Source organism: Osmerus eperlanus, chromosome 6, assembly GCF_963692335.1.
Source record: "Osmerus eperlanus chromosome 6, fOsmEpe2.1, whole genome shotgun sequence".
NCBI lineage: Eukaryota > Metazoa > Chordata > Actinopteri > Osmeriformes > Osmeridae > Osmerus > Osmerus eperlanus.
The window spans coordinates 2,355,947-2,427,434 of NC_085023.1; the positions used below are offsets into that span (position 1 = coordinate 2,355,947).

Genomic DNA, 71,488 nt, shown 5'->3' on the forward strand with positions numbered 1-71,488 from the left:
ACACACACACACACGCACACACACACACACACACACGCACACACGCACACACGCACACACGCACACACACGCACACACACGCACACACATGCACACACATACACACACACATACACACACGCACGCACACACGCACGCACACACGCACGCACGCACACACGCACACACGCACACACGCACGCACGCACGCACACACACACACACGCACACACACGCACACACATACACACACACGCACACACGCACACACACACGCACACACACACGCACACACGCACACACACACACACACACACACCAGTGGAGGCTGGTCCATAGAGGCAGAGGGTCTTGCTCCTCCTCTATGTTTGAGAGGCAAGAGGATGATTAAAATATGAAAAGAGGAATTGCTTGGAAAGAAAACATGACCAAATCTCAATATTATAGATTTTTTTTAAATCTCTCTTCTTAGGAAGAAAATCCATTATAGACATTCTGATTACGTAAATTGCTTCAACAGCAACACCTGGGTAGGCAAGAGGGGGTCAGTCTGTGTGTGTGTGTGTGTGTGTGTGTGTGTGTGTGCATGTGTGTGTGTGTGTGTGTGTGTGTAGGGGGGGGGGGGGATCAATATAACATACCATTTTTTATGCTAATCTGTTACCGGACAAAATACACAAAATGATGCTCCTAGAGAGGACGTCAACCAATCAACAACCAGGATCCAATATTCATATCCCGTTGGTCCAATGATAATTTCCAGATTTAATCTTCAGTTCTCTAACATTGTATTTGTACTTGAGAGTCAAACTGACAGTATAGTGGCATACAAGAAAATGAATGACCTCACATGAATCACAATTATTATTATAATTTTGTAATTGAATTAAATTAAGGCCTTTGGCTGGTCCATAGAGGCAGAGCAGGTATCCAAATGTCATTTTCAGATAAACGTTTCCCTTTTATTAATCAAGAGTAGTTAGCAATTACGTTATGGCAACAACAGTCAGCTTGTTGGACCTGAAGGACCATTACATAAGTTAACCCAAATGGATTCAGAGCAGAGCAGATAATGCTAACAGGGGAATTCAAGGCAGGATAGACAGGTTCTGCGAACGTAACAATTTTAGCTTGAGTTTGAAAGCACTAATATACTGTTAATGACTCATATCCCACCCCTCCCTTCAAAGCCCCTCCTCCAAAACACATAAACGCTGCCTGACTACTGCCGGGAGGGGAGACAGACAAGTGGCCCGTCCAATCATTGCATTCGGTTCGAATGCCGTCCAATCATTAGTGCCGGTCTGACTTTGGTTTAATGATGGTCGTGTTTATTACAGTCCAGCCACGCCCGGATATCAGATTGATTTCATTTTACTGTCAAACCTTTTATTTGGTAGTTATCAGGACGTTATTTCAGCAAATATGACTAAAGTGCTTCTTAATACCATTTCCTACCCTGCCTTTATCAGCAGCGTGAGGGGGTTGCTCAGATGCAGAGTGCATAGGGAAGAACATCTAACGATTTCAGTCACAGCTTTTCGAGTTTGGATTATGCAACATAGGCGAGGAATATATGATGACAAAATGATATTTGGGGTAATAAACTTTGGGTACATTACCTTACTTTAGTTGTACAATAGCTTTGCATTAGGTTGGGCTATTGCTTATTTGAACATTTGAACATAAAAACATAAAACTTGATCATAATAAAGCAGAGATAATTAGTCAACTTGTGTGAAATAATGTGACACCTTGGGTCGGTTTTCCTCTTGACCTCCCCAAACACACACACACACACACACACATACATACACACACAGACACACACACACATACACACACACACACATACATACACACACAGACACACACACAGACACACACACACATACACACACATTCACACACAGACACACACACACACACACAGACACACACACACACACACACATACACACACACACACAGACACACACACACACACACATACACACACATACACACACACACACACACACACACAGACACACACACAGACACACACACACACACAGACACACACACACACACACACATACACACACACACACACACACACACACAGACAAACAACCTTACCCAAGCTCACTCACACACACTCCGTCCTGGTGTGGAGCTCTAAGCCCCCCTCCTCTCCCCCAGGCCGGTGTTGGAGGGGCTCCTGTCGCAGTGCTGGTCTGAGGAGGACAGGTCTTGCAGTGGCTCCCTGTCTGCCTCTCCCTCCTGGACTCCTCCCTCCTCCCTGTCTGCCTCTCCCTCCTGGACTCCTCCCTCCTCCCTCTCTGCCTCTCCCTCCTGGACTCCTCCCTCCTCCCTGTCTGCCTCTCCCTCCTGGACTCCTCCCTCCTCCCTGTCTGCCTCTCCCTCCTGCACCCCTCCCTCCTCCCTCTCTGCCTCTCCCTCCTGCACCCCTCCCTGTCTGCCTCTCCCTCCTGCACCCCTCCCTCCTCCCTCTCTGCCTCTCCCTCCTGCACCCCTCCCTCCTCCCTCTCTGCCTCTCCCTCCTGCACCCCTCCCTGTCTGCCTCTCCCTCCTGCACCCCTCCCTCCTCCCTCTCTGCCTCTCCCTCCTGCACCCCTCCCTGTCTGCCTCTCCCTCCTGCACCCCTCCCTCCTCCCTCTCTGCCTCTCCCTCCTGCACCCCTCCCTCCTCCCTGTCTGCCTCTCCCTCCTGCACCCCTCCCTCCTCCCTGTCTGCCTCTCCCTCCTGGACCCCTCCCTCCTCCCTCTCTGCCTCTCCCTCCTGGACTCCTCCCTCCTCCCTGTCTGCCTCTCCCTCCTGGACTCCTCCCTCCTCCCTCTCTGCCTCTCCCTCCTGGACCCCTCCCTCCTCCCTGTCTGCCTCTCCCTCCTGCACCCCTCCCTCCTCCCTCTCTGCCTCTCCCTCCTGCACCCCTCCCTGTCTGCCTCTCCCTCCTGCACCCCTCCCTCCTCCCTCTCTGCCTCTCCCTCCTGCACCCCTCCCTCCTCCCTGTCTGCCTCTCCCTCCTGCACCCCTCCCTCCTCCCTGTCTGCCTCTCCCTCCTGGACCCCTCCCTCCTCCCTGTCTGCCTCTCCCTCCTGGACCCCTCCCTCCTCCCTGTCTGCCTCTCCCTCCTGGACCCCTCCCTCCTCCTGAGGCAGCGCCCCGGCTGCCTGTCTGCCTCTCCCTCCAGGACCCCTCCCTCCTCCCTGTCTGCCTCTCCCTCCTGGACCCCTCCCTCCTCCTGAGGCAGCGCCCCGGCTGCCTGTCTGCCTCTCCCTCCAGGACCCCTCCCTCCTCCCTGTCTGCCTCTCCCTCCTGGACCCCTCCCTCCTCCCTCTCTGCCTCTCCCTCCTGGACTCCTCCCTCCTCCCTGTCTGCCTCTCCCTCCTGGACCCCTCCCTCCTCCCTGTCTGCCTCTCCCTCCTGGACCCCTCCCTCCTCCTGAGGCAGCGCCCCGGCTGCCTGTCTGCCTCTCCCTCCTGGACCCCTCCCTCCTCCCTGTCTGCCTCTCCCTCCTGGACCCCTCCCTCCTCCCTGTCTGCCTCTCCCTCCTGGACCCCTCCCTCCTCCCTGTCTGCCTCTCCCTCCTGCACCCCTCCCTCCTCCCTCTCTGCCTCTCCCTCCTGCACCCCTCCCTCCTCCCTGTCTGCTCTCCCTCCTGCACCCCTCCCTCCTCCCTGTCTGCCTCTCCCTCCTGGACCCCTCCCTCCTCCCTGTCTGCCTCTCCCTCCTGGACTCCTCCCTCCTCCCTCTCTGCCTCTCCCTCCTGGACCCCTCCCTCCTCCTGAGGCAGCGCCCCGGCTGCCTGTCTGCCTCTCCCTCCTGGACTCCTCCCTCCTCCCTGTCTGCCTCTCCCTCCTGGACCCCTCCCTCCTCCCTGTCTGCCTCTCCCTCCTGGACCCCTCCCTCCTCCTGAGGCAGCGCCCCGGCTGCCTGTCTGCCTCTCCCTCCTGGACTCCTCCCTCCTCCCTCTCTGCCTCTCCCTCCTGGACCCCTCCCTCCTCCTGAGGCAGCGTCCCGGCTGCCTGTCTGCCTCTCCCTCCTGGACCCCTCCCTCCTCCCTGTCTGCCTCTCCCTCCTGGACCCCTCCCTCCTCCCTCTCTGCCTCTCCCTCCTGGACTCCTCCCTCCTCCCTGTCTGCCTCTCCCTCCTGGACTCCTCCCTCCTCCCTCTCTGCCTCTCCCTCCTGGACCCCTCCCTCCTCCCTGTCTGCCTCTCCCTCCTGCACCCCTCCCTCCTCCCTCTCTGCCTCTCCCTCCTGCACCCCTCCCTCCTCCCTGTCTGCCTCTCCCTCCTGCACCCCTCCCTCCTCCCTGTCTGCCTCTCCCTCCTGGACCCCTCCCTCCTCCCTGTCTGCCTCTCCCTCCTGGACCCCTCCCTCCTCCCTGTCTGCCTCTCCCTCCTGCACCCCTCCCTCCTCCCTCTCTGCCTCTCCCTCCGGCACCCCTCCCTAATCCCTGTCTGCCTCTCCCTCCTGGACCCCTCCCTCCTCCCTGTCTGCCTCTCCCTCCTGGACCCCTCCCTCCTCCCTCTCTGCCTCTCCCTCCTGGACCCCTCCCTCCTCCTGAGGCAGCGCCCCGGCTGCCTGTCTGCCTCTCCCTCCTGGACCCCTCCCTCCTCCCTGTCTGCCTCTCCCTCCTGGACCCCTCCCTCCTCCCTCTCTGCCTCTCCCTCCTGGACTCCTCCCTCCTCCCTGTCTGCCTCTCCCTCCTGGACTCCTCCCTCCTCCCTCTCTGCCTCTCCCTCCTGGACCCCTCCCTCCTCCCTGTCTGCCTCTCCCTCCTGCACCCCTCCCTCCTCCCTCTCTGCCTCTCCCTCCTGCACCCCTCCCTCCTCCCTGTCTGCCTCTCCCTCCTGCACCCCTCCCTCCTCCCTGTCTGCCTCTCCCTCCTGGACCCCTCCCTCCTCCCTGTCTGCCTCTCCCTCCTGGACCCCTCCCTCCTCCCTGTCTGCCTCTCCCTCCTGCACCCCTCCCTCCTCCCTCTCTGCCTCTCCCTCCTGCACCCCTCCCTAATCCCTGTCTGCCTCTCCCTCCTGGACCCCTCCCTCCTCCCTGTCTGCCTCTCCCTCCTGGACCCCTCCCTCCTCCCTCTCTGCCTCTCCCTCCTGGACCCCTCCCTCCTCCTGAGGCAGCGCCCCGGCTGCCTGTCTGCCTCTCCCTCCAGGACCCCTCCCTCCTCCCTGTCTGCCTCTCCCTCCTGGACCCCTCCCTCCTCCCTCTCTGCCTCTCCCTCCTGGACTCCTCCCTCCTCCCTGTCTGCCTCTCCCTCCTGGACCCCTCCCTCCTCCCTGTCTGCCTCTCCCTCCTGGACCCCTCCCTCCTCCTGAGGCAGCGCCCCGGCTGCCTGTCTGCCTCTCCCTCCTGGACCCCTCCCTCCTCCCTCTCTGCCTCTCCCTCCTGGACCCCTCCCTCCTCCCTCTCTGCCTCTCCCTCCTGGACCCCTCCCTCCTCCTGAGGCAGCGCCCCGGCTGCCTGTCTGCCTCTCCCTCCTGGACTCCTCCCTCCTCCCTGTCTGCCTCTCCCTCCTGGACCCCTCCCTCCTCCCTGTCTGCCTCTCCCTCCTGGACCCCTCCCTCCTCCTGAGGCAGCGCCCCGGCTGCCTGTCTGCCTCTCCCTCCTGGACTCCTCCCTCCTCCCACTCTGCCTCTCCCTCCTGGACCCCTCCCTCCTCCTGAGGCAGCGTCCCGGCTGCCTGTCTGCCTCTCCCTCCTGGACCCCTCCCTCCTCCCTGTCTGCCTCTCCCTCCTGGACCCCTCCCTCCTCCCTCTCTGCCTCTCCCTCCTGGACTCCTCCCTCCTCCCTGTCTGCCTCTCCCTCCTGGACTCCTCCCTCCTCCCTCTCTGCCTCTCCCTCCTGGACCCCTCCCTCCTCCCTGTCTGCCTCTCCCTCCTGCACCCCTCCCTCCTCCCTCTCTGCCTCTCCCTCCTGCACCCCTCCCTCCTCCCTGTCTGCCTCTCCCTCCTGCACCCCTCCCTCCTCCCTGTCTGCCTCTCCCTCCTGGACCCCTCCCTCCTCCCTGTCTGCCTCTCCCTCCTGGACCCCTCCCTCCTCCCTGTCTGCCTCTCCCTCCTGCACCCCTCCCTCCTCCCTCTCTGCCTCTCCCTCCTGGACCCCTCCCTCCTCCCTGTCTGCCTCTCCCTCCTGGACCCCTCCCTCCTCCCTCTCTGCCTCTCCCTCCTGGACCCCTCCCTCCTCCTGAGGCAGCGCCCCGGCTGCCTGTCTGCCTCTCCCTCCTGGACCCCTCCCTCCTCCCTGTCTGCCTCTCCCTCCTGGACCCCTCCCTCCTCCCTCTCTGCCTCTCCCTCCTGGACTCCTCCCTCCTCCCTGTCTGCCTCTCCCTCCTGGACTCCTCCCTCCTCCCTCTCTGCCTCTCCCTCCTGGACCCCTCCCTCCTCCCTGTCTGCCTCTCCCTCCTGCACCCCTCCCTCCTCCCTCTCTGCCTCTCCCTCCTGCACCCCTCCCTCCTCCCTGTCTGCCTCTCCCTCCTGCACCCCTCCCTCCTCCCTGTCTGCCTCTCCCTCCTGGACCCCTCCCTCCTCCCTGTCTGCCTCTCCCTCCTGGACCCCTCCCTCCTCCCTGTCTGCCTCTCCCTCCTGCACCCCTCCCTCCTCCCTCTCTGCCTCTCCCTCCTGCACCCCTCCCTAATCCCTGTCTGCCTCTCCCTCCTGGACCCCTCCCTCCTCCCTGTCTGCCTCTCCCTCCTGGACCCCTCCCTCCTCCCTCTCTGCCTCTCCCTCCTGGACCCCTCCCTCCTCCTGAGGCAGCGCCCCGGCTGCCTGTCTGCCTCTCCCTCCAGGACCCCTCCCTCCTCCCTGTCTGCCTCTCCCTCCTGGACCCCTCCCTCCTCCCTCTCTGCCTCTCCCTCCTGGACTCCTCCCTCCTCCCTGTCTGCCTCTCCCTCCTGGACCCCTCCCTCCTCCCTGTCTGCCTCTCCCTCCTGGACCCCTCCCTCCTCCTGAGGCAGCGCCCCGGCTGCCTGTCTGCCTCTCCCTCCTGGACCCCTCCCTCCTCCCTCTCTGCCTCTCCCTCCTGGACTCCTCCCTCCTCCCTGTCTGCCTCTCCCTCCTGCACCCCTCCCTCCTCCCTGTCTGCCTCTCCCTCCTGCACCCCTCCCTCCTCCCTCTCTGCCTCTCCCTCCTGGACCCCTCCCTCCTCCCTGTCTGCCTCTCCCTCCTGGACCCCTCCCTCCTCCCTGTCTGCCTCTCCCTCCTGCACCCCTCCCTCCTCCCTCTCTGCCTCTCCCTCCTGCACCCCTCCCTAATCCCTGTCTGCCTCTCCCTCCTGGACCCCTCCCTCCTCCCTGTCTGCCTCTCCCTCCTGGACCCCTCCCTCCTCCCTCTCTGCCTCTCCCTCCTGGACCCCTCCCTCCTCCTGAGGCAGCGCCCCGGCTGCCTGTCTGCCTCTCCCTCCAGGACCCCTCCCTCCTCCCTGTCTGCCTCTCCCTCCTGGACCCCTCCCTCCTCCCTCTCTGCCTCTCCCTCCTGGACTCCTCCCTCCTCCCTGTCTGCCTCTCCCTCCTGGACCCCTCCCTCCTCCCTGTCTGCCTCTCCCTCCTGGACCCCTCCCTCCTCCTGAGGCAGCGCCCCGGCTGCCTGTCTGCCTCTCCCTCCTGGACCCCTCCCTCCTCCCTCTCTGCCTCTCCCTCCTGGACTCCTCCCTCCTCCCTGTCTGCCTCTCCCTCCTGGACCCCTCCCTCCTCCCTGTCTGCCTCTCCCTCCTGCACCCCTCCCTCCTCCCTCTCTGCCTCTCCCTCCTGCACCCCTCCCTCCTCCCTGTCTGCCTCTCCCTCCTGCACCCCTCCCTCCTCCCTGTCTGCCTCTCCCTCCTGGACCCCTCCCTCCTCCCTGTCTGCCTCTCCCTCCTGGACCCCTCCCTCCTCCCTGTCTGCCTCTCCCTCCTGGACCCCTCCCTCCTCCTGAGGCAGCGCCCCGGCTACATGTCTGCCTCTCCCTCCAGGACCCCTCCCTCCTCCCTGTCTGCCTCTCCCTCCTGGACCCCTCCCTCCTCCTGAGGCAGCGCCCCGGCTGCCTGTCTGCCTCTCCCTCCAGGACCCCTCCCTCCTCCCTGTCGGCCTCTCCCTCCTGGACCCCTCCCTCCTCCCTGTCTGCCTCTCCCTCCTGGACCCCTCCCTCCTCCCTGTCTGCCTCTCCCTCCTGGACCCCTCCCTCCTCCCTGTCTGCCTCTCCCTCCTGGACCCCTCCCTCCTCCCTGTCTGCCTCTCCCTCCTGGACCCCTCCCTCCTCCTGAGGCAGCGCCCCGGCTGCCTGTCTGCTCTGGTGGCCACCGCGGGGACCCCCCTCCGGCAGCGCTGCACGTGCCGGGGTCTGGACCTGCACGGCCTGCTGCGCTGCACCGCGTTGCACCACGCACTCCTCAACCACTCACTCTACCAGCGTGAGGGGATGGGGATTTTTATTTGAAACATTTTGTCTGACGTTATTGTTGTGATATTAATCAGTCGCTTTTGTAATGGTGGTCTGTAAAGGTGCTTGTGTTCAGTTCCAGTGTTGGAAGCGACCGGTTCCTTTCACCAGCCAGACCTTGTAAGTGGACCCCAGGCTCACAGCTGGATGAATGGTACGTTTATTAAAGTCCTTCTTCTGGTAGATTATGTGCTCTCTTGCCGAGGATAACACAGTATGGGCCAGAACTTCTAACTTCCAACTTCACCTCAATTGATTTGTCATCACAACCGTGCAGGACAGGGTTAGGGTTCAATGTCCGCCTTCAGAATCAATGTTAATTCCGTCATGACCAAACTGATCTTTTTCTCCTTTTAGACCAGTTGCTGTACGTCTTGGCCTATGTGCTTGTGGTCATGGCTGTTCTGTCCGGGACCGTCCTGGTTGTTCATAAGCTAAGGTAAGTCAACAGAAACACACAGTCCAAGATGGCACATTTCACAGTCCAAGATGGCACATTTCACAGTCCAAGATGGCACATTTCACAGCTCGGTGAAATCACAAAGTTTTGTTTTTCAGGAATGAAGTTTGTTTGTCGTATTGTTGTAACTGCAGGAAGTACAGAGGAGCAGAGAAGGCAAGGTTTCACCCACCTGAGAAAAGTGGTTCATTAATTGTTACGTGAACCGACCGATGTCGTGTTCAAACATGCATGTGTGTATCTGTGTACATTGTTATATGTTGTTAGTAAGGGAACAACTGTAGTTCAACTGTAAGAATTTATTTTTATTTAGGGTGTGCATGGTCTAATCCAATGCAACAAAAGCATATTGTTTGATTCAATTCACTTCATTGATGCTGAAGGAAATTCAGAACTGATAAAAATGTTTTCGATCCCTGTTTACATCGTGTTGTGCGTAAAGCTTTATGAAAATTACAATAAAACATGTTTGAAAACCAGTTTGCCTGATGACCGGACTGACTGCAAAGTACAGGGAACCCAGACACACCTGACAGCTCCTCTGAAAACCTGGAAATATCCTGGTGCCCGGAGCATTCAGACATTTTATTCAACTGCCAGAGTCAACATGACATTGCAATGGTAAAATATTGATTCAGCCTTTAATTATTATTATTTTGTCATGTTTCTCGTTCTATCTGGAGCGCAATGATCGCGCTGACACTGTGTTTTACCTACTGTGGCCCCAACCAGAGCAGAGATTGTCATCAAATGTACCTCAGTGGGACAGTAATACCTTGTGAGTGAGGCTGTTAAGTCTCTTGCTGCAGAAGGCTGCAGCTGCTTTGAAGTCTGCTCTTCTGTCACTGTTATGGAGACTTCTGAATAAAACATGACCCAACCTTCATGTAATCCTGTGTGTGTGGGTGTGTGGGCAGACATGTGTGTCTTGTGTGTGTGTGTGTGCCGTGTGTGTGAGTGAGTGTTGTGTGTGTGTCGTGTGTGCGTGTGTGTGTTGTGTGTTCCCAGTTCTTCACATCCTTGGTTTAGTGACTTCTACAAGATGCTTGTCTACTGCAGCTATTCAGAGCCTGATGAATGACAGAGCCTGCCTGTGCCACACACAGCTGTCTGTGCTTTCCGAACCCTGTCACCATCAGTGACCTTTGACCTTGCACAGCCCTATCTTCACTGAAGTCTAACACTGTACTCTGCATTATGTGAGCACCTGGTCTCATACACATTCACCCACACACACACACAAACTCAACATACACACACACACGGTCCACATGCAGGACTTTGATGTGAGAACATTGAGTCAAGCATAGGGCTCATAATGATACTAGTAAATGGACTTTACGATAACAATTTGTATGTAATCATAGGCAATTTCTGCTTTGTAAAAACAGTTGTTGGATCACCCTGTGTGCACATCCAGTACGTCATGTAATGACATGGTTAGGTTCACATCCAGTACGTCATGTAATGACATCGTTAGGTTCACATCCAGTCCATCAAGTAATGACATCGTTAGATTCACATCCAGTATGTTATGTAATGACATTGTTAGATTCACAATCCTGTTCTGTGGTTCTCATCTCTCTCCCTGCAATCTATCCTCACTCTACCAGGAATACTATTAAATATTTAATACTGTTTCTACCCATTCAATAGGATTCTATCATAATTTTCCTTCTCTCCGATCCATCCTCATTCGATACACGTGGACGTTTCTCGTTCTTGTTTCCAACGGAGACAAATACAGACGGACCGCAGACAGGCCTGACTTAAAGGTCAGCAGAGGCCTGGAGGTCAGATGACTAATAAGACACACGAGAGTTTGGCTTCAGCCGTGCAGATGTTTATTTCTCAGACAACAGAGACAAAAAGATTGTTCTACTATCTTATTTTCCACTGCCCAGTCAGGTCCACAGTGGGATCACAGCAGGATAGCATTAGACACACAGCTTTCTTCTGTGATAGCTGGAAGTATTGTCCTGCATGGTGGATGTTCTGACACCGCAATAAAGCGCACATTTCTATTTATCGTTTACATTTAAAAGTCTAAAGTCTGTATGACTAACATGATTGCTATCTAGACTTCAGAAATATAGAACATCAGAAGAATTATTTCCAGCAAGCAACAGTAACATCTGAAAATGTAAATAATGAGATCTAAGGTAGGGTATTTCAGATTCCTCATTGGCAAGAATACACTTGGCTCTGTAATGACATATAACACTTAATACAATTTAAATACAAGTTATGGCCCCAACCAGTTATGATGGTAGTTGGGTAGCTGAATGAATGATTGAAAATGTTCCCCATGTGGAGACAGACGAACAGGCGCCTAGCTCGACAAAGCCAAGGATAGAGTTTGGAAATGAAAATCCATTTTGGAAGATAATGATCGTCTCTCACACAGCAGGTCTGCCCCGCCCCAGCTGCCCCCCCCCCCTGTCTTAATTGTTACCACATTCGGCAGGAAATGAATGAGAAGAGAAGACACCCCCACAGAATGCAGGATGAAAAACTTTCCCCAGCTGAGAGGACTCCTCTCTCTCTCTCTCTCTCTCTCTCTCTCTCTCTCTCTCTCTCTGTCTCTCTCTCTCTCTCTCTCTCTCTCTCTCGCTCTGACTCCCTTCTTCTTCTCTCTCTCCCTCCCTTCCTCTCTCTCTCCCTTCTTTTCTCTCTCTCCCAACTATCCCTCCCTCTTTCCATCCATCCCTCTCTCACTCTTTCTCCCTCCCTCTCTCCTTTCTTCTCTCTCTCTCTCTTCATCATCATTTCTCTCTTTCTCTTTCTTTCTGTCTTTCTTTCTTTCTATCCCTGCCCCTTTCTATCTCTCTCTTTCTCCACCCTATCTCTCTTTCTATCTCCTCTCTCCCCCACCTCTCCCCCTCTCAGTTGATCCCAGTCTCTGTGTCTCCTTCTACTTCACTTGGGGCCCCACTGACAGGAAACAGTCCTGAAAGGGATTAACATCAATTTAATTGCCAGTTTAACAAACTCAACAACACGAAGGATATGGCGCTATGGCAACGAGCTGGGGAACTGTCAGGGAAGGTAACTGATCTGGACAAGAGGAAGGGAAGGTTTATACGCTTCTCTAAATCAGAAATGTGTAAGTGCCCCTAGAGACCAAGTTTAGTAACTCAGGAGTTGGTCAACCAAGGTCACTACTGCTTGTAAATCTATCTGAGGGACTTGATGGATGAGATGAAGTTAAGGTTGTTGGGGTTTAATCCACTTTTAAACTGTTCTCCAGTTCTGTTAAAGTGCTGTTTCTGAGGAGCTTTGGCTGCCTAGAGAAACAGAGGGATTCACTTCACAGGCCATACACAACATACACAATCATCTATAGCTCTATGTAACATAGACAATAACTTCTACATGTATATAACACAGACAGTAACCTATAGATCTACATAACACAGACAGTAACCTATAGATCACCGTAACATAGACAGTAACCTATAAATCTACGTAACAGAGCCAATAACTTCTACATGTATGTAACATTAAAAAGTAACCTATTTATATATGTAACATAGACATTACCTTATAAATCTAAGAAGCATAGAAAATAAGCTACATATAAATATGCAACATAGACAGTAACCTCTACATGTATGCAGCATAACCAGGGACACACTGAACGCGCTAAAGAGAAAGGGCTTCTAGAACGGTCCTCTCCTGCCGAGTGGTCAGGTGACGTCATCGAGACACCTGATTGGCTCTTGCCTGGGCTACCTTGGAGTGCGTGGTGCGACCCAGCGCCTGGCAGATGAAGTCCCCAGCCTCGATCACCTTGGACAGATCCACGCCCTGCCAGGGGAGACAAGCTCAGTGAGACCAGAGACACCTTCCAGAGCTGGGCCTGTAGCATGCTGAAGCAGCTCTGTGTCTCCAGCAGGGAGAGCACCTGCACCACAAACAGCTGGGGAGCAGGAGAGGCTGTCCATACAAAGACTAGACACGAATATAAGAAACTACACCAAAGCTCTAACCGACAGATGAAAGATCACCAAACAAGACCAGATTAGACTACTCTTATTGGGAAGAAGAGAAGAGAGGAGAGTAGAGGAGGGGGGAGAGGAGAAGGGAGGAGATGAGAGGAGAAGGGAGGAGATGAGAGGAGAAGGGAGGAGATGAGAGGAGAAGGGAGGAGATGAGAGGAGAAGGGAGGAGATGAGAGGAGAAGGGAGTTGAGGAAAGGGGAAGGAAAGGGAGGAGATGAGAGGAGAGAGAGAAGCAGCACTCACGGTCTCTATCCCCATGCCCTGCAGCATGTACAGGACATCTTCTGTTGGCACGTTTCCAGAGGCTCCCAGGGCGTAGGGGCAACCTCCCAGCCCCGCCACCGACGAGTCCACCACACACACCCCCATCTGCCAGGACACACAGGACACACACTCAGCACTCACGAGGGTACGCACACACACACGCACACACACACACACACATTTTCCAGGACACACAGGACACACACTCGGCACTCACTAGGGCACGCACACACACACACACACCCATCTGCCAGGACATGCAGAACACACACTCAGCACTCACTAGGGGCACGCAGGGACAGTGTCTCTCTCTATCACACATATTTAGACTGTATACATGCATTCGGGGACACACACTTCTCTCTCACACACACACACACACTGTACATGCACACACAGCCTATGCCAGGGCCAACGGTATGGCACACAAACGCAAATGAACGCACACACACACATTCCAGGTAGAGGAACAATGTCCCTTGTTCAGGGGGCTGTGGTGTGTGGGTATGTGGGCAGAGAGAGGGGGGCTTGCCAGGGCTGTGGTGGGGCTCAACATCTGGCTGGAGGAGCTGGGGGCGTATTTTTCAGGGAGAAGAGGGAGGAGGGGTGGAGGGGGGTTGGGAGGTGGGGTGGAGGGGGATGGGTGGAGGGGGGAAGATGAGGGGGAGAGGAGGAGGAGATGGGGAAGAGGAGGAGAGAAGGAGAGGGAGAGGAGAGAGGGAGAGGAGGGGGAGAAGAGGGGGGGAGATAGGGGAGATAGGGGAGGGGACATCCCTTAGTCCTGCTGACTCATCCTGGCTGACGGCTCTAACCTGGACCAGCATACTTGTGGCCTTCTTCATAATAAAGAGAGTTCATGTTTCCTGGTCCTCGTGGTTACAGGAGGGGATTTCAACCACAACCTCGTCATCCTGGTTCACAAGCAGCCTGGTATTCTGCCTCTTATGTGTCACTCATACACAACATTGTATAGCTCTGGGTATCAATTAGTCTGTTTCCTTTGGTACAATCATCAAACACACACACACATATAGGCCTGGGCAGATATTTACCAACACAAGCCCACACACACAGGCTTGGGCTCACACACACACACACACACACACCCATAAGCAGGTGCACACCAACACACACACCCACACACACCAACATGCATCCATTGCTTAAAGGAACATGAGATATAGTGCTTCTCTCTGCATTCTTGCAGTTAATTATACAGAAAACCCTTAGGAATGATTTCTTCCAACTTTGGCTGAACAGGAAGTGAAATGACATTGGGTCGCCCTGGGAACAGTAGTCAGTCACGTGAATATACAGCTAGCTAAATACATATTTAGCTAAATACAAGATGTTCACTCTGTCTTGTCTTACACATCCTCATCCCACGTAGCTTTCTTAAGGTGCCCTCTCAAGGAAATATCCCCGGTGTGCCAACGTGTTCTGTGGGATACTGTGTGTGTCAGGCTCCTCTATGTGGGATACTGTGTGTGTCAGGCTCCTCTATGTGGGATACTGTGTGTGTCAGGCTCCTCTATGTGGGATACTGTGTGTGTCAGGCTCCTCTATGTGGGATACTGTGTGTGTCAGGCTCCTCTATGTGGGATACTGTGTGTGTCAGGCTCCTCTATGTGGGATACTGTGTGTGTCAGGCTCCTCTATGTGGGATACTGTGTGTGTCAGGCTCCTCTATGTGGGATACTGTGTGTGTCAGGCTCCTCTATGTGGGATACTGTGTGTGTCAGGCTCCTCTATGTGGGATACTGTGTGTGTCAGGCTCCTCTATGTGGGATACTGTGTGTGTCAGGCTCCTCTATGTGGGATACTGTGTGTGTCAGGCTCCTCTATGTGGGATACTGTGTGTGTCAGGCTCCTCTATGTGGGATACTGTGTGTGTCAGGCTCCTCTATGTGGGATACTGTGTGTGTCAGGCTCCTCTATGTGGGATACTGTGTGTGTCAGGCTCCTCTATGTGGGATACTGTGTGTGTCAGGCTCCTCTATGTGGGATACTGTGTGTGTCAGGCTCCTCTATGTGGGATACTGTGTGTGTCAGGCTCCTCTATGTGGGATACTGTGTGTGTCAGGCTCCTCTATGTGGGATACTGTGTGTGTCAGGCTCCTCTATGTGGGATACTGTGTGTGTCAGGCTCCTCTATGTGGGATACTGTGTGTGTCAGGCTCCTCTATGTGGGATACTGTGTGTGTCAGGCTCCTCTATGTGGGATACTGTGTGTGTCAGGCTCCTCTATGTGGGATACTGTGTGTGTCAGGCTCCTCTATGTGGGATACTGTGTGTGTCAGGCTCCTCTATGTGGGATACTGTGTGTGTCAGGCTCCTCTATGTGGGATACTGTGTGTGTCAGGCTCCTCTATGTGGGATACTGTGTGTGTCAGGCTCCTCTATGTGGGATACTGTGTGTGTCAGGCTCCTCTATGTGGGATACTGTGTGTGTCAGGCTCCTCTATGTGGGATACTGTGTGTGTCAGGCTCCTCTATGTGGGATACTGTGTGTGTCAGGCTCCTCTATGTGGGATACTGTGTGTGTCAGGCTCCTCTATGTGGGATACTGTGTGTGTCAGGCTCCTCTATGTGGGATACTGTGTGTGTCAGGCTCCTCTATGTGGGATACTGTGTGTGTCAGGCTCCTCTATGTGGGATACTGTGTGTGTCAGGCTCCTCTATGTGGGATACTGTGTGTGTCAGGCTCCTCTATGTGGGATACTGTGTGTGTCAGGCTCCTCTATGTGGGATACTGTGTGTGTCAGGCTCCTCTATGTGGGATACTGTGTGTGTCAGGCTCCTCTATGTGGGATACTGTGTGTGTCAGGCTCCTCTATGTGGGATACTGTGTGTGTCAGGCTCCTCTATGTGGGATACTGTGTGTGTCAGGCTCCTCTATGTGGGATACTGTGTGTGTCAGGCTCCTCTATGTGGGATACTGTGTGTGTCAGGCTCCTCTATGTGGGATACTGTGTGTGTCAGGCTCCTCTATGTGGGATACTGTGTGTGTCAGGCTCCTCTATGTGGGATACTGTGTGTGTCAGGCTCCTCTATGTGGGATACTGTGTGTGTCAGGCTCCTCTATGTGGGATACTGTGTGTGTCAGGCTCCTCTATGTGGGATACTGTGTGTGTCAGGCTCCTCTATGTGGGATACTGTGTGTGTCAGGCTCCTCTATGTGGGATACTGTGTGTGTCAGGCTCCTCTATGTGGGATACTGTGTGTGTCAGGCTCCTCTATGTGGGATACTGTGTGTGTCAGGCTCCTCTATGTGGGATACTGTGTGTGTCAGGCTCCTCTATGTGGGATACTGTGTGTGTCAGGCTCCTCTATGTGGGATACTGTGTGTGTCAGGCTCCTCTATGTGGGATACTGTGTGTGTCAGGCTCCTCTATGTGGGATACTGTGTGTGTCAGGCTCCTCTATGTGGGATACTGTGTGTGTCAGGCTCCTCTATGTGGGATACTGTGTGTGTCAGGCTCCTCTATGTGGGATACTGTGTGTGTCAGGCTCCTCTATGTGGGATACTGTGTGTGTCAGGCTCCTCTATGTGGGATACTGTGTGTGTCAGGCTCCTCTATGTGGGATACTGTGTGTGTCAGGCTCCTCTATGTGGGATACTGTGTGTGTCAGGCTCCTCTATGTGGGATACTGTGTGTGTCAGGCTCCTCTATGTGGGATACTGTGTGTGTCAGGCTCCTCTATGTGGGATACTGTGTGTGTCAGGCTCCTCTATGTGGGATACTGTGTGTGTCAGGCTCCTCTATGTGGGATACTGTGTGTGTCAGGCTCCTCTATGTGGGATACTGTGTGTGTCAGGCTCCTCTATGTGGGATACTGTGTGTGTCAGGCTCCTCTATGTGGGATACTGTGTGTGTCAGGCTCCTCTATGTGGGATACTGTGTGTGTCAGGCTCCTCTATGTGGGATACTGTGTGTGTCAGGCTCCTCTATGTGGGATACTGTGTGTGTCAGGCTCCTCTATGTGGGATACTGTGTGTGTCAGGCTCCTCTATGTGGGATACTGTGTGTGTCAGGCTCCTCTATGTGGGATACTGTGTGTGTCAGGCTCCTCTATGTGGGATACTGTGTGTGTCAGGCTCCTCTATGTGGGATACTGTGTGTGTCAGGCTCCTCTATGTGGGATACTGTGTGTGTCAGGCTCCTCTATGTGGGATACTGTGTGTGTCAGGCTCCTCTATGTGGGATACTGTGTGTGTCAGGCTCCTCTATGTGGGATACTGTGTGTGTCAGGCTCCTCTATGTGGGATACTGTGTGTGTCAGGCTCCTCTATGTGGGATACTGTGTGTGTCAGGCTCCTCTATGTGGGATACTGTGTGTGTCAGGCTCCTCTATGTGGGATACTGTGTGTGTCAGGCTCCTCTATGTGGGATACTGTGTGTGTCAGGCTCCTCTATGTGGGATACTGTGTGTGTCAGGCTCCTCTATGTGGGATACTGTGTGTGTCAGGCTCCTCTATGTGGGATACTGTGTGTGTCAGGCTCCTCTATGTGGGATACTGTGTGTGTCAGGCTCCTCTATGTGGGATACTGTGTGTGTCAGGCTCCTCTATGTGGGATACTGTGTGTGTCAGGCTCCTCTATGTGGGATACTGTGTGTGTCAGGCTCCTCTATGTGGGATACTGTGTGTGTCAGGCTCCTCTATGTGGGATACTGTGTGTGTCAGGCTCCTCTATGTGGGATACTGTGTGTGTCAGGCTCCTCTATGTGGGATACTGTGTGTGTCAGGCTCCTCTATGTGGGATACTGTGTGTGTCAGGCTCCTCTATGTGGGATACTGTGTGTGTCAGGCTCCTCTATGTGGGATACTGTGTGTGTCAGGCTCCTCTATGTGGGATACTGTGTGTGTCAGGCTCCTCTATGTGGGATACTGTGTGTGTCAGGCTCCTCTATGTGGGATACTGTGTGTGTCAGGCTCCTCTATGTGGGATACTGTGTGTGTCAGGCTCCTCTATGTGGGATACTGTGTGTGTCAGGCTCCTCTATGTGGGATACTGTGTGTGTCAGGCTCCTCTATGTGGGATACTGTGTGTGTCAGGCTCCTCTATGTGGGATACTGTGTGTGTCAGGCTCCTCTATGTGGGATACTGTGTGTGTCAGGCTCCTCTATGTGGGATACTGTGTGTGTCAGGCTCCTCTATGTGGGATACTGTGTGTGTCAGGCTCCTCTATGTGGGATACTGTGTGTGTCAGGCTCCTCTATGTGGGATACTGTGTGTGTCAGGCTCCTCTATGTGGGATACTGTGTGTGTCAGGCTCCTCTATGTGGGATACTGTGTGTGTCAGGCTCCTCTATGTGGGATACTGTGTGTGTCAGGCTCCTCTATGTGGGATACTGTGTGTGTCAGGCTCCTCTATGTGGGATACTGTGTGTGTCAGGCTCCTCTATGTGGGATACTGTGTGTGTCAGGCTCCTCTATGTGGGATACTGTGTGTGTCAGGCTCCTCTATGTGGGATACTGTGTGTGTCAGGCTCCTCTATGTGGGATACTGTGTGTGTCAGGCTCCTCTATGTGGGATACTGTGTGTGTCAGGCTCCTCTATGTGGGATACTGTGTGTGTCAGGCTCCTCTATGTGGGATACTGTGTGTGTCAGGCTCCTCTATGTGGGATACTGTGTGTGTCAGGCTCCTCTATGTGGGATACTGTGTGTGTCAGGCTCCTCTATGTGGGATACTGTGTGTGTCAGGCTCCTCTATGTGGGATACTGTGTGTGTCAGGCTCCTCTATGTGGGATACTGTGTGTGTCAGGCTCCTCTATGTGGGATACTGTGTGTGTCAGGCTCCTCTATGTGGGATACTGTGTGTGTCAGGCTCCTCTATGTGGGATACTGTGTGTGTCAGGCTCCTCTATGTGGGATACTGTGTGTGTCAGGCTCCTCTATGTGGGATACTGTGTGTGTCAGGCTCCTCTATGTGGGATACTGTGTGTGTCAGGCTCCTCTATGTGGGATACTGTGTGTGTCAGGCTCCTCTATGTGGGATACTGTGTGTGTCAGGCTCCTCTATGTGGGATACTGTGTGTGTCAGGCTCCTCTATGTGGGATACTGTGTGTGTCAGGCTCCTCTATGTGGGATACTGTGTGTGTCAGGCTCCTCTATGTGGGATACTGTGTGTGTCAGGCTCCTCTATGTGGGATACTGTGTGTGTCAGGCTCCTCTATGTGGGATACTGTGTGTGTCAGGCTCCTCTATGTGGGATACTGTGTGTGTCAGGCTCCTCTATGTGGGATACTGTGTGTGTCAGGCTCCTCTGCCCAGTCTGGAGTCCATATGAGAGGTAATGATGCGTTGTTGCTGGTTCACCTGCGTTTCTGTTGGACTGCACAACCAAACAAGACGGATACATTTACCACGCACGAGGCACTGGACCTCACGCACGAGGCACTGGACCTCACGCACGAGGCACTGGACCTCACGCACGAGGCACTGGACCTCACGCACAAGGTACAGGACTTCTGAGTTCAGCCCGCCGGTGACCTCATCAGACCGTGAGGAAGAACCCATTTTGTTGGGACAACAACTCCCTTGTTTAGGCTCCTGTCACCAGCGACCACAAGTAGAGCTGCACCAGCAGGCACCTGATGAAGACCTGGCTGCCAACCAGGTGGACAAGCTCCTGTGAACTCTGACTCCAGCATCTCTAACAGACTCTGCCTCCTGAAGCTCTAACACACTCTGCCTCCTGAAGCTCTAACACACTCTGCCTCCTGAAGCTCTAACAGACTCTGACTCCTGAATCTCAAACAGACTCTGCCTCCTGAATCTCTAACAGACTCTGCCTCCTGAAGCTCTAACACACTCTGCCTCCTGAAGCTCTAACACACTCTGCCTCCTGAAGCTCTAACAGACTCTGACTCCTGAAGCTCTAACACACTCTGCCTCCTGAAGCTCTAACAGACTCTGACTCCTGAAGCTCTAACACACTCTGCCTCCTGAATCTCTAACAGACTCTGCCTCCTGAAGCTCTAACACACCCTGCCTCCTGAAGCTCTAACAGACTCTGACTCCTCCTGAAGCTCTAACAGACTCTGACTCCTCCTGAAGCTCTAACAGACTGACTCCTCCTGAAGCTCTAACATACTCTGACTCCTCCTAAAGCTCTCACAGACTCTGACTCCTGAAGCTCTAACAGACTCTGACTCCTCCTGAAGCTCTAACAGACTCTGACTCCTGAAGCGCTAACATACTCTGACTCCTCCTGAAGGTCTAACAGACTCTGACTCCTCCTGAAGCTCTAACAGACTCTGACTCCTGAAGCGCTAACATACTCTGACTCCTCCTGAAGGTCTAACAGACTCTGACTCCTGAAGCTCTAACATACTCTGACTCCTCCTGAAGGTCTAACAGACTCTGACTCCTCCTGAAGCTCTAACATACTCTGACTCCTCCTGAAGGTCTAACAGACTCTGACTCCTCCTGAAGCTCTAACATACTCTGACTCCTTCTGAAGGTCTAACAGACTCTGACTCCTCCTGAAGCTCTAACAGACTCTGACTCCTCCTGAAGCTCTCACAGACTCTGACTCCTCCTGAAGCTCTAACAGGCTTTGACTCCTCCTGAAGCTCTAACAGACTCTGACTCCTGAAGCTCTAACAGACTCTGACTCCTGAAGCTCTAACACTCTGACTCCTCCTGCCTCTCCCTGGGAGGGCTCTGACTGTCTAATCAATTGACCATAGATTAAAACTGTAAAGTTTTCCACCTGTCTTCTGGACATTTTCCTACTTCTTGGCAGACACAGATTGTCAGGGGACCCAACAGTGATCGAAAATAAACGCACCTCTCAAGACCATCAGGGATCAGGTAGGACAGCAGGCACACCAAGACCATTTCCGACGCACTTGGTTTAACTTCCCCAGCACACACGCTCGTTTTGATGTAAACCAAATGCAACTTTAATTCCAAAACTTATTAGATCAATATATTTTATCAATGTCAGATTTTTCCTGCAGGTTTGTCCTGAACAATGGTCCTAATTGGTGGCTGGTCTCTGAAGGCTGGCTGTGTTTCGTCCAGAGCGAGTCAGTCTGTGCAGCCTATAATTGCTGTTTACGTTGGCAGGGGGTGTGATCCACTGTGGTGTGCAGCGTGCACGAGATTTCCAGGCCTTGGTTTAGGCCAGAGCAGGATATTGTAGCGGGCAGAGTTTCTCTGTTGTGTAAACACAGAGTAGTAATCTAGCGTGCTACTCTGGGGTTTAGCTGCTAACTGCGAAGGCGGGAAGGCGGGGGGGGGGGGTATTCGGCATACGGTTTCATCAGGGGAACAAAGGACAGCAGAATGTCTGACCTCCCCCAAAGCACAGCCGCCCGACCCCCGTTCTTCTGGAATTCCTCCACACGGTCACTGCCGGAGATCTCAATCTCGCCGTGCAGGGATTGGTGGCCAGAAGCTGAAGAATTGCCGGTGTTCAATTAGCCTCATGCTGCCCGGGAACCAGATGTGAGCTGGCCGTTCCAGAGGCGGATTCGGCGAGCCGTGGAGGGATAAATACAATGGCATTCCTGAGGCAGCGGAGGCAGGAGCCCTCCTGGTCGCTCTGCTCCTCAGAAGCACATGATGCAGGGATACGATGATGCAGGGATAGGGAGGCCCGTTGACATGCTCACACGACGGGCACACACGCTGCCTTCCCTGTGGCCGTGCGTCACAGGAAGTAGGTTGGGAGAGAGGATGAAAGAGAGAGAGAGAGAGAGAGAGAGAGAGAGAGAGAGAGAGAGAGAGAGAGAGAGAGAGAGCATGGTAGCAATGGAGGAAGAGAGATAGAGGGAGTGAAAAAGAAAGAAACTGCAAACATTATAAAAAAGAAAGAAAGAAAGAGAGAAGGAAGAGGGTAAAGGGGGGCACCATGTACAGTACGTGTGTTCATTGATTTGAAGCAGTTCTGTTTCCTCACCCACAGCCTTGATATTTCTCTGTATAAACCCAGGAACTGAAAGACATTGTTTCAGAGGTGAGGCTAACTCACACGGCTGACAGTGATCTAACCAACATCAGCCTGCTGCAGCCATACATCCAGCAGCCCTGGGTTAGGGGAGGGGTGCCAATCCAAACACACTTTCCTGATATTTCATGGTGAAGAAAGGGAGCCAGCCTAAAGTTATGAATGGGATTACTGACATGCGAAAACGGAGAGGGATTTTAACTGAGGCGACCTTCAAGCTGAAGCCCTGGTTTTGTCTGAGTCCGTGACTGGAAAGCCAATGGTGACCATGACAACACTGACAGAATATTCAGGGTTGGTGCGGAGGTCTGCGGATCAACCACAAAGTAAATGAGTTGAATGTTTATTCAATATCATACATCGTTTTAATGCTAATAAAGAATTACTGGCAGACCTTTTTCACCATCAGCTTTACGCAGCTTCAGCGCAACACACAGAGCTATTCACCATCACAGAGCCCTGAAGATCCCCCCGTGTCTTAGGTATCCAGGCAGGTCAGGCAGAGTAGCCACCAGAAGACATTACAATGACTTTCTGTTGCTCCACAACTACAACCCTGTCCTTTTGTCAAAAGCCCACCAGATTCCTGTCTGGATCAACTGGTTCTTATGAGTCTAACAGGAGTTAGTCTGTTGTGTCAGAACGATCCAGACTTCACATTTGACATGCACGGAGTTGCTGAAGGCTCCCAGCTCTAAGATCCTTGTCCTGTTGACGGTGCCGATGACAAACGGTGCGGAGCAGGGACTAGGATTGAGGAGGAACTAGACCTTAATGGTTTGAGAAGAGATTAGGATTGTGGAGAGATGAATGTAGAATGAGAGAACAGGCTGTGACGAGAAACTGAGACTGAGGAGAAATGAAGCTCAGCGCAAGTTCAGTCAGGCAAGACCGAACTCTGCACGCTCAGGCCACACACCATTATGTCTCACTACACACTCCCCCCGCTACGCACTCTCTCACCTTTCCCTCTCACCTCAATGCCTGGGCTGTGTGTACGAGTTTCAGTGTTCGATTAGCCGCTCACTTCTATCAATCAGCACAGTGACGAGCCTCCCCCGCCAGCCTATCGCACCGCTGCCGTGCCTTTAAATACGTTTCTCTCCCTGTTCAGTTTGTCCATGCTACCCTCCGCCTCCCCGTCGCCACCCGGTAGCTTCTCCTCCTGCTTCCTCGACTCGTCTGGCTGGGTCGTCTGGCTGGGTCGTCTGGCTGGGTCGTCTGGCTGGGTCGTCGGCTGGGTCGTCTGGCTGGGTCGTCGGCTGGGTCGTCGGCTGGGTCGTCGGCTGGGTCGTCTGGCTGGGTCGTCGGCTGGGTCATCGGCTGGGTCGTCGGCTGGGTCATCTGGCTGGGTCGTCGGCTGGGTCGTCTGGCTGGGTCGTCTGGCAGGGTCGTCGGCTGGGTCGTCGGCTGGGTCGTCGGCTGGGTCGTCTGGCTGGGTCGTCGGCTGGGTCGTCGGCTGGGTCGTCGGCTGCCGCCACCAGTGCCTGGACTCCAGGGGGGATTTCATCTTCCACTGCTGGGCTGACTCCCTTCGATCATTGATTTCCCCGTGGGGCCTAAGTGCCAAACACCTGTTGTTAAATCCATCATCTTTTGTCACGTCACTCATCCCAGGTCTCACCTGATTTAAACTAATTTGAGGAGAGACTAGAAACTGGGGAGACACTGGTATTGAGGCCAGATTAAATTGAAAAAGAGACTAGGATTGAGGAGAGTCTCGTAGCTCAGCCCTTCAGCTGACATCAGAAAACACAAAAGCATTGGCGTCAGATTATCAATGTTTCTCAAGCCAGGCCTGTGAAATCCAAGTCAGGACGTTCTCATAGTGAGGCCACGCCAACGGTGGGCTGGTAACAAAGACCTTCCTGAGATCCAGAGAGCAGGAGGGACAAAGAGCAGGAATGCCTTCCGGGGGAACAAAGAGAGTGGTGACTCGGGGCCAGCAGGGTGAGCGAAAATTCATTTCTCTCCCAGTTGGTGGTGGTGGTGCTGAGCACTGGCAGTCTCAGTAATGAAAAGCCAAGATACAATCTTTCATTTCCACTCAAGTTTGTTGAGTTGCGGGGAGGACAAATGGCAGGCTAAATGTCTGGGCCGCTATTATGTTCGGTGGTGTCTTCAGGGCAGCTGTGATGAATCTATCTCTAACGTGATCCACCCTGAGGAATGCCTCTCTTCTGCTGCTTCTCCTCAGTCCTGTCAGAAGGGCCTAAAATCTGCCTCTCAGGAGGAGGAGCTGCAAGGAAGCTGAGCGATGCTCAGAGAGAGGAGATGAACACACAATCCCCTTGAAAAGGAATCGGAAAGAACATGTCAATGTAAAGCCATGGATTGGTCCTGAATGGTGTGTGTAACCAGTTTGATTTTCAAGGTTTGGAGACCCTGAATTCTCTGCATAAAAACTTTCGAATCAAACTGTTGCTGAACTGGACTTTGTTCGATTTTTTCTGTGAACAAAATGACTGTTTCTAGTTAAGTGGATGACTGTTTCTGGTCTGGAAGACTGTTTGTGATTAACTCTCTCATCCCGTCTCGGAGGAGTATTCCAAACTTGACCATGACTCCTGTCTCACTTCATTCATGGATGAATGTCTCAGTTACAGAGCTACAACTGCACTGGGGCCCTCTCCTATCTTCTCCTCTCTTCTGTTCTCCTCTCTTCTCCCCTCCCCTCCCCCCTCCCCTCTTCTGCTCTCCATTGCCCTCCCTTCCTCTCTCTCTTTTCTTCTCCTCTCCTCATCTCTCTCCTCTCCCCACCTCTCCTCTCCCCCCCCCCCCCCTTCTCCTCTCTTCTTGCCATGTGGTGAGTCTGGCCTATGATGGGATCATTTTCTCTCTGGCTTTAAGCGTAGCATTGTCAGGTAGTTCAGCAGCATGTTGACAGACGAGTCCACAGCCCCTCTGGGCTCCTCTCTGTGACTGTCTTTGTCAAGGCCAGGACAACGTCATGAGAAACAGACACCGAATAGGTAAGCCTTTGTGTGGACCCCTCTCATCTTCTGACCCACCCAGCCCCCCTGGAGGATCTCACTCCACCCCCCTCCCACCCCCACCTGCTCTACCTCCACCTCTTCCCATTCACCTCCTCCTTCCCCTACTCCTCCACTTCGTATTACCCCTCCACCCCCTACCCCTTCACTTCCTCTGACTCCTCCCCCTCCTCTTACATCTCCCCTCCCACCACCTACTTCTCCTCTACTTTCTCTGTCTGCTCCAGAATCTAGGGGATACAAATGCCCCTTGCCCACCCCCACCCCCTGACCCCACCCCCACCACCCTAACTCCACCCCCACCTCCTGACCCCACCCCCACCACCCTGACCCCACCCCCACCCCCTGACCCCACCCCCACCACCCTAACTCCACCCCCACCTCCTGACCCCACCCCCACCACCCTGACCCCACCCCCACCACCCTGACCCCACCCCCACCACCCTAACTCCACCCCCACCTCCTGACCCCACCCCCACCACCCTAACTCCACCCCCACCTCCTGACCCCACCCCCACCATCCTGACCCCACCCCCACCACCCTAACTCCACCCCCACCTCCTGACCCCACCCCCACCACCCTAACTCCACCCCCACCTCCTGACCCCACCCCCACCACCCTAACTCCACCCCCACCTCCTGACCCCACCCCCACCCCCTGACCCCACCCCCACCACCCTAACTCCACCCCCACCTCCTGACCCTACCCCCACCCCCTGACCCCACCCCCACCATCCTGACCCCACCCCCACCCCCTGACCCCACCCCCACCACCCTGACCCCACCCCCACCATCCTGACCCCACCCCCACCCCCTGACCCCACCCCACCATCCTGACCCCACCCCCACCATCCTGACCCCACCCCCACCCCCTGACCCCACCCCCACCACCCTGACCCCACCCCCACCATCCTGACCCCACCCCCACCACCCTGACCCCACCCCCACCATCCTGACCCCACCCCAACCACCCCCACCACCCTGACCCCACCCCCACCACCCTGACCCCACCCCCACCATCCTGACCCCACCACCCTGACCCCACCCCCACCATCCTGACCCCACCCCAACCACCCCCACCACCCTGACCCCACCCCCACCATCCTGACCCCACCCCAACCACCCCCACCACCCTGACCCCACCCCCACCATCCTGACCCCACCACCCTGACCCCACCCCCACCATCCTGACCCCACCACCCTGACCCCACCCCCACCATCCTGACCCCACCCCAACCACCCCCACCACCCTGACCCCACCCCCACCCCCTGACCCCACCCCCACCACCCTGACCCCACCCCCTGACCCCACCACCCTGACCCCACCCCCACCATCCTGACCCCACCCCCACCCCCTGACCCCACCATCCTGACCCCACCACCCTGACCCCACCCCCACCATCCTGACCCCACCCCAACCACCCCCACCACCCTGACCCCACCCCCACCACCCTGACCCCACCCCCACCATCCTGACCCCACCCCCTGACCCCACCATCCTGACCCCACCACCCTGACCCCACCCCCACCATCCTGACCCCACCCCAACCACCCCCACCACCCTGACCCCACCCCCACCACCCTGACCCCACCATCCTGACCCCACCCCCTGACCCCACCATCCTGACCCCACCACCCTGACCCCACCCCCACCATCCTGACCCCACCCCAACCCCAACAGACACCGAATAGGTAAGCCTTTGTGTGGACCCCTCTCATCTTCTGACCCACCCAGCCCCCCTGGAGGATCTCACTCCACCCCCCTCCCACCCCCACCTGCTCTACCTCCACCTCTTCCCATTCACCTCCTCCTTCCCCTACTCCTCCACTTCGTATTACCCCTCCACCCCCTACCCCTTCACTTCCTCTGACTCCTCCCCCTCCTCTTACATCTCCCCTCCCACCACCTACTTCTCCTCTACTTTCTCTGTCTGCTCCAGAATCTAGGGGATACAAATGCCCCTTGCCCACCCCCACCCCCTGACCCCACCCCCACCACCCTAACTCCACCCCCACCTCCTGACCCCACCCCCACCACCCTGACCCCACCCCCACCACCCTGACCCCACCCCCCCCACCCTAACTCCACCCCCACCTCCTGACCCCACCCCCACCACCCTAACTCCACCCCCACCTCCTGACCCCACCCCCACCATCCTGACCCCACCCCCACCACCCTAACTCCACCCCCACCTCCTGACCCCACCCCCACCACCCTGACCCCACCCCCACCATCCTGACCCCACCCCCTGACCCCACCCCCACCATCCTGACCCCACCCCCACCACCCTGACCCCACCCCCACCATCCTGACCCCACCACCCTGACCCCACCCCCACCATCCTGACCCCACCACCCTGACCCCACCCCCACCATCCTGACCCCACCCCAACCACCCCCACCACCCTGACCCCACCCCCACCATCCTGACCCCACCACCCTGACCCCACCCCCACCATCCTGACCCCACCACCCTGACCCCACCCCCACCATCCTGACCCCACCCCAACCACCCCCACCACCCTGACCCCACCCCCACCCCCTGACCCCACCCCCACCACCCTGACCCCACCCCCTGACCCCACCCCCACCACCCTAACTCCACCCCCACCTCCTGACCCCACCCCCACCCCCTGACCCCACCCCCACCATCCTGACCCCACCCCCACCATCCTGACCCCACCACCCTGACCCCACCCCCACCACCCTGACCCCACCCCCACCACCCTGACCCCACCATCCTGACCCCACCCCCACCCCCTGACCCCACCATCCTGACCCCACCACCCTGACCCCACCCCCACCATCCTGACCCCACCCCAACCACCCCCACCACCCTGACCCCACCCCCACCATCCTGACTTCACCCCCACCATCCTGACCCCACCCCCACCACCCTGACCCCACCCCCACCATCCTGACCCCACCCCAACCACCCCCACCACCCTGACCCCACCACCCTGACCCCACCCCCACCTCCTGACACCACCCCCACCATCCTGACCCCACCACCCTGACCCCACCCCCAATCTCCTGACCCCACACCCACCATCCCCACCAGAGAACTGATTCATCTGCTTTTCCTCTCTATATCTCTATATCCTCTCAGGCTGCCTGCCTGTCTCTCTGTCTGACAGAGGGACTCTCAGGCTGCCTGCCTGCCTGCCTGTCTCTCTGTCTGACAGAGGGACTCTCAGGTTTTGGCTTCTGCGCTAACCCCAGAGGTGGTGACAAACACACTGGAGGAGGGGCCGTTCCAGGAAGCTCTTGTAACAGGTTAATTTGATTTTGCGGCCCAGATAGGGCTTCATTAATGAGGCATGACGGGGTCTTTTCTTCCGGCTAGGCGAGGTGTGCTCTGGTGTGAGGCCCCGGAGGACCTATCTGATGTTCATTAAGATTCAGGGACTTTTCAGGTGGACAGTTGTTGTGTTCTTTTCCTTTGTGGGGTCCCCAGATTAGCTTCCACATCAGAGATCCCCCTGCGCTGGGCGGAGGGATGCTGCCTGGCTGCATGTCACTGCCCTGGTGTAACCTACACCTTTGTTTTTGCTCCCTTCAAATGTCTTCTCAGAGAGTGAAACAATGCGTTCTTACTACTTGCAGGGTCACAGTACACAGGGGCATTGTGACTCTTTCAGATTGACATTATGACTATGACTCTGGTGTCCCTGTGGGAGAGAATCTAGATCATTGTTGAACCATGAGACTGAATTAGTTGTTTTGTGAACTGATTATTATAAAATGTTTTGCACCAGTTGGCATCGTTTTTCTTTAACTTCATGTAATTCTGACTTTTTTTGCTTTTTAAGTTTAATTTAGTGTAATGTAACTCATATTCAAGTTGTATAGGCAAAGTCCTACACTGAAGTTGCACTTAAGATTAAGATGTTTTTTTGTTGCACTGATCTATACAATAATGTAGTTGAGATTTTCTGCTGTACTTTCAACATGCACTTGTGACAACATGTTTGTCACTTTTGTTAAAAGCTAAACAAATAAAGTGTAACGGTAAATACAAAGTACTTATCCCAGCTCCTATCTGATGCTCAGGGACCACGAGTCAGTGAGTTTTCATGAAGTGAACTCTTCAGTCATACAGCATTCATCTCATTAGCAGTTAGCATCCAGCCTTCAACTAGGCTACATCTCTTAGCATTTAGCCTACAGCATTCATCTCATTAGCAGTTAGCATCCGGCCTACAGCATTCATCTCATTAGCAGTTAGCATCCAGGCTAGCTCCCCAGGTTGTACCTGCAGCGCTGTGAGGATGTTAGCGAGGGCTTGACCGTAGGTGTCATGGCAGTGGACGGCCAGGGCGGAGCTGGGCACCTCCTGGAGAACACTCGTCAACATCGTCCTCATGGAGCCAGGGGTTCCCAAGCCGATGGTGTCTCCCAGGGATACCTCATAGCAACCAAGCTCATACAGCCTCCTGGCCACCTGCACACACACACACACACACACACACACACAACACAATACACTGATACACTTCACTGATACTGTGCACTTAAATGTACGAAGGAATGGATGAATGGATGTGTTTGTAAATTAACACATGAATGAATGAATGAATGAATGAATGAATGGAAGGATGCGTGGACAGTTGGATTTGTGAGTGCATGAATGAATAATTGCACGGCCTGTCTGAATTGAAAGCTTTTTAATGACCTGTTTGCCCATGATATGTAATGGAAGCATCAGCACCTCTTCTTCCAGGCTAGTCAAGAGAGGGTTGCTTGTTCATGCTCACCTCAGTGACTTTAGAGGGCTCCACGCTTCCCTCGTATGGACACCCCAGGGCGCAGGATACGTATCTGGAAGAACAGAGTAACCACCAGAAAACATTAGCTACAATGACTTTATGTTGCTCCACAACTACAACCCTGTCCTCTTGTCAAAAGCCCACCAGATTCATGTCTGGATCAGCTGGTTTGTATGAGTCTAACAGGAGTTAGTCTGTTGTGTCAGAACGATCCAGACTTCACATTTGACATGCACGGAGGTGCTGAAGGCTCCCAGCTCTAAGATCCTTGTCCTGTTGACAGTGCCGATGAGAAACGGTGCAGCTGGGTGAACGTCAAACAATGACCTTTCCATATGTGTAGTGAGGAAACGTAAACCGTCTGAAACACAGTAGCGCTGCGGCATGCGAAAAATAGAAAACCTTCCTCCAGGGGCCTCGAGTCGTTACGTGATACTTCAGTTCGCCACCAGCGGTTCCACTGGAGTCGAGTTGGACCCGTGGGGAAAAAGAGTTCTACATCGTCAGCTCGCACAGCGGTACTTAAGTCACATTCGCCAGAACGGCTGTGTCAGAGTAATAATGCGTTTCCACAGCGACGCCGATTTGTTTGGCTGTAGATTTACCGGGAGCTACTGTTCAACGTCTCTCACATCCTGTTTGGTTCTATACTGTGCCTCTGGGCGCTCCGCGGTCGGCGTAGCAACACGTAGAATGACCCGCAACTGCACATCTGGATCTTTGCTCATGCATGTGTTATTTCTGGAAGAATCCAACCCTGAGAAAGTTCTACTTTTTAAAACAAACTTTCAGTTATTATCTGATTGGTTAAATACAGTATCTTGCTCAGGCCTGGGGTTTTTATCAGTGAGGGAAAATCAGGCGTTGGGTCACTAACATGTGGAGATGAAAGCCGACAACTTTTGACATGGGAACACACATGTTCCAATATCCAAACTTCCATTCTCTTTAGTGTGCCAGAAAAAAATTATAGTATGTTTATGATGAGCTAGTATGTCCCACTCGTATGCATACTGCATGCAATCGTATAGTTTGTAATTTGCAAGAACAGCTGCACTACCTAGTAATAGTAGCGAGTATGTGATTTGGGATGGAGTCCAAGCATGTTGCTGCTAGAAGGAAGAGGACTGTCTGGATTTCAGTGGTCTCAATTGGGCTTTTCAGTCCATTGAAAGCTCTGTTGTATTTGACTAAAGTCCATCTTCAGCCTACTGACAGCCAACAGCACAGAGGGTGTCGACTGCCAGCCAGGTTATGGGAAAGCTCGTCACACCAGTGTCGTTTGCACACAACCTCAGCCACACGTCCGAGGTCAAAGGTTAAACCAGCACGGGAGCAGACCTACCCTCGCACGGGGATCTGCTTCTGCTTGGCAGCGCTGAGGACTTCTTCAAACCTCTGCATGCTCTCCTCGATGGAACAGTTGATGTTCTTCCTGCTGAAAGTCTCCGAGGCCGACCCAAACACGGCCACCTCTGTCGCCCCTGCTGCCACCTACAGGATGGGAGGGGAAATGCATGAGTGAAACGCAAGGGAACACTGGCTCATCAAGGCTCTGATGGTATGGAAGACGATACAGTAGTACGCTGACCGGAGTTCTAAGGATGTAAAAATATCCTTCTACGCTACATGCACATCTATGGATATGGGCTGCAATCCTCTCTCTTCTCCTAGTCCTAGTACATACAGGCAGTAGGGGAGGTATTGATGACATGAATGATGAAGAATTATCTCTTAGATAATGATACATGGATAGTAAGAAAATTCTTACAGCGTCCTGGAAACCTCGCATGTTTGGCGTCAGCACCGGATAGCGAACATGACGATCTCTGTGGATCCCTCGAAGGACCTCGCTGTGGTCCGCCATCTCAATCACAGGGAAACCAAACGGTGTTTACATTGCGTCGCTCATGGAGACGAGGTGGCCTTGAGCGGCCATCACAGAGAGGCTTTCACACAGAGACCTCATATTCAGCAGATATAAACTCAAGAAATACAGCCACGTTCTCACGTCATACGTCTCAATTTCAACTCTGCAAACATGACCTCGTCAACTTTGATCTGTTTCATGAGGTGAGCGGTAGTATGTTTTACGGCGGTGAATGAAATAGCATGCTTGGAAAACAAAACGGAGAGAATAAATATGTCCGGGCTTTTCCACCCTGAACATCTGCGTGTCCAACAGACGAGCGGGTTGTTCTGGAGAAGCGGGTCTCTCTCCGCGGCCCTGTGGCAGAGACCAATGAGATCCTCCTAAATCACTCAGCGCACTCTGCAGACGCACAAAACAAGATTTATTACCTGGGGTACCCACTTTGAAGACACAAAGCTGGTGGCCTCAATCGCGGTCAGGCCTGTTTGAGACAGCTTGTCTATCAGCTGGATTTTGACTCCTGTCGGAACGATTTCCTGGAAAACAAGGAAATGGAGAAGGAGGTGCAGGGTTTCGATTCTGCAGGAGACGGCAGGGAGAAGTGGACATCTGGAAGGTTCTGCTGCGGCTGCCCAGTCTTCGCAATCAGAGTAATTTACTGCACTCACCTGCTGGGTCAGCTTCTTCAAAACATATTTCTTACAATTACAATGTGTGGCTCTCAGATTTGTGATCTGTCAGCATGTTGATCCACCAGCAGACTGGTGGTATGGAAATGATAAAGTTGTGACTTATACGTGTACCGAGGGAACAGCACGTGAGCCATATGGTGAAATGGTGTCATGTCTTGCAGAGATTTCAAGTTCACTTTGTGTTCATTTGGTCAATACGTTATTTGAGTGGAAAATTTGAAACATATGCCCAAGGTCCAATCATTTGGAGAAAAAAAAATCCATATGTTTGAGACGATCTCAGATTTTTTTCATTTCCATTCCAAAACGATATAAAAAAAGCATGATGGTTATGTAACAACATAATTCACCACTGCTGCCTTGCTAAGTGTGTCATTATGGTGGCCAAACTGGCCATGAGGGTGTTACATCTACCTTTTCATTTTGAAGGCCGTCTCTGGGACCAACTTCCACAATTTTCACAAACTCTGGATACTCTTGACTTGAGGCGCTCTGCACATGAAACAACATCACACCGTCATTCAGTAAATCCCTCCCATCACTCTTCCCTTGTGTGAGACTGCGTGACAGCCTGGTGTTTGTCTCAGTCAGTGTCTTCAGACTCAGGTCACTGCTCAGGGCTGGAGGAGCTGTCACAGTCAGTGTCTTCAGACTCAGGTCACTGCTCAGGGCTGGAGGAGTTGTCTCGTCTGAGACCAGGGTCTCACTACAGCGTTGTTTCAGGACAGGACAGTGGGCATTTTCAAAATCTTTGTGCCCGATACCGATAGGCTACTGTGCTGGAGTTTTGAAACCGCTGTTCTCTGATTGGCTTAAGGCATCCCTACGCACTCCAAAATGTTATTTTTCTAAACTTCTTAGTCGGTATTTATGGCCGTAAAAGAAGACATCCATGGCCATTTAGTAAATTCATCAAATGCACTTGACGTACAGTAAGGAGTGATTGGAAACTGATTTAGACCACACACGTCAATTGTATTGTCCTGTGCTGTATTGAGAATGTGGCATTGAGCTTTCTGATATTGCTAGCAATGCTAGTCTGGATCAAATACAAAGGAATACATATAATATTACATCCATATTACATAAGTGCTGTACAGTAGTTTGCCTAGTAAAGTCTAAATTGCACTAAACTCTAAACTCTCCAAGATGAATGGGGTTGGTCTGGGAAAGTGGAGGCCACGGAGCCTGACTGCAACTTGTCAGACCCAGGACTGAGGTGCGTTAATGTACTCAGCAGAATCTTCTTTAATTACCATCCATGCTGCTGTTACTATAACGACGAGGGGCCTCAGCCAACCTTTACGCTGAATTGACTTGATAATAAATACAGATTATTAAAAAGCCTCAGCATCAAAGATGAGTACAGCGTCGAACAAGAGTATTCTTCACATTGAGAGGGTTACATAAGTTGAGCAGTACAGTGAGAATCTCTCTCGGCCGTGCCTCTTCCTCTCTCTTCCTCTTTCCTCTCCAGCCCTCAGCCTCTCTGCTGTCATGACTAGGTCATGTGTTTGAGCATGTGCCCGCCCTCCCTCCACACACACACACACACACACACACAGACCTTCTGGTCCAGCAGCCAGCGCGGCAGCCAGGGGTGATCGTGGAGGAGCTGCTGGTAGCTCAGACAGTGCTTCACCGTGGTGGGGACGTTCCCCATCCAGGAGCCGGCCGCTGCTCCTCCCCTGCCCGGCCAGCCCGCTCTGCTCCCCGCTGCCTGAAGATCCACACAGCCGATCGCTAGCTGGACTGTGTGTAGAGAGGAACACCAGAGATGGGGAGGCAATCAATAATGCTGGATGGAGGAGAGAGGGGGAGACGGAGGTAGATCGAGAGAGAGCGAGAGGAAGAAAGAAGGAGAGGGGGCAAAAAAAGAAAGGAGAGCGGTAGAGACAGCCAGAGAGAGAGAGAGAGAGAGAGAGCCTGAGACAATAACATTAGAGCTTGGGTGACTGCATGAGGCAGGGAGTGACTCGGCAGTTACCATGGCAGCAGCATCCCAGGCATGATGGAATGGAAACGGGGCGAGCAAGAGAAAGTGTGACAGAGAGAGAGAGAGAGGGTGGGGAGGGAGGGAGGGTAGAGGAAATGGGACAGTACGAAAAGGATAGTAGGGCAGAAATGGAAAGAGAGAGCAGAACCGGGGGAGGGGTAATTAGAAAGATAGAGAGGGATTGAAGGGCTATGCGAAAGACAGTGCCAGGAGAGGGGGAACATAGGGAGAGTGGGGAGCGGAAAGATGGAGCACTTTGGTCTGGGGCTGGTGTGAGCTGGCAGGGGAATGCTAGCAGGCGGGGAGAGAGAGATAGAGGGACAGAGAGAGAGAGAGAGAGAGAGAGAGAGAGTTTGGTCTGGGGCTGGTGTGAGCTGACAGGGGAATGCTGACCTGCAGAGTCCCCAGGCTTTAGAATAACAGCAGTCACACTCGACTGGCTCCGGGTCCCCCCCCTCCTCCTGTCTCCCCAGAAGCCCATGGCTGGGGGGGAGGGTGGGGTAAAGTGGGGAGTGAGGGTAGGGGGTCAGGGTGGGGTAAGGTGGGGGGTGAGGGTGGGGGGTGAGGGTGGGGTAAGGTGGGGAGTGAGGGTGGGGGGTGAGGGTGGGGGGTCAGGGGGGGGTAAGGTGGGGGGTGAGGGTGGGGGGTCAGGGGGGGGTAAGGTGGGGGGTGAGGGTGGGGGGTGAGGGGGGGGTAAGGTGGGGGGTGAGGGTGGGGGGTCAGGGTGGGGTAAGGTGGGGGGTGAGGGTGGGGGGTGAGGGTGGGGTAAGGTGGGGAGTGAGGGTGGGGGGTGAGGGTGGGGGGTGAGGGTGGGGTAAGGTGGGGGGTGAGGGTGGGGGGTCAGGGTGGGGGGTGAGGGTGGGGGGTGAGGGTGGGGGGTGAGGGTGGGGTAAGGTGGGGGGTGAGGGTGGGGGGTGAGGGTGGGGTAAGGTGGGGGGTGAGGGTGGGGGGTGAGGGTGGGGTAAGGTGGGGGGTAAGGTGGGGGGTGAGGGTGGGGGGTGAGGGTGGGGTAAGGTGGGGGGTGAGGGTGGGGGGTGAGGGTGGGGTAAGGTGGGGGGTGAGGGTGGGGTGGGACAGGCAGCTTTGATTGATCTCCTGTGAATGAACCAGCTGAGGGGTTTTCGTGGCCAAGCGTGCCAACACAGCCAATGTCAACTTGGCGCAGTAATAAAATCTCCTTGTAAAGCCGGGCCACAATTTAGAAGAGAAAGGCCCATTCTTCCCCTCCCCAGATGTTCAGCATAGAGGAGATTAATGAACTCCCTGCAGCTCCGGCCACCAGAGAGCCCCCGGCCTGCCCACATTTGTGTGCCTTTCTCTCTATCTCCCTTTCTTTCACTGCCTTCTCTTTCTCTCTCTCTCTCTCTCTCTCTCTCTCTCTCTCTCTCTCTCTCTCTCTCTCTCTTTTCTGTGTATTTTCCTCTCCTTTCCCGTTCTCTTTCTTTCTCATTCTCTCTGTGTCACTCTCGCTCTCTCTCTCCTCCTCTTGCTCTCCCCTCCCTCTGTCTCCTTCTCTCGTCCTCTGTGTTCACAGCCATCACTTGACACCTCCCCAAGTGTCAAATCTCCCCTGCTCTTTCTCCCCCTCTCTCTGTGTTCACCGTGGGTCCTGTTTTAGGAACGGCAGATGCAACTGCATCGGAATGCGTGTGCACACTTTGCACACATGATCATTTACAAAGATCTATTCCTCATCTACAAAGTTATTTTCAGCAGGACACTTGTAAATAGTAGGGTATGATGATCTGGCATGTAGGGGATGATGGAGTGTAGGGTGACCTGGGGATGAGGTTGGATGATGATATGGAGTGAAGGCCTACTGTGGCGTGACATGTTCTGTAGGCCTCCTGGTGGCTGTATCGGATGTGTCAGATGCATCAGGCCCAAACAAACCGCGTCTGCTCTCATTGGTCAGTAAAGACGTCCACTCATGTTGAGTCTGGAGTACAGAACAACACGCACAAAGTTGCCAGGTATATTGTGAATTCCTCCTGTCCAGTGTTATTGTCTGTGCAAACGAGCGTTGCCTGGGTTCAGGGTACGGTTTCAAACGCTCCCCCCTAGCCTGAATCACAGCAGCTGGCCTAAACGACATCGGCTGCTTGATGTCCCTAACTGGGCGTTTAATGTTTCCCTTTCATGAGCTGAGAGGACAGCAGAGGCTCGTCCTGACAAATACCAGGTGCAGAGAGTTCCAGAAGGAGAAGAGCCCCGGGGCTCGTCTGGCTTCTTGGAGCCAGCGCAGTGCAGGTGAGTGAGGAGGGCTGATCTTAAAGGTCTGATTTAACATTATGGGCGAAGATCTGTCTGGAGAACTCTTAAATGGGCTCTGCTAATGAAGTGTCTGTCGTCTGGGTAAAGGAGCGTCGGCACAGGTGAAGAACAGAATCAGGGGCACGAGTCCACAGAAACGTCTCTCCGTCCTGAGAATGTCTGGACAACAAATGTCCAGGAAGTTAGAATGGCGTGGCCTTGTGGACTAACAGTTATGACATGTGTTTTGTCAGGAAATAGAAGCCTCTGTATCATTTTGTTAGCTCTCTCCAAAGAACAATATATTTCACTTATAAAAAAAAGTTGGAAAACAAACATATTTTTAAATTATTGTTTTAAGGTAAAAACTTTGCAGTAAATAAAAAGCATTTTTTACATATATATCTGTCCAAATTGTAAAAGTATAATTTGCATTCAGTATGTACAGTATGAAGAAAATACGCATTTGTAAGAGAACATTTTCATTTATTTATGTCTCCAGAAAGAAACAGATGTTCAAAACATCTTTTATATGGTGCAGGTTTCGGCATGGCATGAAAGAGGCCTTAAATTTACAGATATAGATTAAAAACAAAACGAGAGAGAGAAAACAGGATACAGATTAAATCAATTTTCATCCCACCGCCCGTCCTCGGGTTTCAGCTGAGCGCTGGTCCCAAGACCAGAACCTCGCTCACGCGCCAGATAAGGAACGGCACCATGAACCACCATGCATGTAAGACTGCAGTTGAGAAGTTGTCATTGAGCCTGGTGGCTAAGATGTGATGGCTTTGCACTGTGCCTGGTAACTAAACACATAACGTTCCTCAACTCTGACCGCCAAAATACTATCAGAACTTTTTCCTTCTGATCACTGACTTTTGGCTGTACATTTCTATACATTATTTGAATGTTGCTTTGGATTAAAGCATCTAATAATAGAATAAAATACAATGTAAAAGTAACAACATTAATCATACAAAGTTTTTTGTGTATTAAGGGGAAGTTTTTTGACTCACCCATAAAAGAATAGACCTCAATTAACTAATAATCCTAACCTAATCGTCTTTGGTTCTTAGTGAATCTTATATTTTTATGCTCGGCCCAGAAAAGGTCAAAAGTTTGTATGAATTTAGATATTTCATATGTAAAGCATCTGCTATGTTAAATAGATAAAGCATAATAAAAATTATCCATGAACGATCAATTTGTCAGAGTACTTGAGAAGCCATAAAACTCTTTCTACTGTACCTTACCCTACGACTCAACTGTGTGTAAAACAGAGTGAGAGAGAAATAGAAGAGAGAAAAAAATTACCTCAGGGAAATATCATTTTTTTGCAAACGTGAAAGCCTTCATTAAAACAGCAGGTTACCTTTTACAGTTCCTACAGGAAGGTTGGACGAGCGGAGCCAAGTTTCCACAGTGTCTCTCTGAGAGTGTGTGTGCTAGAGAGATTACCCTTCAGTGTTCTCTCTCAGCAGCAGTAGCAGGAAAGCGCTACCTGTTGCCTGCTGGTCACAGAAGCGGCTGACCTGCGTGCTGTGCCTCTGACCAGATGGGTGACTAGAGCAAACTGGTTGCCAAGGGAGACGCAGCACATTGAACTTTGCAGGGGCCGTTTCTCAACTGGGGCCCATGACATCACCGATCCCGATGACTCATCCAAGTCAGCTTGTCACCGTTAGATTTGATGTATGTTTTCTGTTTAGTTTATCTTTACCTTGTGTTTACCTCACATCCAAGTTAAAGATAAAGGCTAACTCACTTTATATATATTTTCAAAATCCTTTCTCTCTCTCACTCTCTCTGAAACTCTTTTTTCTCTATCTGATCTTTCGTGGACCTTTCTTGCCTCTTTGCGATCCTCTTCTCTCTCTTCTCTTGTCTCTCTCTCTCTCTTTCTGGACATCCAGCAACAGTGGGGTCATTTTGTTGACAGATTCCATAAGCAAGGAAACTGCTAGTTTGACAGTGACTTATCCAGACAGATGTTTCTATGCAGGCTGAGATCTATCGTGCAGACTGTTTAATTGCACTTGAGAGGAATCTACGGGTCCATTTACCACTCCCGTAGGATTGTAAAGCTGATGAGTTTTCAAATGTTTCCATTTCTTTGGTGGAAGAAATGAAATTTCATAGCAGAAGTTAACAAGAGTCTGAGGGTTAATGAGGAGGCCTAACTGACAGCTGTGACGACTCTATTTGTTTTCTCATGAGCTGGACTTCCAAAACAAACGTTTCTTTTCTTGTTTGTGAGAGGAGAAGAGCGGATAGGCAGGCGTAACTGGTGGTGCGATCGCCCTTGAGAGATTAGGTGTGTTTCTCTAAAACCCAGCCTGCTTAGGTACACGTCCAGATTGATGGAAGCGCCATCATGCAAAACTTGGTTTTGTTTTCAATACAGCTGTCCCGTAGTCCTCTGCCTAAAACAACACGGAGGATCAAGCTTGGATTCCTGTTAGCTCCCTTTAGCAATGGCAGAACCATTTGACTTTAACCTGATCTATCACAGGCAACTACACACATTTTGATGCAATGTTTCACTTGGCTACTGTGTCAGTGATGAAGATAGACGAAGGAAATTGCGTTTTTTTCTTCTTTGATCCAAAGGGCAGAAACACGAACTGAATTACAGCTCACCTCCATCGGAAAATAAGTTCATCATCCAGTTTCGCCAGGAAGGATGCTCTCGTCTGGACATCCAGACGAGCCAGTCGCTGACAGACAATAGTGCTTTTTAATTTAACTCTGGCCTGCAGAGCTGACACACGGAAACAAACCAGGTGGATTTGTTTTCTGATCTGGCAGGAAATCTGCCGCCTGTCTCGTGGTCCTGATGATAAATCAACGTGATGAATGCCGGATGGAGACCCCCCTTTATTTTTACTGTTTTGTAAAACACTGTTTTCTGTGTACCAAACCTACTATGAGAACTCTGTGCTGTACTATGCTTTGTTGTTACAAATCCCACAGGGTCGACGTGCCGTTGTGGTGTAGCCTACTGTGCCTTCTGGAGTACTGACAGTGGAAGGTGTTGCGTATGAAGGCCAGGCTAGAGCAGGCTCACAACATGTCTGACTGCAGGGGCACACGTAACAGAGGGGCAGACAGCTTAGAAGAAAGCAGACATTCTCCGAGAAGGATGGTGTGACTTTGCTCCCTCGGTTTGTACTGCTCCTCCTCCCTCCGTCCTGGACTAGTGAGAGGGAGCTGGGATGGGGTGGGCCTGGGGAACTGGGGGGCCTGAGGGGGTGGGAGATGTTGAGATCTTGGAGATCTGGAAGATCTGGAGATCTGGGTACACCATTGGATGTACAAAACAGATAGACGTGTATGAGGGTAAAGTCAGAAGCTCACCAGAACAAATGTGTTTAAGAATCCTACATTGCACTAAACCAAAGATTTCATAATTTCACAGCTGTGCCCTGGAGACCATCGTAAGGAGCATTTACCTGTTCTTGTCCATCATTAAACATACCCTTCTGTCAAAACATTGAATCCTTTTATAAAACGTGTCATTTGTTTCGTCTAAGCCCTGGTACTATGTTGTGTTTCGGAGTCTCCTGAACCAAGTAAACAAAGGTTCTCCCCAGCCCTGAGTCATGTTGCACGTGTAACAGACGTGGCCCCGCTCCGTCAGAGATATACGGGCCGATGTTCGTCCCTCACTGGGGTCGAACACGCCACCTCGGATTTCCCAAGCACGACCACTACCAGCTACGCCAAAGAAAAACTAGCTATTCGTTGACGTGGGTGGCCTGTTTACATACTTGAGGAGTGAGTTTAAACCGATACACACCGGCTACACACACTCAGTCTCTGGCAGGCAGCTGGCGCTCAGGGGGGATTCAACAATACAGGTGTCCAGAACATCACCCAGAACATGGAAGCAGGTGATTCAGCTGCTTGTTCTCAAGAAACATTGAGGACAGAGCAATGCTGAGTAAGCATTGTGCGAAAGTGAAAATGGAAAAAAGAAATATTCCATTTAACACACGCAGCAAAAAAATGATCTGATTTTGTGTTGGATTAACTTCATAAAACAAGTTGTTTAAAACAAGTCTGCTTCTCATGAAGAGGCAGTTCCAGTCATCAGGCGACCGTCTGCGGAGCACAGGTGCTTCTTCTTACGCTGATTGGAAGAGACATGTGGGGTCAGACTCGGTCTTTCAGCGGCTCTCTGAAGTGAACACCCCACATTCTGCAGCCAGGGAAGCGTGTGTGCGCGCGCCTGCGAGTCCCAGCCTCACAGCCTCAGAGCCACACAGCCTCGCAGCCTCATAGTCTCACAGCCTCAGAGCCTCACAGCCTCAGAGCCACACAGCCTCATAGCCTCACAGCCATGCAGCCTGGCAGCCTCATAGTCTCCCAGCCTTGCAGCCTTACAGCCTCACAGTAGTCTCACAGCCTCACAGCCTGGCAGCCTCACAGCTTCACAGCTTCACAGCCTCGCAGACTCGCAGCCTCACAGCTTCACAGCCTCACAGATTTGCAGCCTCACAACCTCACAGCTTCACAGTCTCACAGCCTCACAGATTCGCAGTCTCACAGCCTCACAGTCTCACAGCCTCACAGCCTCACAGTCTCCCAGCCTCACAGTCTCACAGCCTCGCAACCTCACAGCCTCACAGTCTCACAGCTTCACAGCAGTCTCACAGCCTCACAGATTCGCAGCCTCACAGCCTCGCAGACTCACAACCTCACAGATTCGCAGCCTCACAGCCTCGCAGCCTCAGTCTCACAGCCTCGCAGTCTCACAGTCTCAGTCTCCCAGCCTCACAGTCTCACAGCCTCACAGTCTCACAGCCTCGCAGCCTCACAGCCTCACAGCCTCAGTCTCACAGTCTCCCAGCCTCACAGTCTCCCAGCCTCACAGTCTCCCAGCCTCACAGTCTCAGTCTCACAGTCTCACAGCCTCACACCCTCACAGACTCGCAGTCTCACAGACTCGCAGTCTCACAGCCTCACACCCTCACAGCCTCACAGGGATTGGTTGTTGCACTCTCCCTCCGGGCCTGGCAGCAGCTCCGTCATATCACACATCATGTGACCCAGAGGGTGGGCTTGTCCCAGGGTCTCTGATTGAGCTGTGTGGACCCCACCCCCCCTAGCCCCCAGACCCAAGGGCACCCCACCCCCAGACCCACACACACACCACGGCCCATCCCCCACCCAACCCCTGCCCCAAGGCCCACCCCACCAAGCCCCCGTTCCTAGGCCCACCCACAAAAGACAAACACAGGGAACCATATGTGGAGAGATGAATAAAGTAAACTGCAAAACATTTTTATTAGATACAATTTCACCGGCACTGTGGACTGACTGCAAATTGACACTTTGAAAATAAACTGAGGGGCAGAGAAAAAAGTAGAAAAGTCCTGTAGTGTACACAGGGGTGGCAGGAGAGGGAAATACCCTGCTGAACAATAGACAATGTTCAGGGACCGAGGCTTTTAAACAGGATTCCTCTAAAAGAGCTGATCTCATTTAACACGTGAATGGTTCAAACGTAATCACTACGATACTTGAGAAAATTCGTTGGTGGGAAAACCTACAGGATTTTTTTCTTCTGGCGGATGAATTGAGTCAGACAATCTTCACGGTCTGAACAAGCATTTAGTTTTTGGAGATCAAAGATTAGTTTTAGTTGTCTTGATAGGGTCATGTCTCTGTATGTACACTGAGCAGCTCTGCGTACGAAAACCTTTGGTGCCATTGCACACAGTTTTTATTGTTTATCAACCTTAATTTATGACGCAGTCAGTTACAAAAAAATCATAGCATATTGAAAAAAACGAAATAAGGTCAAATATTTTTGGCAACTATTTAAATACAATTATATATTGTATTATTTGTTTTTGCTAATATAATCACATATTTTCAAATTTTCCTTTACCATCCAATATTTTGATTATAAAAACATGTTTTTTAATTAGTAAATTTCCTCCAGGATTACAATGACTCTTATTGAGAGACTTAACTGACTTAAAACTATTGTACTTGCTGTGTAATATATTTTTGTTGCTTGCTTTTTTCCACAGGTACACCCTTTCACTTGGTTCATGTTGTTCAATTGTAAGTTGTTTAATTACATGCTCTTATGGTTCTACCCTTTGGGACTTACTTAGTTTTGGCTATCCGCAATGTTTGGGGTTGGCGTTGTTATGATCAGTGACCTATGCACTTTTGTAAAGCTCTCTTTTGGAAGTCACTTTGGATAAAAGCGTCTGCTAAATGCATAAATGTAAATGTAATATACACAAATGTGCTGACGTAAGTTTTGCTTTGCAAATGAGAAGCCACAGGAACAGCCGCAGCTGTTATCAGGAGGACCCTCTGCCTGCACAGCACAGTGGCTGATCTCAGGAGGACCCTCTGCCTGCACAGCACAGCAGCTGATCTCAGGAGGACCCTCTGCCCGCACAGCACAGCAGCTGATCTCAGGAGGACCCTCTGCCCGCACAGCACAGTGGCTGATCCCAGGAGGACCCTCTGCCTGCACAACACAGTGGCTGATCCCAGGAGGACCCTCTGCCCGCACAGCACAGTGGCTGATCTCAGGAGGACCCTCTGCCCGCACAGCACAGCAGCTGATCTCAGGAGGACCCTCTGCCTGCACAACACAGTGACTGATCCCAGGAGGACCCTCTGCCCGCACAGCACAGTGGCTGATCTCAGGAGGACCCTCTGCCCGCACAGCACAGCAGCTGATCTCAGGAGGACCCTCTGCCCGCACAGCAGCTGATCTCAGGAGGACCCTCTGCCCGCACAGCACAGCAGCTGATCTCAGGAGGACCCTCTGCCTGCACAGCACAGCAGCTGAATGAGAGGAAGGAGCCTCTGCCTGTCTGTTTTCTCAATCAGGATCACAAGCTAACCATTTTGCTGTGCTGTGAATAACACACACAGCTGACATCTCCTCTGCCCCAGCACGCCAGCGACTGAACTGCTGCTGGACTCTGTCTGAAGCCACGCGGTGCTGGACTCTGTCTGAAACCACGCGGTGCTGGACTCTGTCTGAAACCACGCGGTGCTGGACTCTGTCTGAAACCACGCGGTGCTGGACTCTGTCTGAAACCACGCGGTGCTGGACTCTGTCTGAAGCCACGCGGTGCTGGACTCTGTCTGAAGCCACACTGTGGAAGAAAGGATAATACTAAGAACTAGAGAGGGTACAATTTCTTGGGAAATTGTAGGGTGTGCTTGCTTGCGTTGGTTGCACAGGGGTCCGTTTTTTAACCCTCGTGCTGCCTTCGGGTCACATGACCCAAAGGTTCATAATGAACCATCGTTGTGTTTACCCAATTTTACCCAATACAAAAACAAATTAAAATAATTTTCTTTTAACCTTTGCAATGTGGGGGGTCTGAGACAGCCTAGCTGTTAAAAGAAAATGCTTCACTTTGTCTTTGTATGCAGTAAATCTGTCGCAATACGACGGTGGGTCACAATGACTGATGGGTCAGAATGACCCGAAGATAACACAAGGGTTAAAGACATTTTTACAACATTTTTTTTGATATTTCTGTATATTTTATATAAAAATGCATAGGGCCTACTTATTATTTATAAAAATTACATAGATTTGAAAGCATCTTTTTTTTGCTGCTCATTTACAACTCAAAATACGAGTTAAGTGTAGAATGAAATAGATGTCTTCTCATTTCACCTGCAAGAGGCAGCCTCATCGTTGAATCAAAACGAATAAATTTGGCAGACCGGTGTAAACATTGACCTAATCTCTATGACTTAAACGTCCTTTTAAGTTTTTCCCTTCTCGTGATATTTTAAGGAATTTAGCCTACTCATATTGCATTCATTCATGAATAAAGAACCCCCTTTGAAGATTATTGTACGACGTTACCGGCAGTAGAAGATGGAATCGCAATTCAAACAGTACCATCTGCTAACTGAAAGTATGCCCCCAAAAACGTAAATAAGCTTGACATTTATTTAGTGGAAAATCGCTTTCATAAAAAGCTCACTGGTAGCGATCATTGTCAGTAACAACGCCAAGTGCGATATAGCCCTGTGTGGAGAAGCTGCCCCGGTAAATTGTACTACTACAGTACAGTACACTACTGCTGTGTTCGTCTTGGTAGCGATTGCGTTGGTTGAATTTGATTTAACGTTCCGTTGTACGGTTTAGGCTGAAATTAATTATTTTCATGAACAGATTGACAAAGTTTAGGCTATGGCAATGAAGTTAAGGTTAGTAGTTAGATTTTTGATTTAAGTAAGGGAGTGCCGAACATGTTCTGTCGCCGTTTGACTTCCTACAGCTGTGTACTGTTTTTGTAGTGTCTCGCGTAGGCTACAGCGTTTCAGTGAGCAACACTGGTTTGAAACCACAGGTAATGATAATTTCACCCACAAATCGTTTACTTGTAATGTAATGTCATAATAAATCCTACAACGAAAATGTATTTGTGAGGAATGTTTATTTTAACGATTGAAAACAGATGCATCATAGACCACTGTAGTATGTGTTGCCCGGGCAACAGAGGCTAATGTCATGATGCTAATACTTCAGTGACATAGTAGACTGTTTCCGAAAGTAGATGTACTTCCTTAATAAAATCAGCTTGCATTGTACATTACACGTCACAATTGTGTGTCATATCACAAAGTAAAATGAGTAAATAGTTATCACCCTGGCCTCTTTGCTTGTGGCGTTTCTGCAGCTGCCTTGCAGTAAAGCAGTTAGCTTAGCTATCTCCCAGAAGTTAACGAGCTGCTAAACTAATGTTCTGCTAGAGGTAGTCACGCGAGTTTTCGTGACGTTAGTGACGTAGTGACGTTAGTAACGTCAGTGACTGTGGCTAGCAAATTAGCCACCGTTAGCTTCACTTTTCGCCACAAAAACTTAACTTCAGCCTAAACCATGCAACGGAACGTAAATTCCAATAAAAGCAACTCAATCGCTACCAAGACGAAACTTTTGACACCTACGTTGTCTATGTAGGCCAAATATTGACTGAGTTTTAGGGGGGCAAAAAGAATAACTAGAAACGGCTGTTCCTGCGAAACAGCAGTGAGAATGCTGAAAACCTGAATGGGGATAGCTGACCATGCTAAAAAAGCTGAAAATAGTGAAAATTTAGTAGAAAGTTATAAGCTGAAGCTTCAAAGCAACCGAAAGGTATTTTTGAAAGGGGCTGGAGCAGCATTCCAACAATGATTTGAAAGGATTTACCATTACTTTTAAAGGGAGAATAATTTGCACAAAAACCTTTATATTTTAAAAAGTATAAAAGTGAGAAATGAGAAAATACCCGCAAGCTGAAATGAATTTCAAAAATGTGTGAGTGACACAAAAGAGGCAGTGTGGAAGCTGAACTGCATCATCTTAACAAAGCTAAGAGCTAAAATAGCCTACAATGCGGGAGAAGCTGAAAGCTGAACTGTTAAACAGAAGAAGTAGGCTAGCTAGTCGGAACAAGAATATTATCGTTTTAACAGCTGAAATTATAGTTGGGATAGTAATAGCAGTAGCAGATGTAGCCTACCATTGAGTGCGTTTAGTCGGCTTTCTTAGTAGGATTCAACCAATCACCTGTGTGAGAGACTGAGTGGTGCGTGTCTGTCGATGCCACGGTGATGGTGTAGCTATGATTGCTAACGCGCTGAGGGCAGAGAATAACAGAAATGTAGCTACAATCCACACCTCAAACAAGTTAACCTAGACGCAAAACTGTACGTCCAATCCAAAATCTAAGGATATTTTCCGAGACCCAAGACTTTGCCGAAACCAGAGATATTCTTTATATGTCTGTGCAGTCAGAAATACGACTCTACCTGAAGTTTCAAAAACGTGTTCCTTTTGCTTTCCTGGTGCGTGTTTGTTTGGTTGCCACGGTGATGGCGCAGCTGTGATAGCTAACGAGCTAGGCAGAGAGAAAAACGAACATTTACCTAGCATCCACACCTCAAACAAGTTGACCTAGACGCAAAACTATACGTCCAATCCAAAATATAAGGATATTTTCCGAGACCCAAGACTCTGCCGAAACCAGAGATATCCTTTATATGTCTGTGCGGTCAGAAATACGACTCTATCGGCAGTTTCAAAATCTTGTTCCTTCTTGCTTTCTCTGACTGATTTTACTCACCTCTCCATTGAAGTTAGTGAGAGAATTTGAAAGGCTGCTCTCGCTTCAAGGCTCATAGCTGAAAATCTGTAAATGTGAGCTCTTTAGTAGTTACATTGGCTGAAAGAGGACACTTTTTCCTACATTTTAAGGTATAACTTGTTTCTGTAAGTTAAACTATATGAACGTTAGAGGAATTTGTTTGACAAATTAGTTGAATATCAGAAAAAGAGCAGCCAGCAGAGTGTGCCACTCTGCTTGCTGCTCATTCATAAAAATCAAGAAGGAGCAAACATTTTAATGTATTTCAAACTGTCATAATTCAAAATTGGCTGAATATTTGAAAAAGCTGAATCATTTGGGAATAGCTGAATGTCTTGTGAACATTTTAAAGGTTGAATGGTGTCTCTAGCTGAAAGTATGCTGAAGTAGTTACGTTTGAAAGAGGAGGAAGCTTTTTAATGATTTGAAAGGATTTACCATTACTTTTAATGGGAGAATAATTTGCACAAAAACCTTAATGTCTTAAAAAGTATAAAGGTGAGAAATACCAAAAGTCATAGCCAACATCTCCTGAAGGAGCTGAACGTTTTGATACATAAATTGTAGGAATCGGTGAAAGTATGCAGAACTAGTTAAAGGCCAAAAAACGGCGGAAGAACTAAGAAGTTGAAAAACAATAGTGAGAATGCTGAACAGCATTCTCACAATAACTAGAAACGGCTGTTCCTGCGAAACAGCAGTGAGAATGCTGAAAACCTGAATGGGGATAGCTGACCATGCTAAAAAAAGCTGAAAATAGTGAAAATTTAGTAGAAAGTTATAAGCTGAAGCTTCAAAGCAACCGAAAGGTATTTTTGAAAGGGACTGGAGCAGCATTCCAACAATGATTTGAAAGGATTTACCATTACTTTTAAAGGGAGAATAATTTGCACAAAAACCTTAATATTTTAAAAAGTATAAAAGTGAGAAATTAGAAAATACCCGCAAGCTGAAATGAATTTCAAAAATGTGTGAGTCACACAAAAGAGGCAGTGTGGAAGCTGAACTGCATCATCTTAACAAAGCTAAGAGCTAAAATAGCCTACAATGCGGGAGAAGCTGAAAGCTGAACTGTTAAACAGAAGAAGTAGGCTAGCTAGTCGGAACAAGAATATTATCGTTTTAACAGCTGAAATTATAGTTGGGATAGTAATAGCAGTAGCAGATGTAGCCTACCATTGAGTGCGTTTACTCGGCTTTCTTAGTAGGATTCAATGTGTTGATGGAATGAAACATACAGCAGTAGAGCCGATACAGGAAGACACGGCGACACTTTGTTGCAGAAGGATGATGGTGCAAGTTTTGTCCGTGGAGCATACAACGATTAATAAAAAAGAATCATGTAGACGCGTTTATTGAGTAATCGCATAACTAATTACACATGTAAACGGAGTAATCGTATTATTGGCATAAACCGACAATTGCTAGTAATCGTGTTTCTCATGGTCAAGTAAACGTACCAATCACCTGTGTGAGAGACTGAGTGGTGCGTGTCTGTCGTTACGGTGATGGTGCAGCTATGATTGCTAACGCGCTGAGGGCAGAGAATAAGAGAAATGTAGCTAGAATCCACACCTCAAACAAGATAACCTAGACGCAAAACTGTACGTCCAATCCAAAATATAAGGATATTTTCCGAGACCCAAGACTCTGCCGAAACCAGAGATATTCTTTATATGTCTGTGCAGTCAGAAATACGACTCTACCTGCAGTTTCAAAAACGTGTTCCTTTTGCTTTCCTGGTGCTTGTTTGTTTGGTTGCCACGGTGACGGCGCAGCTGTGATAGCTAACGAGCTAGGCAGAGAGAAAAACGAACATTTACCTAGCATCCACACCTCAAACAAGTTGACCTAGACGCAAAACTATACGTCCAATCCAAAATATAAGGATATTTTCCGAGACCCAAGACTCTGCCGAAACCAGATATGTCCTTTATATGTCTGTGCGGTCAGAAATACGACTTTATCGGCAGTTTCAAAATCTTGTTCCTTCTTGCTTTCTCTGACTGATTTTACTCACCTCTCCATTGAAGTTAGTGAGAGAATTTGAAAGGCTGCTCTCGCTTCAAGGCTCATAGCTGAAAATCTGTAAATGTGAGCTCTTTAGTAGTTACATTGGCTGAAAGAGGACAATTTTTCCTACATTTTAAGGTATAACTTGTTTCTGTAAGTTAAACTATATGAACGTTAGAGGAATTTGTTTGACAATTTAGTTGAATATCAGAAAAAGAGCAGCCAGCAGAGTGTGCCACTCTGCAGGCTGCTCATTCATAAAAATCGAGAAGGAGCAAACATTTTAATGTATTTCAAACTGTCATAATTCAAAATTGGCTGAATATTTGAAAAAGCTGAATCATTTGGGAATAGCTGAATGTCTTGTGAACATTTTAAAGGTTGAATGGTGTCTCTAGCTGAAAGTATGCTGAAGTAGTTACGTTTGAAAGAGGAGGAAGCTTTTTAATGATTTGAAAGGATTTACCATTACTTTTAATGGGAGAATAATTTGCACAAAAACCTTAATGTCTTAAAAAGTATAAAAGTGAGAAATAACAAAAGTCATAGCCATCATCTCCTGAAGGAGCTGAACGTTTTGATACCTAAATTGTAGGAATCGGTGAAAGTATGCAGAACGAGTTAAAGGCCAAAAAACGGCGGAAGAACTAAGAAGTTGATATAATAATAATAACTAGAAAAGGCTGTTCCTGCGAAACAGCAGTGAGAATGCTGAAAACCTGAATGGGGATAGCTGACCATGCTAAAAAAGCTGAAAATAGTGAAAATTTAGTAGAAAGTTATAAGCTGAAGCTTCAAAGCAACCGAAAGGTATTTTTGAAAGGGGCTGGAGCAGCATTCCAACAATGATTTGAAAGGATTTACCATTACTTTTAAAGGGAGAATAATTTGCACAAAACCCTTTATATTTTAAAAAGTATAAAAGTGAGAAATGAGAAAATACCCGCAAGCTGAAATGAATTTCAAAAATGTGTGAGTGACACAAAAGAGGCAGTGTGGAAGCTGAACTGCATCATCTTAACAAGGCTAAGAGCTAAAATAGCCTACAATGTGGGAGAAGCTGAAAGCTGAACTGCTAAACAGAAGAAAAAGTAGGCTAGCTAGTCGTAACAAGAATATTATCGTTTTAACAGATTAAATTATAGTTGGGATAGTATTAGCAGTAGCAGATGTAGCCTATGCGTTTACTCGGCTTTCTTAGTTGGATTCAATGTGTTGATGGAATGAAACATACAGCAGTAGGGCCGATACAGGAAGACACGGCGACACTTTGTTGCAGAAGGATGATGGTGCAAGTTTTGTCCGTGGAGCATACAACGATTAATAAAAAAGAATCATGTAGACGCGTTTATTGAGTAATCGCATAACTAATTACACATGTAAACGGAGTAATCGTATTATTGGCATAAACCGACAATTGCTAGTAATCGTGTTTCTCATGGTCAAGTAAACGTACCAATCACCTGTGTGAGAGACTGACTGGTGCGTGTCTGTTACAGTGATGGTGCAGCTATGATTGCTAACGCGCTGAGGGCAGAGAATAAGAGAAATGTAGCTAGAATCCACACCTCAAACAAGATAACCTAGACGCAAAACTGTACATCCAATCCAAAATATAAGGATATTTTCCGAGACCCAAGACTCTGCCGAAACCAGAGATATTCTTTATATGTCTGTGCAGTCAGAAATACGACTCTACCTGCAGTTTCAAAAACGTGTTCCTTTTGCTTTCCTGGTGCTTGTTTGTTTGGTTGCCACGGTGATGGCGCAGCTGTGATAGCTAACGAGCTAGGCAGAGAGAAAAACGAACATTTACCTAGCATCCACACCTCAAACAAGTTGACCTAGACGCAAAACTATACGTCCAATCCAAAATATAAGGATATTTTCCGAGACCCAAGACTCTGCCGAAACCAGTGATGTCCTTTATATGTCTGTGCGGTCAGAAATACGACTCTATCGGCAGTTTCAAAATCTTGTTCCTTCTTGCTTTCTCTGACTGATTTTACTCACCTCTCCATTGAAGTTAGTGAGAGAATTTGAAAGGCTGCTCTCTCTTCAAGGCTCATAGCTGAAAATCTGTAAATGTGAGCTCTTTAGTAGTTACATTGGCTGAAAGAGGACAATGTTTCCTACATTTTAAGGTATAACTTGTTTCTGTAAGTTAAACTATATGAACGTTAGAGGAATTTGTTTGACAAATTAGTTGAATATCAGAAAAAGAGCAGCAAGCAGAGTGGCACTCTGCTTGCTGCTCATTCATAAAAATCAAGAAGGAGCAAACATTTTAATGTATTTCAAACTGTCATAATTCAAAATTGGCTGAACATTTGAAAAAGCTGAATCATTTGGGAATAGCTGAATGTCTTGTGAACATTTTAAAGGTTGAATGGTGTCTCTAGCTGAAAGTAAGCTGAAGTAGTTACGTTTGAAAGAGGAGGAAGCTTTTTAATGATTTGAAAGGATTTACCATTACTTTTAATGGGAGAATAATTTGCACAAAAACCTTAATGTCTTAAAAAGTATAAAAGTGAGAAATACCAAAAGTCATAGCCATCATCTCCTGAAGGAGCTGAACGTTTTGATACCTAAATTGTAGGAATCGGTGAAAGTATGCAGAACGAGTTAAAGGCCAAAAAACGGCGGAAGAACTAAGAAGTTGATATAATAATAATAATAATAAAGAGAAACAGGAAAACAATAGTGAGAATGCTTAACAGCATTCTCACAATAATAAAGAGAAACAGGAAAACAATAGTGAGAATGCTTAACAGCATTCTCACAACTAGAGAGGGTACAATTTCTGGGGAAATTGTAGGGTGTGCTTGCTTGCGTCGGTTGGACAGGGGTCCGTTTTTTAATGACATTTTTACAACTGATATTTCTGTATTTTATATAAAAATGCATACTTATTATTTTTGCTGCTCATTTACAACTGAAAATACGAGTGAAGTGTAGAATGAAATGGATGTCTTCTCATTTCCCCTGCAAGAGGCAGCCTCATCGTTGAATCAAAACGAATAAATTTGGCAGACCAGTGTACAAATTGACCTAATCTCTACGACTTAAACGTCCTTTTAAGTTTTTCCCTTCTCGTGATATTTTCATGCATTTAGCCTACTCATTGCATTCATTCATTAATAAAGAACCCCCTTTGAAGATTATTCTACGACGTTACCGGCAGTAGAAGATGGAATCGCGATTCAAACAGTACCATCTGCTAACTGAAAATATGCCCCCCAAAACGTAAATAAGCTTGACATTTATTTAGTGGAAAATCGCTCATTCATAAAAAGCTCACTGGTAGCGATCATTGTCAGTAACAACGCAAAATGCGATATAGCCCTGTGTGGAGAAGCTGCCCCGGTAAATTGTACTACTACGGTACAGTACTAGACTACTGCTGTGTTCGTCTCGGTAGCGATTGCGTTGGTTGAATTTGATTTAACGTTCCGTTGTACGGTTTAGGCTGAAATTAATTATTTTCATGAACAGATTGACAACATTTAGGCTGTGGCAATGAAGTTCAGGTTAGTAGTTAGATAGACTTTTGATTTAAGTAAGGGGAGTGCCAAACATGTTCTGTCGCCGTTTGACTTCCTAAACAGCTGTGTAGTGTAGATGTTTTTGTAGTGTGTCTCGCGTAAGCTACAGCGTTGCAGTGAGCTACACTGGTTTGAAACCACAGGTAATGGTAATTTCACCAACAAATCGTTTACTAATGTCATAATAAATCCTACAACGAAAATGTATATGTGAGGAATGTTTATTTTAACGATTGAAAACAGATAACGCTACATCATAGACCACTGTAGTATGTGTTGCCCGGGCAACACAGGCTAATGTCAAGATGCTAATACTTCAGTGAAATAGTAGACTACTGTTTCCGAAAGTAGATTTACTTCCTTAATAATATCAGCTTATACTGTACATTACACATCACAATTGTGTGTCATATCACAAAGTAAAATGAGTAAATAGTTATCACCCTGGCCTCTTTGCTTGTGGCGTTTCTGCAGCTGCCTTGCAGTAAAGCTATAGTTAGCCTAGCTATCCCCCAAGTTAACAGATGCGAAACGAATGTTCTGCCAAAGGTAGTCACGCATGTTTTCGTGACGTTAGTGACGTAGTGACGTTAGTAACGTCTATGACTGTGGCTAGCAAATTAGCCACCGTTAGCTTCACTTTTTGCCACACAAACTTAACTTAAGCCCAAACCATGCAACGGAACGTAAATTCCAATACAAGCAACTCAATCGCTACCAAGACGAAACTTTTGACACCTACGTTGTCTATGTAGGCCAAATATTGACTGAGTTTTAGGGGGGCAAAAAGAAAAAAATAATAATAACTAGAAACGGCTGTTCCTGCGAAACAGCAGTGAGAATGCTGAAAACCTGAATGGGGATAGCTGACCATGCTAAAAAAGCTGAAAATAGTGAAAATTTAGTAGAAAGTTATAAGCTGAAGCTTCAAAGCAACCGAAAGGTATTTTTGAAAGGGACTGGAGCAGCATTCCAACAATGATTTGAAAGGATTTACCATTACTTTTAAAGGGAGAATAATTTGCACAAAAACCTTAATATTTTAAAAAGTATAAAAGTGAGAAATGAGAAAATACCCGCAAGCTGAAATGAATTTCAAAAATGTGTGAGTCACACAAAAGAGGCAGTGTGGAAGCTGAACTGCATCATCTAACAAAGCTAAGAGCTAAAATAGCCTACAATGTGGGAGAAGCTGAAAGCTGAACTGTTAAACAGAAGAAGTAGGCTAGCTAGTCATAACAAGAATATTATCGTTTTAACAGATTAAATTATAGTTGGGATAGTATTAGCAGTAGCAGATGTAGCCTATGCGTTTACTCGGCTTTCTTAGTTGGATTCAATGTGTTGATGGAATGAAACATACAGCAGTAGGGCCGATACAGGAAGACACGGCGACACTTTGTTGCAGAAGGATGATGGTGCAAGTTTTGTCGGTGGAGCATACAACGATTAATAAAAAAGAATCATGTAGACGTGTTTATTGAGTAATCGCATAACTAATTACACATGTAAACGGAGTAATCGTATTATTGGCATAAACCGACAATTGCTAGTAATCGTGTTTCTCATGGTCAAGTAAACGTACCAATCACCTGTGTGAGAGACTGAGTGGTGCGTGTCTGTCGTTACTGTACGGTGATGGTGCAGCTATGACTGCTAACGCGCTGAGGGCAGAGAATAAGAGAAATGTAGCTAGAATCCACACCTCAAACAAGATAACCTAGACGCAAAACTGTACGTCCAATCAAAAATATAAGGATATTTTCCGAGACCCAAGACTCTGCCGAAACCAGAGATATTCTTTATATATCTGTGCAGTCAGAAATACGACTCTACCTGCAGTTTCAAAAACGTGTTCCTTTTGCTTTCCTGGTGCGTGTTTGTTTGGTTGCCACGGCGATGGCGCAGCTGTGATAGCTAACGAGCTAGGCAGAGAGAATAACGAACATTTACCTAGCATCCACACCTCAAACAAGTTGACCTAGACGCAAAACTACACGTCCAATCAATAAAATGAGGATATTTTCCGAGACCCAAGACTCTGCCGAAACTAGAGATGTCCTTTATATGTCTGTGCGGTCAGAAATATGTCTACCGGAAGTTTCGAAATCGTCTTCCTTCCTGCTTTCTCTGACGGATTTTACCCACCTCTCCATTGAAGTTAGTGAGAGAATTTGAAAGGCTGCTCTCGCTTCAAGGCTCATAGCTGAAAATCTGTAAATGTGAGCTCTTTAGTAGTTACATTGGCTGAAAGAGGACAATTTTTCCTACATTTTAAGGTATAACTTGTTTCTGTAAGTTAAACTATAGGAACGTTAGAGGAATTTGTTTGACAATTTAGTTGAATATCAGAAAAAGAGCAGCCAGCAGACTCTGCTGGCTGCTCATTCATAAAAATCAAGAAGGAGCAAACATTTTAATGTATTTCAAACGGTCATAATTGGGCTACCAAAATTGGCTGAATATTTGAAAAAGCTGAATCATTTGGGAATAGCTGAATGTCTTGTGAACATTTTAAAGGTTGAATGGTGTCTCTAGCTGAAAGTATGCTGAAGTAGTTACGTTTGAAAGAGGAGGAAGCTTTTTAATGATTTGAAAGGATTTACCATTACTTTTAATGGGAGAATAATTTGCACAAAAACATTAATGTCTTAAAAAGTATAAAAGTGAGAAATACCAAAAGTCATAGCCAACATCTCCTGAAGGAGCTGAACGTTTTGATACATACATTGTAGGAATCGGTGAAAGTATGCAGAACTAGTTAAAGGCCAAAAAACGGCGGAAGAACTAAGAAGTTGATATAATAATAAAGAGAAACAGGAAAACAATAGTGAGAATGCTTAACAGCATTCTCACAATAAATATATATGTGAGAGAACAAAGGTTGTGCTCTCGCCGAAGGCTTGAGCACACCCAATAATACTAACTCCTTACTTCACACTAGTATAGAGGGAACCCAAATGAATAAATGTGACAGGTTAGGGTGTTGAAGAAAAAGGGATTGTCATGCTAACATGTTGATGCGAAGGTAGTGTAATTTAAATACAAAAAGACATTAAGGCGGGAGCTAAAAGTTTGTATGGAGTGTGAAGTTGTATGCCTTGTCCCAATGCTTATGTTTAACATTTCTGTTAAACAACGAGCAAAAAAAACCGTTTGTCACGACATGGTTTACGGCGGAAATCAAAACAGCCCTTTTCCCTGGTGACCCAGAGAGAGTGTAAGGGGCTCCGGGGGGGGGCCAGGGGGGTTGTTGTGGATGTGGGAGGAGGGGGGGGGGGGGTCAAGGCACCTCTGACTCACTGCATGCTGCAGATCATAGAGGAGGAGGAGGGGGGGGGCACAATGTCCCCGTGCAGGGGGAGGGGAGCAGTGTATTAATCTGCCCTCAGTATGGCAACTGTTTCCCCTCCCTTTCATGTGGTCGGCTGGTTTACGCTGAGAGGCCAGTGTGCTGGCCCAGGGTTCCATAGAGGAGTTCATTCATGCGGGCCCGTACTATGCTCAAGAGGGGAGGGCACAGGCTAGATTGGAGAGAATCCACTGTGTTCAACAGTAGATGGGATTGTGAATTGCTGGGACTGATCATGCCAGGCAACGGGCCGCAGGAATGCAAATCATCTTTTTGGCCAAAAGTTTGGTTAGCAGGTGGCCTTCTCTATTCATCGAACGTCAACACTATTTTCTAGATGGAGGAGCTCTTAACATCTGGGAAGGCCCGTCACTGCTTTTAATTAACTGAAATACAGTCAGTCAATGTTCCAGCGATGTGAAAAAAATACTATTAAAAAGGAGGGTTGAACAGAGTTGAAAAAAGTTCTAACAGTACATATCCTGTGTTCGCCGAAGGTCAACACAGTTGTGTAAATAAATATAAATCTTTAACCTAATCCCTTTCAGTACCCTACATTTCCACGCCTATTGAGAAGCCCTTGGCAGCTTGAGGACTTCTCTGAAACGACACGTCCTCTCACCCTTCTCAGGAAGCGCTCCCTTACTGGGTTGTTGGACCGAGGGCCAGGACCAACACTTATTTGATTCATTTAAGGGTCCCTTCCCTCTTTCCATAGCTACACCTGATGCATCACGGCTTGCTAGACGTGGTGTGTTTTCTGCCTGCGGAATGTAGGTGAAAGGCTACACGGAATACATGTTTAGCGTTGCAGTGACTGCAGGCGTTTCTCCCTCTTTCCGTTCTCCGATGAGATTACAATAATCTTTTCGGTTCGCGAACTCCTATCGTGTAGTGTGCGGCGTGGAAGTCGGTTCATGGGGGGTTAATTATTATGTCTCTCTCTTGGTTCCGGGTAAGTGGTATCTGGGATAAACGTTAGGTCAAATGTCCTTTCCCTGATAAGAGAGGTGAATCTCTTTATCTCTGCTGATTGGAAGCACTGTAAGAGGTCAACAGACCAAGCAGAACCTTCCTGGCTAGACTCAAAGGTGTTTGTGTTCGAAATAGTCCATGATAATGTCTATGCTTTTCTTTATCTGATGAGAGATAGAGGTTATCTGTACAGCACCATAAAAGTCATTTTCTAATATTAAAGGAAATCCCTGTTCTTCATCGCAACCCCACACACACAGTCCTGTCTGGCTGCCTCCTGAGTTGCTGGGTTTATAATCCCGCTGTAGTAGAGAGAAAGGGATGACCACAGCAAAAGTGGAATCACGGTGTACTACGTTTTCATAACATGGGCAATAATTGCATACACAACTCAAACCATTCCAATTACAGATGGAATCTGGCAATGGGTTGGATGAGTCAGGACTGTTTCCTTGGCAATAATACAGTTATACAATGGTTAGCATATTACTACAATACCACAGTGAAGAAATGCCCTGTCTCCCTGGGTAAGAGCAGTCTCCCAGCACTTGCCCTGTCTCCCTGGGTAAGAGCAGTCTCCCAGCACTTGCCCTGTCTCCCTGGACACCAGCAGTCTCCCAGCACTTGCCCTGTCTCCCTGGGTAAGAGCAGTCTCCCAGCACTTGCCCTGTCTCCCTGGGTAAGAGCAGTCTCCCAGCACTTGCCCTGTCTCCCTGGGTAAGAGCAGTCTCCCAGCACTTGCCCTGTCTCCCTGGGTAAGAGCAGTCTCCCAGCACTTGCCCTGTCTCCCTGGACACCAGCAGTCTCCCAGCACATGTCCTGTCTCCCTGGGTGAACCCCTATGTTTACATCACACCTGTCAAACATTTATAAATCTCCTACGGTAGTCCGGCAACAGTGCATAAAACATCCATAGAATTCCAAACACTATGACTGCATATGAAGAGGACCTGGGTTTGAAAGACTGGGAGTTACACATGGCTGAAGACCAATACATTAAAGAATGTAGAAACTGCTCTGTGGGAACGATGGCCTGAGACCCATAAATAAGGATACCAGAACACATAGATTTGAAGTTAGCTTTAAGTGTTTGAGAAAGATATTCCCTTCTTGATGGAAGACATATTTGTTTATAATATTTGAAACAAATACATTTAATAATATTAACACTCTAATACAGTTGTACTCTTTCCAAACATATATTACTCATATTATTATGACATGACAATAACAAAATAACAGTGAATTCAAACATTGGACAAAGGTGTTCTTTTTTGGTTAAGCTATTACTATTGCTATCGAGTATGAACGATATGAAAATATACTGCTACTTAAATTAAATGTTTTTCATATTTAACTTTCATATGTATTTTTATGTATCTGATGGCAAGAAAGAAAGCCTTGTAAAGCCTATTGACAATTACAATCCTGTATAACACAGTTGTAAAGCAGTAAGACTCTGTTGCTAAGACAGAAACAACAGAGATATTTCTACCAGTACAGCCGGAAATGCTAGCTCATTTCATCATAGCAGCAAATGTAAACCTACTGTACCTTGAGTGGTTAAAATAAACAATGAACATAGCTGAGTTCAAAGAGACAGTGCTATGGGAGTGCTGGAATCATCTGACAAATTGACTGTATGTTGGCTGTAAAAAGAAAAACTCTGCTCTGCTTGGTGAAACTGCATGAAACGGAATGTACTGTAACAGCCTGCGCTTAGTCGTCTCTCAGGACCTCACCAAGTGCCCATGAGGGCGGTGGTTTAGGCACTCAACTTGTTCTTCATTGTCCTACTTGCTTTACAGTACAGAGTTCTATCAAAACATAGACAAAGAAATAAATAAGTTAACATAAAAAAAATCTAATAATGTATATAAATAATACTGTACATCACATCACACCTCAAGATCTATCAATATTGATATGTTGCTTTGCTTTTTCCAGCGATACCACATAGAGAAATAACCCTGCTCGACCGTCAATGACAGCCACAAGACCTCACGACCATGTTCCTGTACTTCTTCAGGATGACGTTGGAGCTGTCGTCGAAGTAAAGGACGGAGATGGCGTTCAGCTTGGTGGGGGCGCAGCATGGCTTTGGCACGTTATCAGGGAACATCAGATGAACCTGCGACAGGAAGTGACACAAACGTCATTCCAGAGTGTGAGTGGAACCAAGGATCGCTACTGTGGTTATGACACTGTGTCCTGCACACATTCAGAGGAGACGTCCTTCCAGGCACAGTCCCACAGGGGCGTACCAGGGTTTGTACGATGGCATGGTTGGTTGCGTTCATGTGTGCGTTGAGAGGAAACGAGCACTCTCCATCGCAGTAGAACGCTGCGTAGCCCTCCGGGGCGATGATCCAGTCCTTGGAGAAAAGAACAGGACACGTTTCCTAGGGACTTCACAGCAGATGCTAGGTCTACAGCCAGGATACTAAAATATGTCTACTGTACTGTCTGTTAAAAAAAGACTTCAAACTTCATACTGTCCAAGGAATCCTGAGTTAAATGAGGGGGAATGTGGTTTGTGGTTGCAGTGTGTGTTTTCTAAGGGGCACCGCTGTAGTTGCTGATGTCCTCGCCGACTTGCTCACCTGCCACCCCAGGTCTCTGAAGCTCACGTACAGCTCGTGCTTCTTGCAGGCTTGCTTCTGTTCGCTTGTGTTGAGCTCTAGAAGGACATTCACAAGGATCGCGACAGGTTAAACCAAACATTTTCCCGGCATCCAACAAGATGGCCTTCGACTTCTCAGGAGACATTGACCCTGCGTGCTGTCTAACCTGGAACTTGGATGTTAAAGTGTTACAAAGTGGGGACTGCTTTAATGTAAGCAGTTTTCAGGGTGATTTTTTCTGTTTGAGAGATACAGTTAGTACTGCAGCTTTAGCTGAACGTGGCGGGTTTGCTTGTCAAAATTGTTCAATTCTTTTCAACAATGTACACCGTATAAATTCTTCATTAAATATTAACAAAGTGTTAACAGAACATGGCACTTGCTTGTTTGTAGTTTTAGTTTTGTCATGGAGACGGAGGGAGTGTTGAGTGGGTGCACACACCCCGCTGACTCACCAAACTCCATCTGCCCCAAAGGTCATGAATTCAAACTACATACACTGTTATCATGTTGGCTGCATCAACCATCAAGGTCAAGATCAGACTTCAGAAACCATCCACATATTACACTTGGAGACTTATGTATTGAATTATTATGAGTCCTGTACGAATTAATGTATTCCCGTATTCTATCCCCAGCGTCCGGGATTCTGTTGCGTTCCTGAGTGGAAGTAGAGGTTAAAAAGAGTGGGCAGGAAGGTTTGAGCTCTGTTTAAAGAGAAGGAGGCGTTTTATAAACCTGAAGATTGTAATATTTTCATCCAGAGGTTAGGAGAGCACAGAGCCCACACAAGACAGCGTCGCCTTAGCAACAAGCACCTGATGGAGTAGACATAACATCCTGCGCAGTGTCTATGGGTGGTTACATGTAATCCGACTGTTTGACATGCCGTCAACCCTAGAGGGATGGGTGCAGCTCAGTGTTGGGCCTGCAGAGGTCCCCCAGGTTCACACCCACCCCCACTTTGATTTGAACAGTCGGCTACGTCAATAAACTGTTTTCACTTAAGCAGGTAAATACTACTGTGCTACTGTACAGCTTTTCTGAACTTGGGGGTTTGGTCAACTGGAAACCTCGACACCTGAGGCTCATGTTAGGAGACATGCACAGTGACTTGAGAAAGCTTGATTTGATTCTGTTGTTGAAGTCCTGGTCTGAGCACAGGGGCCAACATCCATGTCTTCTTGTTGCTTTTGTAGCCAGTGTAGAGCGGTTAAACTCACTCCACATGTATATACACAGGTCACCCGCGCCAAACAATTGCTAGCTTTTTGTTGGCGTAGTTGGTTAGTGTTCGCACTTGCGGAGTCGGAGGTGTCCAGTCACGAGCGGTTAGGACGATTGTGCACTATACCCAAGAAGATGCGCAATCACTTCTGTTACACTTTTACACGTATGATAGAGGCTTGTGAAGACATTTGCAATTATATGCAACCAGCACATGTGACTAAATGTTTTTGGAAGTATAGTAGATGATCCTACTGCTACAACTTTGGAAAGTATATTTACCCATGTATAGCATTTTGTCATAAGTACATGTTAGTCAAAGTGCCACATTGCCTATCAAACATATATTCTGACGTACTTTTACTGTTACAAGAACACCGTAATGTCAACATGGAACAGATAAGTCGAACCATTACCACACCTCATTCCCTACAGGAAGACTTTTGGTTTGTGATTGTAAAAAGGCAAACAGAAAGAGTAGAAGCATTGCTCACCTGCACCTTTAGCAGAGCGCGAGGCCTCCTGTTGGCCCACAGACTTGTTGCGGTTGTGGTTCTTCTTCTTCCCCCCGGCCGCCCGGACCGACCGCAGAAGAACCTCGCTGGCCTTGAAGAACGCCACCAGGAAGGGCTGTTTGGACTGGGGGCCGCCGCGCCCCACCACACCGGCGGACTTCATGTTGATGCTGCGCCCTTCGCACAACAACACGTGATGTAGATTAGGGACAGACGGTTCGTCAAAGAACGTTCGCGATCGTATACGTGACTTGGAACGCAAACACATGGAGCACAATGAGTTTGTTTGTCTTGTTCAGGAGCATCCACAATGCGGGGCAATCAGTCCAAATGAAGAGTGAGATGGATTGACAGTGAGGAGGGGTACATTCTAGTCTGTATGCTTGATGAGGAACAGATTCCAGCGTACTGGATTTCTCAATCAAGCACATTGATGCTATACTTTGTGATTTACAAGCACATGTCATCATGTACTTCCTCGAGGCATGGCGGAACCCCCTCAAGATTGATCATCAATGGCTTGTGGTTTGAGGAATATGAAAATACTCCTTTATGGCCTTTTCATGTTAAAACAGTCAACTGCTCCATATGTTTTCCTCATAAAACCCACAGAAAACACAAACACTAAAAGAGAGACACTTTCCATTTCACAACTCACAACGTTTCTTATTGAAGTGCCAAGAAACTAATGGGTGCATATCCATCATCGAGCACTTGGGAGAATAATATGTAAATCGCTGTGTTAAAATGAATCCCAACAGAAATGAGACACTAGCTCAGTGTATGTCTGGGAGTGAAGATTTTACTGTCCTGGGTCCTGGGGACAGGGACATCCTGGAGATGGGGGACATCCTGGGGATGGGGGACAGCCTGTGGACAGGGACATCCTGGGGACGGGGACGTCCTGGGGACAGGGACGTCCTGGAGACAGGGACATCCTGGAGACGGGGACGTCCTGGGGACGGGGACGTCCTGGGGACGGGGACGTCCTGGGGACGGGGACGTCCTGGGGACGGGGATGTCCTGGGGATGTCCTGGGGACGGGGACGGGGGACGGCTCAGCGATGGAGCATTTCAATTTGACCAGAGGTCGCAGGTTCAGCCCCCCCCTCCCCACCCCCACTTTGGATAAAAGTATCTGCTACATGTTTATTATTATTCTCCTCAGGGAGCTGTCTGTGGATAGGAGACAGGACCTACCATCCGTGGTCTCCACAGACAGCTGCAGGCCCATGTTCTGCTGTGGATAGGAGACAGGACCTACCATCCGTGGTCTCCACAGACAGCTGCAGGCCCATGTTCTGCTGTGGATAGGAGACAGGACCTACCATCCATGGTCTCCACAGACAGCTGCAGGCCCATGTTCTGCTGTGGATAGGAGACAGGACCTACCATCCATGGTCTCCACAGACAGCTGCAGGCCCATGTTCTGCTGTGGATAGGAGACAGGACCTACCATCCGTAGTCTCCACAGACAGCTGCAGGCCCATGTTCTGCTGTGGGTTGAGGACCCAGTGGTTGCTGGTGGCGGTGATGTCGAAGACCAGCCAGCCCCCGTCTGATGCTCGGATCTTTCTAGAGTCCAGCAGGAACGTCTCCGCATCTCTAGGAAGGCAGAACGAAAAGAGAAACAATGACCTTTACATGATTTGATATTTTGTTTTTAGTTTGAAACAGCTAAATATATAAAGCAGATTAGACTAGCAGATAGAGTGGTTATAATAGTAGATCAACCAACACATAAATAGTGAATGAAAGTACATGCAAGCTTTTCAGCTCCCATTATTATTTTGTAAACAAATCCAACCATTAATGTGCAGATCACTGAATGTTTTCATTCTATAGCCTCAAGTAATGTCTGCATGCACGCCTGCATGCACGCCTAATGAGGATTTACAAACAGCGGTAAGACAAGGAGGAGGAGAAGGTTGGGAACCCTCTTTTGTATAACTGATGAACCTTGCTCTCCTCTGAGGGAAAATGTTCTGGAACTAATCATGACATTCCTGTTTATCCTTTAAGTTTCTAGAAGTTGCAATGGGGCCACACAATGAGAGCAGTCTTGAGGCTCTGATCTGCCATATTGGAATAACACAAACAAGGTAGCATTGACTGATCACTGTAGAATACTTTTACAGGATAAGTCCTCACACAAAGACTGGTTCCATTACACTGCTTCGTGTCCTCTGAGAACTTCCTTTAGAAGTCAACATTCCTCACCCGACTAATGACTACTTGGCTGGAATAAAAACAAAAATCTGCTTCTCACAACTGCACAAAATCTGGAGAGGGCTGGATCTCAATCAGGCAGAGGCAGGCATACCAAGACGTAGGGTTGTATCATGGTGGGATGAACAAAAAAAGCTTTTACACAGAACAGTAACAAAGTTGTCTTTCCTCAACCGACCGTTTTTAAATCACGCAGTGGCTGAGCTGTTGAGCACTTAAACACCGGCTTTATGAGCGCGACTCAGAGGGAGGGCTGAAGAATAAGGTGCTGAACTGTGAATAACGTTTATTAAGCCGGGGAATCACAGTTCGCAGCTGAAAGAGGCCGTGTTGAACCCACAGACCGGTGTGAGCCATAAAAAGGCACCGTGATGACTGGCCCGCTCTCTGCGACGGGAGACTTCATCGACTAGGACCAAGAGGGCTGTATCAACCCTTCAATCACCCACACACATATTTTGCAAGCAAATGTGGGCCCTGCTTTAAGTACACTCCTGTGTTTAACTATGTGCCGGCTTCCACTTCCGTTGTATTGTTGAGGGAGGCAGGTGGGTATGTGGGCTCCAGTAGGGGCCTCCCATCTGCCTGTCATGGCTGCGTCTGGCCTGCACTCGGCCTGACAGGCGGCCTGCACACTGGTGCTGATAGTTGATGGACTTTCCAGGCTGTACAAGTGTGCCCTGTGGAAGTGGGCACCTTGCTAATGGAAAGGTTTTATCGAGAACTATGCTCGTAAGAGCTGGGTGAGAATGAGGGAGAGCAGAGTTGGAGATTATGTTTAAAGCTCTTGAATTTGTGACGGTGGTGTTCTTTCTAAACAACATTTGCAGCCCTGAATGTTGGTGTCACATGCAGGCTGCATGGCGGTGTTTAATACTAACGTTAACTCTTACTAACTCTTTGTGTCTTTCTAATTCTTTACGTCAACCTACAAGACTTCTGTTCATTTAAAGTCAAACGACACTTTCACAAGTTTCCAGTAAGCACTGTCTTCAGGCCAAAAAGGAGAGATGAACTTTTACATTCTGGCAGCTTGGTCGTGTAAACAGGATGTCCTTTTATTTTCTGCCTGATTGCCCGTCTTAAGTGTTTTACAGAACCGTGAAGGTTTTTAAAGGGCCGTTTCAAGCCTCGCTCTGCAGAGGCTGACACACACACACGCCTGCCTGAGGGCGGATGCAGCGCTGCAGACGTTGTTCTGCAGAGACAGACAGACGGACAAGGCACCAAAACACACCACACACTTTCAACAGCAACAACTAAAACTCTAAAGATGTTGTGTTTGTTTTGTTTTGTTTTCTCAAATCCAATTCCATCAGTTTAATTTCCAGATTGATCGGTTTGCCAATTTGGTTCGTTATTTTTTGTTTCCATTACTGAATAGTGATTGCCTCTGTGGTTGCAACACGGGAATGAGTTGACCTCAGGACAGGGTTAACTGGTTTGTAAACTCATATGGCTGCACCTCTCTGTGCCTCTCACTGCCTGTAAACAATAACAGCAGGATATTTGAGATGCATGGTTTTTTTCCTAAATTGAAAAAGCCTGAGATTATTTTTTGTTCCCTTCCCAACGGCACAGTATGGTGTTTTGAATGTTGATTGCGGAAATCATTTTAAATTGCTACTTCAGACTAAATGTATAGAGAGAGTCGAAAGAGGCCCAGGTTTGCATGATAAACAGTCTACACAGCAGTGTATCAGAGGAAAACTAAGTTGTTTGACGACATTGACATAAATGTCAATGTTAACGAAAGCGATAAAAGATTCAAAATCATTAACAGTCGTCTAGAAACCTTAAAATTTACATTATTTATTTGATCATATCTGTCAGCAAAAATAAAGCTGGGACAACGGTATTCCTATTTTTACAAGAACAAACTCACGACAGCACATTCTGAGTAAAGAAAAGTGTCAGTTTGAAAGTGAGGTTGACACCTGCTGCCTGTGCTCACCTGTGTAGGTACTCCTTGACCACCTGGTACACGGTGACTTTCAGAGTGATGTTTTCGTAGCGGACGTGACTGCGGTCCTTATATATCCTAAACTCTGCCGCCGTCACCGCCTCGCCCTCGGGGATCTGGGTCAGGTCGAAGCGGAACTCTTTATGGTGTCTCCTCTGGTGGGAGAAATCCTTGTCTTTCTCCACTAGAAAATCACACAGAGAGATGCGGTCTGATAGAGGTTCAGAAGATGTTTTTCACACGTCTAAAACTAGGTCTTCAAAACCGATGCCTTTTCCTGGAATACAACAGATAAGGACTGCACTGCACAGATGAAGAGAGCCAGCAGTCTCACCATGGGAAAAAAAAAGTAATTTAGCACATTCCAAACCCAATCCAAACATTTAGACTCCCAACAAAAGCAGTAACCAGCCCATTAAATCACTCCAGTGAATCCAGGTAGACGTTCCCAGGCAGGCCCTCAATGTGTGTATGCCTCAACTCTCTGGACATGATGAATGGGCTGTCAGTTAAGAAAAACAGGCTGATTCAATTAAAGACCCTTTCGTCTGCCCCTCAACGTGAGGGCCAGAGACCAGACAGGATTCCGTCAGTGGGATTTGAGCGACTGTTTCAGCCTCCCTCTCCACTCTCGTGTTGACCTCATGCCATTTTTACACAATGCACTGACGCCGTTGTATGGGCCCGCTATGGAACTGTTTACAAGGGGAGGTCGAGTCTTCATCGCTCCTCTCAAAGTTCAGCATCAGAATATAACACACACAGGGAAAAAGTTACTCTTTTTTTTACAGGGATCTTTGCCAGAAGAATTGCATAACCTTTTAGATAGTTTCTTGAGGCGGATTATGGTGAAACATTTCATATAGTGGGCCATTTGAGAGAATATCCTACAGGTTTATGGTTAAACGCAGCAAAATTTGTTATTTAATGTTCCACAGTTGAGTGCATGAGTACAGCTAATCCTAAAAACAGGCCAATACATAGTTATCAGCAGTACCTCCGGTAACTGCAGCAACACATTTATTTGTATTTTTTTACATGAATATGTAGTTTTTTAAAGCACCAGAACAACCGAGGGAGACAGACTCTGTGCTCTTCCCTCCCACTGGACCTTTCAACTGACCTCCGAGCATTAAGAAAACCTGCCAAACAGCCCCAGAGAAGCGTTGGGTTGAGGCGTGTCAGTGCTCCGGTGTAGCCAGGGACGTACCCCCGAGCGTATCAGCGCACGGTTTATCAGGACGGGAGGCCTGCGGTTACTTAACACACGCAGGTCGAGGGGGCAGGCCTGACTTCCATCAGGTCAGGCTGGCTCCAGCGTTAGCTGACCGGCTGATGGAAAGCTGGAAGGGCGCTGAGAGCGTGAGGCGTTTCCTGCGTGGTGGCAGCTTGGGGGGGGGGGGGGGGCTCGCTAAAAGGGGTCACGCTCGGGCAGAGTTTGACGCACAGCAGCTTCGCGTTGACAAACTCAAGAGTTCGTGAGACATCTTTGTTGATAAGAACATCGATTAAGAACGCATAAATAGTAAGGTTTACTCACTCAATCACAAGGCCACTTGTGAGATTAATTTTATAAATGTCTGTGAGCTACCTACATGCATGATCAAGTTATTATTAACAATCATGAAAAACACTCAATACAAGCAGTGAAAATACTCTATATATGTAGTGTGAAATACTACAGTGCAAAGGAAGAACTCCTGAACATATAATGATAAAAATCGTTCTATTTCAAGTGTGCTGTCACAAAAAAAGCCTAAATTTACCAAGCGACTGTCTGTAAAACAGGAGTTTTCAGGGCTCCCTGACAGAATGCCTGGCCAGGGATTGGTAAGTGGAAACAGATGGATTCTGGTCAAGGTGAGGGATTACGCCTTCTACAACACCTCTTCACATACCTAGCATGCAGTCTCTCCGCGCAGTGCTTCAAACACCCCAAGGCTTTCACTCTAAGATGTCCACTTCAACTCATGTACTGGCCTTCTCTGTGTGTCAGTGACACAAATAGCAAGCCCGACTAAAGGAGGGCCTAAATATTTATATTTTAGTTATTTTTATATTTAGTTGGGTTACAAATAGTAAAACATTATTACAAGCATAGCTCACAGAAAGCACAGTCATTGTAATTCTTAATTACAAATGACTTACAGGAAAAGGAACAAAGCTACTGTTTTCACCTCCAGCCCCCAGACCGTCTGCCGCGGGGGAACAAGGACAGAAAAAGTCCAGACCTCGCTTCATCTCTCGGCGCTTTAACAACAGGAAGTAGTTTAGGCCAATTTACTGAGGGTCAGACGGTCATCTGATAAGTTTGAAGACCCGGCGGGGTTCAGAGGTCAGGGCTACTAGGGAAACTCTGTGTTAATCATTCTCATCACTCTGCTCTCACGACCAGTCCCACGCTCACATGACAGCTGCTTATGTTCATCCTTAAATCAAAAAGACACAAAAACACACTCTAGGAAGAACCTGAAGAGTTTCTGTCCAGATCCTTTTCCCACCGACAGAGTTTTGATCTGTTTCTGTGTGACCTGAGTAACTCAGCCCTGACGGAGACATGTTGTCCTTGCGAGGGCAACAAGACAAGGCTAATGCCTGTTTAGACGTATACATGTTGTCCTTGAGAGGGAAACAAGACAAGGCTAATGCCTGTTTAGACGTATACATGTTGTCCTTGTGAGGGCAACAAGACAAGGCTAATGTCTGTTTAGACGTAGACATGTTGTCCTTGTGAGGGCAACAAGACAAGGCTAATGTCTGTTTAGACGTAGACATGTTGTCCTTGTGAGGGCAACAAGACAAGGCTAATGCCTGTTTAGACGTAAAAACCACAACTTGTTTTCTCCAAGCTGAGCAAACTATTGTACAGATAAAAATAGAGCGACAATTACATATGAGAAGGAACCCAGGAATTAAGTTCATAGCCACATCATGTGTGGGAAAGGATGATATTATAACTTCATAGAGATACATGTTGTCTAGGAAATGTGACGTGTTACTTAGTCCATGGGTCATGTGGAATATCACATCCTATAAGACATATTAGATATTTATTGACATAACTATGAAGCGATAATTATTCGGTTTCTATTTAAAATTTAGGAGACTAAATGTAAATGCAATTTATTTTTCCTTTAGCCACTTGCAGGAAGATTAACTGCACACAGCTTTCACGGGCAAATAAAACTAAAGGCCAACATGAAAGAATATTTAAATTGGGCCTAATACATTTACAAACGTGTTCAAACGTTTTGTAGCCTAAAATCTATAAAATATTCTAATCTAATTTAGACAAATATTCAGATTACTTTTGAGGCATTGAGACTTTAATATGTTATTTTCCATGTATTCAGTGAAAGTAGTAGGCTATTTAAAATGATAAAAACAGCAAGATAAATAGGCCTAAATTACGAGATGTTTAGACCAATTTCATAAAACCCCAGAAGAAATCGAAAACAAGTATTTTCGCCGTAATTGACTAACACGAACACAATCCCAGCCAATTTGAAGAGTTTTTAAAACTTTTTGAACAAACTTACCTAAATTAACAAAGCTCATGACCATGTCAGCGTCATTGAGAAAGTTGGTGTCGTGTGATGTTGTCTGTGGGGGACTCTGGCTCGTGAGAGGGGCCGCTCGGTACGGCTGCGCCACGCGAGAGTACCCCTGTGGAGAGCCGTAGAACCCTTTGCGCGGAAGCCCATGCGCTTTCCCGTTGAATCCTTTCCCCGTACTCTGCTGTATAGCTTCCTCCTCCTCTGTGGTCATGGCGTTGTACAGGTCGAGCATGAACAAGGGTGCTGAGGATGCCTGCTTGCCCGGTGAGAACGGCCTGGGACGGTGAGGCAGCCCCAAGATAGAGAGGATTTCTCTCTGGATCTCCTTTCGTTCGTGGTTACGCAGCCTCCTGTAAATAAAACTAGAATGGACATGGTTGTCTCCCAAACCACAATGAACGCAGTTCAGAAAACTCAGGCAGCTCCAGACGAGTCCAAATGCAGCCCTGTTTAAAGGTGTGAACGCTGCCATCTTAATGATGGGTAGTTGTTGTTACACAGGTATAATGTTGAGCTCCATCCCAAGCAAACAAACCCCCCAAAAAGATGACGATTCTTCGTTTCGATTATAAATGTATTTTCAGTCGATGTGCGCTTCTTAGCAGGTCCACAAAAGTATCGCGTAATCAGTCGGTTCGGGTTAATAAAAGTTCTAAATTACGCATCAACCTGCGTTCTGGAAAGTTGGTATCCTCTCCCAAGCGCGTGCTTCTCCCGAGTCTCATGGAGAAAGTTTGTGAAGTTCTGTCCGGTGTCTCGCTTACATCCAAGTCACTGTCACATTTTGCTTCAGTGGCAGATCTATGATGGAATTATGGCCTTCTCTCTCACCTTAACTCCACTTAAGCGGGAAAAGCGAGAAGGTATACGCCCATAAATATCGAAGTTGTCCGACTCCTTCATTGAATAGAAAAAACACCTTCGAATGAACATTAAATTAGTGGCCTATAATTATTGAATATGAAGCTGATGTCATAACGAGTAACGTTTTGGAGAACGAGTTGAAGCTTGTTGTCCATCTAATGAGTCGATCCCACCCAGGACTACGCTTTTGCATCCACCTCTAGCGGCCGTAGTAAAACTTAACCGACAAGGAGATGGATGTGGCTCAGATGTGTAAGGGGAGACACTTGAAATCTGAAACCCTTCTTAACGAGTCAAAGAGTACCGACGGGGACATTTAATTACCTCTGCACAATTGACCTCATCGTGGCGTTTACATAAAACAATGTTCTCTCAATAAACGCTGCTGTGCTAGAAATGGGCTACTGGAAACAATCAAATAGATAATAATTTTAAACAGCCTTCATAACACACACCATTAGATGAGCGTATCATGACAATTTTGGCTCAAAAACAAATGAAAACCAACACCAAATAAAGAAGGAATTGAATGGATGGTATCTTTTTCAGGTGTGGCACCCTGATGACAGGGTTGCTGTGTCTGAACACCTGTCCTACCCAGGGCTATGGCTGGGCACATCAGCTCCTATCCTGAGGCTTCCTGTCTGGATCTTCAAGGAGAGATGCTGTGTCCAGGCAAGCAAGTAGACATTTAACGTTAAATTTAACCTACTATGAACCTAGTTCAGCGCTTCTCATACTTTTTCAGTAGATGCATTACCCCCCCCCCCCCTCCCACACACACACACACACACACACACACACACCTTATCCTCTCCCCCACTCAAACATATACACTTCTACCACCCCTAACGTTAACTTAATTTCAGCAATTCTTTAGGTTTACTATTTAGGCCTCCATAATAACGGATGTCCAGTCACGTGATCTGCTTTACAGAGTGTGTGTTGGGTGTGTGCTTGATGTGTGTGCAGCGCAACAGGTCCACATTTTATGGCCCTGTGCCAGTGTAGCTCCACAGCACCACCTAGTGCCGCATCTGTAAACAGCATGTCTCTCCTGGTCTCTCCTCGATCACTCATTTGCACATGCACACAAACACACACATGCACATGATAAAGTGTATATTAGTATTCTTCTTAAAAGGCCAATTTCAGTTACAAATAAATACAATGTTTACATCACAAATTGTAAAAAAGGGTTTAATGATAACAAAATTCATTACAAAAGTCACCTTAGCACAAAAATAACAAATAAAATTAGACACTGTAAAAAAAAAGAACTAGTTGACTCTGATGAAGCCCTTTGGTACACAGTAATTGTTCAATTTTATAAATAACAGCAAAAATACTTAGCTAATTATCATGAGCTGAAGGCATGTTACTGGCATATTGTATGCACTAATCAAATGATTTCCAGAGGGGGGAAGAGAGGTGTGGACTCGATTCATCGATGAACACAGCCAGCTCGCTGCTTCAGCTCTATGGCAAAGACAACAAGCTCACAGTTTAGCCCTGAAAGTTTTAAGATAATTCCACAGACATTGTTAAGGGCTAACATCTTTTGTTGAATAGCAGATCTAGTTTTTTAAAGCAATGCAAAGTTGCATAAATAAGTGAAAATGGACAACTGTAAAGAGATGAGTTGGAAGTGTAGAACGCGATGTTCAGAAGCTCCACCAGAGGGCAGTAGAGGCCAGGCCAGCGCATAGGCAGCCCTGCTCATACAGTAATTCTGTCTCTCTTAATAACTACTGCCGAATCTGCTTGAGACTCGATCTGAACAGCTCACATCTCTGATCACTGTTTG

At 48.8% G+C, this 71,488-nt stretch overlaps 3 protein-coding genes across 3 annotated transcripts in view; all 3 read right to left on the reverse strand.

Annotated features, from left to right (window-relative positions):
- Window positions 1-11,706: 11,706 nt before the first annotated feature.
- hmgcll1 (3-hydroxymethyl-3-methylglutaryl-CoA lyase like 1) lies at window positions 11,707-34,388 on the reverse strand. Its single transcript, XM_062462986.1, has 9 exons — window positions 34,000-34,388; window positions 32,847-32,924; window positions 32,169-32,276; window positions 31,639-31,734; window positions 31,213-31,361; window positions 29,856-29,919; window positions 29,354-29,542; window positions 13,117-13,242; window positions 11,707-12,679 (listed from the first exon to the last, which is right to left on the reverse strand). The coding sequence occupies exons 1-9, from the start codon at window positions 34,093-34,095 to the stop codon at window positions 12,569-12,571; spliced, it is 1,017 nt and encodes a 338-aa protein (XP_062318970.1). The 5' UTR covers window positions 34,096-34,388; the 3' UTR covers window positions 11,707-12,568.
- A 23,452-nt stretch (window positions 34,389-57,840) lies between these two features.
- Window positions 57,841-69,901, reverse strand: bmp5 (bone morphogenetic protein 5). The gene is made up of 7 exons (XM_062462987.1): window positions 68,800-69,901; window positions 65,252-65,444; window positions 62,525-62,673; window positions 61,048-61,245; window positions 59,306-59,382; window positions 58,967-59,077; window positions 57,841-58,833 (listed from the first exon to the last, which is right to left on the reverse strand). The coding sequence occupies exons 1-7, from the start codon at window positions 69,287-69,289 to the stop codon at window positions 58,684-58,686; spliced, it is 1,368 nt and encodes a 455-aa protein (XP_062318971.1). The 5' UTR covers window positions 69,290-69,901; the 3' UTR covers window positions 57,841-58,683.
- Window positions 69,902-70,865: 964 nt separating this feature from the next.
- col21a1 (collagen, type XXI, alpha 1) overlaps window positions 70,866-71,488 on the reverse strand; it is a 39,025-nt gene continuing 38,402 nt past the window's right edge. Inside the window, exon 29 of the mRNA XM_062462989.1 lies at window positions 70,866-71,488. This exon is cut by the window's right edge and continues 545 nt beyond it. The gene's annotated coding sequence lies outside the window, so the exon portion shown is untranslated.

Coding starts and splice junctions, on each gene's coding strand:
- hmgcll1 (XM_062462986.1), bottom strand. CDS start 34,095: ATGGGGAACGTCCCCACCACGGTGAAGCACTGTCTGAGCTACCAGCAG. Junction 31,362..31,638: donor TGCGAGGTTTCCAGGACGCT/GTAAGAATTTTC, acceptor CCCATCCTGTAG/GTGGCAGCAGGGGCGACAGA. Junction 29,920..31,212: donor AAGCAGATCCCCGTGCGAGG/GTAGGTCTGCTC, acceptor CTGTTCTTCCAG/ATACGTATCCTGCGCCCTGG.
- bmp5 (XM_062462987.1), bottom strand. CDS start 69,289: ATGGCAGCGTTCACACCTTTAAACAGGGCTGCATTTGGACTCGTCTGG. Junction 62,674..65,251: donor GTCAAGGAGTACCTACACAG/GTGAGCACAGGC, acceptor CTGCCTTCCTAG/AGATGCGGAGACGTTCCTGC. Junction 58,834..58,966: donor ATGCCATCGTACAAACCCTG/GTACGCCCCTGT, acceptor TTCCTGTCGCAG/GTTCATCTGATGTTCCCTGA.